Source organism: Echiichthys vipera, assembly GCF_963691815.1.
Source record: "Echiichthys vipera genome assembly, chromosome: 4".
NCBI lineage: Eukaryota > Metazoa > Chordata > Actinopteri > Perciformes > Trachinidae > Echiichthys > Echiichthys vipera.
Window position 1 is genome coordinate 7888001 of NC_139829.1, and position 56195 is coordinate 7944195.

The window sequence follows — 56195 nt, forward strand, 5'->3', positions numbered from 1 at the left end:
ATGTCAAAAACATAGTATTATTTTATTTATTTGTGGTTTTTTTGCAACTCCAAAAAGCAATTACATGTTTTTTTGTTACAAAATGCTCTGATGGATCTGTTCTCTTCATAGAATATAGTCTGTGCATGGCAACATGTTTCCCCACAGCTGGTCTGAGAGACGTGAGACGTCTCTGTACAGCACGTGCTTCCAAACACAACAGCATCATGATGAGTTGATTTCTTTTGTTATGTTTCTACAAAGGCTGGACAACAGTGGTGTGAACTGGATGTACCACTTTACATGCATGCACTTGAACGTAACACGCAGGCAGCTTTCACAATAGCTACTCACAGGATGAGTAGTGAGAGCAACAGTCTGCCACTGATGTCCAGACTTGATCACCAGGTCAGCAGTTGTTCTTCCAGCTACAGACGGAAAATCCAAAACTGGATGTTGCCTCCTTTTATCCCTATTTAGATGATGATGTCAAAAATAAATTCATTCAATCACTCTGGATCTTAATAATAAACTGATTTGTTACTTGGCAAAAAATAAACGTCTTATTCTTTGTCCTTGGCTAACCCTCAGGACTTTGGTTTTTAATGAGCTAGAAAATAAAATAATTTGAGCCACAGAGCTCAATGTCCTTCGGGCTCAAACACTAAAAGCAGATGTTCAGAGTCTCAAACATGTCGACAAGCTGCTTGTGAAGTTCCGATCACAAAAGTCCTGCCAAAGAAAGTCGGTAAACTAAAGCAACTTCTCACCAACAACTCAAAACCTTCGCTGGCTTTTCCTTTCAGCCAAAGCGGTGACTTCGGGGCAGAGGTGTGAGCGTGAGGACAAATACCCAGAACCCAAATTTAACCCAGGACAGCCAAGGCCCTGTTTATTTCTCTTCACTGATCCCACTTCAGCCACCGCCTCTGTTTTGGGTGGAGCAGCAGGCTGTCACACAGGTCAAGAGGGGATCATGCCTTTGTTCCTCTTGCGGTCGGCCATGTTGCGGCGGTTGTGGTTTGCCCCGCGGCTCTTGCTGGCCTCCTTTTTTCGTCGGTCCAAGAGTGTCTCCGTGGTTTGTCCTCGGCCTTTAGGTTGGCCCACCACGTTATTGGGACGCTGCTCCGGGCGGAAACTGGAAGAGAGTTGTGAAGGTAAGTGAGACGGGTGGATGGAGCCACCAAATGAACGTCTACCTTTGGTTTAAGACAGAGAGGTGGTAAGAATGTTTGACTTCTTACCCTTTCCTGTGATGCATGGCAGCTCTTCTGGCTTCAGCCCTCTCTCTCAGCAGAGCCGGATCCTGCACGAACTGGTCCCTGTTTACATTGTTCTGAAAAAAATGGATTCACATGTAACCACACTTGAAAAATAACAAAAACAGATATAGTATATAGTGACCACACATTTGTAGAAAAGGAATATCATTTCAAAACTACATAAACCTTTAAGGAATAGAACGCTACCTGAAATATTTCAAATCAATTTGACAAATGTGTTACATCTTTACTTGGGTAATAACTTGCATGTAAAATGCCCATTACTTGCAATTATAGTCCAGAAATTCTGATGACATAAAGACAAGTGCGTGCTGACTGATGCATGTAGAGCAGATTAAAATCACAAGCTGAAATGTAATAATTTCTGATCATTATTAGCAGAACTGACCATTAAAAGTTAAGGTTATACAAATGATGTCATAGTATGTCTGAAAAGTGGAAAAAAAAAGTCAAATATAATTGGGATTCTTTCATCTAGTCTTAAAAATCTAACTGGAATGTCGAAAAAAGTCATAGTTCAGTATGTTGAAAAAATCATAGGATACTGTAGTATGTCAAAAAATGTGAATACTAATCTAAGCTACATACATATATAATCCTGTAGAAGCCAACTGGGACACTGGTTAAACCAACAAATACCCCATCACTTTAGCTTTGAGCTTAAAAAATGGTGAGAAGACAGATTTTTTTTCTGTTTTAATCACCTTTACTGTCTCCTCTTCCTCTTCATCTTCACCCTCCTCCTCCAGCTCTGGTTTGTTTGCTTTCCTCAGTATTTGTGGGACAGTGAAGGGCCTGCAGGGAAACAGAAACACAAAATGAGTATTTAGCACCACCACGTCAACACTGCACACATTTAGAAAGCATCCCGTCAAAATCAAAGAGGTACTTTTCAGATCCTTCGTTTGACTCCATCATGTTCACAGATAACACTCGGATTTACCTTCTGCTCAGTAAACTGTCTCCATCCAGGTCATTAGCTCCCACTTGGCTCATGTCGTAGGTGTCGTCGTACTCGTCTTCGTAGTCGTCCAGGTCGTAGGCTTCTGCACTTTCACCAGGTTCAATGATGACCTCGTCCACCACCGTCTCGTAGGCCTGATAACGAGCCTTCTGCTCCTCTATGTGCTGCTTATCATTGAGCAGCTCTTGAGCGCTCTCACCTTTCCTGCAAAACACGACAAGATTTCACTCAGCCTCAGGCAGTTTCACCTGTTCCTCACTTTATATACACACACAAGTATAAGCTCAGTATGTCAATAGTTTTTAATCCTCCTGTGTGCTCTTACCTCCGGCCCTTCCAGATGCGAGACATGTCCACTTGGTCTCGGCGGAAAATGTCAAACTCATCATCATCAAACACGTTAGATCTGGCATTCAGGACATCTGGAAGCTCCTCCTTCACTGGCCTGTTGGGACAGAAAAACAGCGAGGTCAGAGACGGCTCATATACCCTAAACTTTGATCCAAAATTAAAATGATCTGCATTTGTATAGTGAAGTCTAAAAAAGTATCAACAACTATTGTAATTATCAAAGAACTGAGTAAGTCCTTTAACAAAGATTGACATATGTTAGTTTCTAAAGAGGGGATGAGCTGCTTTTCTCTATTTTATATCACTGTAATATGACAGTTTTGGACTCTAAAACAACTTTTTTTAAATATCACCTTGGGCTCTTAAACATTTCATTCAACAAACAAAAATCCCTCAGTAGCTAACAAGGAATAATATGTAACATTTCCACATTAAAACATCTAAAAACAATGAGACCTATGTTATGTATTTTGTTGAGTTGTGAACTAACATTATCCCAGATGTTTCCAACAATGTTCAAACCAGAGAAATGTGTCATTATACACTTGTTACATTTAGTCGCCAGCTGACTGCAACGACGGCACAACTCACAACTCCCACGGTACAATGAGAGACATTCTAGCAGCAGAAACGAATCTATTGTGCGTTGATCAGAAAATAATCCCTTTGGGCGATATGATCTCATCATGGCTTATAACTAAAATAAAAGAAACAAATAGGTGTCTTCTTTTGAAAAACAAGCAGTTCTTTCCATATGAGGATCTCAGCATTACGCTCCACACAGAAGAAAATAAAAAATGAGCGTCCCAGTGTGTGCTGTCACCTTGGCATGGCTCGGTCCAGTCTGTCCAGGTTGGGGGCCAGGCGGTCCTCCAGGATGTTGTTGATGACCAGCTCAGAGCTGTAGTCGTACTCCTGCAGGCAGGCCAATAGGAAGCCTTCGCCCAAATCAGGCAGCAGGTCTCTGATGCATGACAGCAGAGACTCCAGCTCCGCCTCGCTCACCGGAAACGCCGCGCCCTGATAAACAAACACAGAATGTACTCTGTCAAACGTCAGCGTGACTCCATCGGTTTTAACACATTTAGGTAGCTACTTTGAAATCCACACTTTTATCATACAACTGAAATTTATGGCCAACCACTGCTGCACTGAAACTTTACTATTACTTCTATTCTTTATAATCTGCAGATTTATCGTTAAAGAAAACCATTATTACATTTTTACATGTTAACATATTTTATGACATTCTCCAGTGATGAATGTAAGATGCTGAGCTGTCATAAGCTCGTAATAAATAAGCCGTAATAATGACAGAACTCACATTGTTTCCTGTGCGGGGCACATCCAACATGGCCTCTGCTCCCCTCAGACTCTCTCCTCCTCCTTCTGGCTCTTGAGCCTCCTGAAATGTTAAGCTAGCTGAGGACACAGCAGCAGCAGCCCCGCCCGCTGCTCCCTGATGCTGGATCTGGTTGTGGGGCCTCCGTCGTCCCACAGAGTCCCAGGCACTTGCCACCCCCTGGAGCAGGTAGGACGTCCGCGTCTCATCACTGAGGGAGGCCGGCGGTTAAGGAAACAAAGCACTAAGACTACAGACATTATAGACTGCTGCTAAAACTTTAGTCTGGCTTTTAGACTTTCTTCCATCTAGAATGTCTCTCCACAACTGATTGCTGACTTGATTAGAACGTATGACGACATCATTATTTATTGATCTGCTGATTATTTTCTGGATTCATCTAATCATTTGGTTTATAAAACATCACAAAAAAATCATATGTAATAATCTAGAGCCCAAGTGACGTCATGAAATGTCTCTTTTGTGCAACTAACAGCTTAAAGATAAAGATAAGTTTCATAAGTTTTAAGTCTCACATTTCATCAAATGTTTTGCATTTTTGCTTGACTTAAAATAAGTAGTTGATTATTCACTTCATTGCAGCTCTACACTCAGTGTGTTACTGTCATGATAATTATATTGCCGTGATACTCATTTTCTTTGTAACGTAAAATTTGAAATTAACTTTGACCATTACAAGTTTAAAGGTCTGGTACAAACATCCATCACACAAATGTGGTTATTTTTTGGTAGCACTGAGTGCAGAACGTTATGAGCCGTAACGATCTGTGTACACAAAGATTTGCTTCGAGCTGATAAGGATACATGACAGGGAGCGCCTGCTGCAGGAGGCTGATGTCGTCTGCGATGGGGAACTGCTCATCGTAGTCGGACAAGAACCTGAGAAGACAAAGAAAAAAAAATGCTTCTTTATCATTGTACTTAAAGAGAGAATAAGAGAAACAAAAACACTTCCGAGATTTAATGGTGGCTAACTTGAAGTTGTACTCCATAAGAATTGAGATACGTTGTTTCTAGCGGCCTCTGTGGCGGTAGGATGTAACTGCAGGTGAGCATGTTGTTTCAAAGCCTCCATCTTGTCACATTCATGGTCACTGTGTGTGTGTTGGCAATTGTATTTTTTTCTCTTTTGTAAACTTTATTGAAACACATTCACCTCTTTACTTCCAGTCCGTCCCTTATATGTTCTCCTCTTAAGTCCATACAACCACATGTTCCTATAACACTTCTGCCGTTACTACAAGCCTGACAATTGACAAAGACAATTTAATAGATGGAAATCTTACGGAGTACAACTTAAAAGAAATTGCCAAAAATTACATTCGAATATTTGTTGTGAAAAAATACATAGGTCGGATATATTCTAATGTTTATTTTTGCGCATTATGTCCAGAGGGCAAACTAATACAATGGGAGACATAACTACTTGTATAGGGTATATTTATATATTATATATATTTATTTCGATAGACATGTCTATTTGTCACTTGTAGAACATGTACATACCTACACACAAACTTCATTTAAAGATCGTATCTCACTCAAATATTACATTTTCATATTTGGACGTCTGTATTTGTTCAATATTCAAATATATATTTAAATTCAGAATATTCGTTCAAAGCCCTAGAGCTGAGCCCTGATCTAAACCAGTAGTTTTTACCTTTTCTCAGGTAAAAAAGATGTGAAATGTTGAAGGAGCTCCTCTGCAAAAGTGTGTGCGTTTTCTCCCCTGAAAGGCAACAAAATCCATAACATTAATAAATCCATGTGTCATGATAATTCTGCTCAGATGCGCGGTTCGAGTTTGGACGCCTCACCCCTCCAGGATGGGTTGTAGGCAGGTGTGGTGCAGCAGCAGGTGAGCCATCTCCACTATCTTACGACAGGAGTGGGACAACCTCTTCCACAAGTCCTCCTGAAGACTGAAGGAGGGTTTCGGGAGATTATTCACTATCATTCATGAACTTATTCGGCTTCATCTTTGGGCCTGTTTAAAGGATCAAATGCAGCAGGAACTCACCCTCCGTCATGAAAGTTTCTCTTCCTCACCGCCTTCTCGAGGTCAGGCACAGCGGTCTCATAAAACGAGGTCAGTCTGCCAACGAGGGAAAACAAAAATGATTGTGAGCAGCTCTTGTGAAGGTTTGGCTGCGATGCTGCCAGTTTTACTCCTGTCTACCTGCTGAGGAAGCCGTGGGAGTGGAAGCTGGAGCAGGCGGCGGGGAAGATGTCCAGGAAGGCATGGATGGTGGTGGTGGAGTCACACAGGTACAGAATAAGATCTACAAGTTCCTGGGAAAGAAATCATAGATTATCAATTACATGAGATATTTAATCTTACTCCGGTTAAAACTTTTACCATGAAACTCTGGCTGCCTAATATGAAGTCTTCCCGTCACTGTTAAACCAGTTAAACTGAATATCCAAAAATAGATTATTAAAGTTAAAAACAAAGTTGGAACGTCTTTCTTCACCAACTAATAGTACAAAAACTCTAAAACTATAATGTGAGATCAAGAAATGCATCACATTCTAACATTTTAGAAACTGGAGCCAATACATTTTTTATATTTTTGCTTGAAAAAATTCCCCATTATAAATTAAAAAATTACACTCAATATCATATATACCAACATACTTAATTTATTGTATATTGTTTTACTGTTGAAGTCTTTGAATTAATGTTCAAAGTCTACATTTACATTTTTTTAGCAACGGTTAAAAATAAACTTTCCACCACTACAAATATATTGTGAGACATTTTAGAAACTGGAACCATTAACTGTTTTGCTGAGAAGATGTTTTCATGCCAGAACAGTCTGTTAAATATTCTGATGTTTATATTTGAGTCTTCTGCCAAAGCAAACACACTAGATACTGTTATTATCTCATTAGCACGACAGTGACGGATGGAGGTGAGTGTGTGTGTGTGTGTGTGTGTGTGTGTGTGTGTGTGTGTGTGTGTGTGTGTGTGTGTGTGTGTGTGTGCGTGCGTGCGTGCGTGCATGTGTCTGACCTGCTGGCTCATGGTCATGGCAGTGGGCTGTTTGTGTGCGTTCAGCTTCATGGGCTCCATGGCGGCGGCTCCCTCACAGTGGAGCCCACACTTATCCAGGATGGTGTCAAACACCTGAAAGTGACGGAGAATAAGAAGATTATTATTTTAATAATTATAATTATCTATACTCTCACAGAAAGGCTTTCATAATTTATTCTAAACAGTGTTTTATTTGTCTCAAATTCAAATACGTTACAATACAGTTGAATAAAAAAAAAAAAAAAGATGATCGTACCTGTAACACAGTGGACACCGTCTCGTCCAGATCGACGTAGTAAGACGGCTGCTGCGTGAAGATGTTCTCTAAAAAAAAGTCATCATTATGAACGTTATCTAACAGAAACATCTTCCATCGAAAACTGCTGTAATGACTGAAAGTGAACCTCCAAACTCACCAATCATCTTGTGCAGAAGCTGGCTGTTGCCCTTTCCAAAGAGCACACATAGATCCAGGATTTTGGGAATGTCAAACAGGAAGTTCTCATAAATAATTTCTCCAAACACAGTTGGGGTGAGGAAGTTCTCCTGCACACAGTAACAGGTTCAACACAATGTCAGGGAAATGCACTCGGGAGTGACAACATTAGATTTGATGTGCTGTCATATCTGTTTACTAAAACTATAACTGGCGTTTCTAGTGGTTAGTAGTTTGTTACTCCCTCTTTGGAAGGAGCCGCTCCTACCTTGGACTCTTTATGTGTAGCCATCCTGAGGAAGGTCAAGAAGACCGCCCTGTGGACAGAGCGCTGTATGTCGGCAACTGCTGGGGAGGAGGGCAGGCTGGCGAGGTCGAGACCGCGAGGAGCGTGATGCAGGTATGAATCTAGACACATCTGCAGAGACTCATCGAACACCACCTGAGACGGACCAGAGCAGAGAGGGAGAGGACATTTACACTATCTACCTGCCGTGACTAAATCTATAGTGCATTCCAGCTGCCACACACCTTAGAGAGATGTGTACGTGTTATGCCAAGTTCCCACTACACAACTTTAGCCCTGATTTTCCGCTCGGCGACAGCTGTAGGTGCTCCCCAATAAAAGCCCCAGATCCCAGGCAAATTACTGTTGGCTCCGAGTACTTAAGAGTGATGAGGGAAGTTTTGAAAGAGGTGAGCTGAGCGGCTTGCAGGTGCCTCGCAGATGCACTCCAGATAGCTAACAAGCTATATATCTTGAGCTGGCGGGGACTCCAAAAGCCAATGAGAGCATAAGACACGGGCTGAGGGGAGACCAGGGGTAGGGGGCCCCTGTAACAACAGGAACTTTACTGTTCAGCTCTGCTGACGAAGCAATGAGGCGAAGATGACGCTTAGCCCTCTCAGAATCATTAATACTTTAATAATCCCAGAGGGAAATTGTTTTTGTTTTCAAACTCCAGCTATACAAACAACGTATTTAACAACAACAATATTACTCTGTGTTTGATACCGACGCACAAGCACCCTTGAGTGTTGCTTTCAACTGTAAACTCAGGTATCAGATATCAGAGTGCTCAAGTTTGGAGACCAGACATACACATCAGGGATTCCTCCTGTGAAAACCACAACAACAACACCCTCCACAAGAGCAAAATGTGTATGTAGTTTGAACAGTCCAGCAAACTGACAACTTTGAAAGTTTTGTGGTGGGAACAGTATTAACGGTCCCTCACCTGACACCAGAACTTGTCGTGGGGCAGTGCAAGCAGCCACTCCAGGTCCTCTGTGATGAATTTGGCATGTTCCAGAAACTCCTCTACCGCAGCGGGAGAGTTGTCTTCTGGCGGGGATTTGTAAGGCACAAAACAGCGCTCCTCCTTTCTGGCCGGGTGCTGATGTGGAACAGAAAGCTCAGGGTTTGATTATGATATGTCTTTGTGAGAGGTAAAACTGCTGTTTGAGTGTATTTATGTATGAAAAGAGGTGATGTGGCTCACCAGTGCAGGCAGCGTTTGCTCTTTTCCCACCAGGCCCGGCTCCGTCACCTGCTGCTCATCCAGTGGCACTCGGGCACAGGCCATGGCTTCTCCCTCTTACGTTTTTTTCTACCAAATTATAACGAAAAAACAGGGAATTTCAAAATAAATGTTGCTTCCGTATTTTGTAGATTAGTCATGTCAGCACACTCGAAGCATGTTGTTGTATTGAAGTTTTATACCTGTACATTGAGAGAACACAACAAACTTTGGGAACTCTTTAATTTAATAATAATTAGACTTTTTTAGACATTATTTCACCGGAATAACAAAAAACAGACACTGTCATATGATTGTTTTTTTCTATAAAGAGTTTTTTATTGAATCGTTGTTTCCTAAAGCCCAGGATGACATCCTCAAATGTCCCCAGAAATATTCGGTTTACTGGCATAGAGGAGGAAACCAACCAACTAACCGATTAATCTTTGCAGTTCTACTAAACGTGGAAAAGCAACATTTAGTTTTTACGCACCACTATCTGGAACAAACTCCGTTTTTTGACTAAATTAAGTTAGTATTATTAAAACAAATAATCACTAATTTCTTGCACTGCACTGTAACTTTTATTTTGGTATCTTATATCTGTCTATTTTTGACTTTATTTACTATTATCTTGGCTCTTAAATTACCAGTTTTGAATGTTATTTTTAATGTTTTATGTAAAACGCTTTGACTTATCTTGTTGGACTAATGTGCTTTACACAGTATTTATAAATACATTGACCTTCTGAGATGATAGTGAAGTATAAAGTTGCATAACATAGAAATGTTCAAACAAACTACAAGTAAGTAACCTCACAATTGAAATCAAGCACAGTACTTGAGAATAAATGTAGTCATCTTCATCCACTTTGTATAAGCATTTTTGTGTTTTATGGGGGAATTTAATCAAAAAATACTGGCAACGATTTCATGTTTCTATAATCAGCAGTAGCCTCTAACGGTAAAACAGACATATTTGTATACATTAAGAGCAATTTAACATAGTGAAAGACAATTAACCTTCTTTATATCAACCCATCCACTTGACAGAATAGCAGGTAAGAAGTGTCTAAGGTGCTGGAGCAAAGGGAGCTCCTGTTAGCAGCTAACAGCAGCAGTTTAGAAGCTACAGACAGGCTCGTGATAGTTAAACCCAACTGACAGCACGTAAACCCAACTGACAGCACGTAAATGAATGGAGGAGCTAAGGTTTACGTAGCGCGGCTAACAGCCGCTGACTCCACAGCCGTCCTCTTCTGTGACTCGTTTGTTTTTAATAATTATAAAGTTACAGGGAATATGAATACGTTAATAAAAGTGTTCACCTCTTAATATGGCTGCCTGAATCGCGGTCACGCCATTCTCTCATCAAAGTCGTGGCAGCTTTCAACAGTTTCGTTTCTAGACGTTTTATAACCGTATCTATCCCGTCATAGACAGCCTGCGCTGGACCCGGAAGTGACGTCGCCTTCTGCTGCTTCTTCTTCTGATTTAATCAAACCAACGTTTAAGGTGAACACCGCCACCTACTGCACCGAAGTGTGCAACACCAGGCTTCATATACATTATTTAAAAATAAAAAACAAATAAATAATCATAATAGTTATATATTCATAATGGAGATGTATTTGTCTTTTATGTTTGACTGGTTTTCATATTCATATATTCAAAGATTCTATAGTATCATATTTTTCTTAGTTTTTTTATTCGCACTATCTTTGATTTATTTATTAATCATGTCACCAATTTGTTATTCTATACCTTGTAGTTTTGTACATTCAAATTGTTCAATAAAAAAATAAAACTGTTCTTCATCGCTCCCTGGTGGGCACCAGTATGCATTCCTAAACATTTTCCAAAGCTCTTTTCAAGCATTTTAAGGTGCATTTTCAAGCACTTCCCTATACTATATTACTACTCAACTGACATGTCTCATTCCCCTCACTATATCATATTGTATCATACCATTGACTATTACACTATACTCTATTATATTAATACACACCACTGTCACTTTTATTATTTGTTACTTTATATTTACTATAGTTTGTAGTTTCTATTTTGTATCCTGATCTATTTTAGTTAATGTACCTGTTGTAACTGCATGTTACGTCTACACTAGTCTGTACTTATTTCTGTTGCTTTTTTTGTACTGATTAAACAACTGAACTTCAGAAAGAGTATAGATCAGAAAAATAAAGGTATATCTTATCTTGTCTTTTGTTTTAGCTGTATGTCTATTTCTGTGTCAGTACATTGAGAGCAATAACAAAAATAAAAAAACAAAATAAAGTTTCTTGGATGTGTACACATACTGAAGCACAATTCTGAGGTACTTGCAGATGTGGAAGAATTAAACAGATCTTGTGTTAAAGTAAAAGTAAGCAACACCTCAGTGTAGAACTATTGTTTAAAATACACTTAAAGTACCAAAAGTAAAAGTACTCATTGAATACAGAATATAAGTATATTATACTGTATTATTGGATGATCATTTTGGTGTGTTTATTACTTTAATTTGGCTGTGCTGTAGTTGTTGTATTTCTAGACTTGGAAAACAAATTCTCAATTTTTTTTCACCATTGTTTTATTTCTGCTAAACTCTCAGAAAAACCCCCCACAATATACATTCTGGAGAAACTAAAAAATTGCTGCTCCGTCATGACATATTTCTTACCATTTGTACCATCATGTACCCGAAGAAAGAGACACACAACATGACACAACTTGGCTGATTAGTCAAAATATCACTCCTGCGTAATGATTGAAGCTTGGCTTTAAGAGAGGACCACAGGGTCATTTATTTCATTTGCATCAATCGACAGGTTGATCGACAATCAATTTGTGGACTAAAGTGTAAAGATGATAAAACAAGACAGTGATGACGCTTGACACATTATTTTCTTGGAAAAGGTTGTTTATAAAAAATGATTTCCATGATACACAAAGAAGGCTGATGAGGATTCCCATAAATTACATTAGGTACAATATTTCTGGAAGTCTGAAAGAGCATCTATTACTTATCAAAATCTCCATCAAGTCAAACACAGATTGGTTTGTTTGATGCATAAAAAGAGCGACTTCTGTTGAAAGGTTTGTGTTTTGCACCGATAACATCTTATTGTCTGTGTGCTCATGGTGTTTAATGATTTACTAGTTTGTGTCTGAGCTTTAGATTATCACAACTGACCAGAAAAGTCTCTTATCTGAGTTTGTTTATGCTCTGACTTTAGTTTCTAACACAGTTTAAATTAAGGATGCAATAAACTGTCCCATTTCTTCACAATAAAATACTAAAACAAAGATAAATAACAAACAAAAAGACTGATTTTTTTTTTTTGTCTGCTTTCATGGCTTGTGGTGTAAACGGGACACTTTATCTTGGGTGTAACGCATAAAATAAATATAGTATGGCTCAAACAACAGTACAAAATCTCCCATATCAAGCAGCAGTAACACTGTAACTCATGGTACCCGCCTCGATCCAGGAATAACAAAAAAACATATGTTCTTAAACAAAGTGACAGCCAATCATAGCTTCCAGTTTCTATCTCTAATAAATAATAGTCTACCGCTCTATTCTATGCTAATTTTTGATCTACAGTTTGGGGAACGGAACGCTTCTTCTGTTTTGAATGTTTGAATACTGAACAGAGAAAATCTGTGCACTCTGAATACAGCTGCAGGACACAAAAAGTGTCTAGTTTGTTTTTATAGTTTACAATATGAAAAACACCAACAACTGGTCACCTGAACGCTCCAATAAGCGATCAAACATTACAGAGCCACAACAGTTTTGACTGGCCAAAAGTATAGGGACACTCATCCACACTTTACGTTTCAGCTTTTGCATTGAGGCCTCATCAGGTTGAAACAGTAAAACCATAAGAGGAAAGAACGTTCCTATTTAATTGCAATACATTTTATTAAATAATACCACGTCTCTGCCCTTAGATAGTGGAAGATAAACATTTAATCGGATACCAAAATGGTAGCCATTTCATTTTCCGTTGATCGACTAATGTTGTAGCTCTTAATATTTCTCTTCACAGAAAATTGTGCTGCAACTTGGGAAACAAGTTAAAAACCAGGGGCCGTATTCACAAAACATTTAATCTTAGCGCTAAGCGTTCTCCTAAGGAGCACTAAAAGTTAAAGTAAAAGTTCAGAGTCAAAGCCTCTCAGACCAACTTTTCCTAAGGAGCCCTCCCACTCCTTAGGAAAAGTTGGTCTGAGAGGCTCCTCAGATAAGACTAGAGGGCGGGGTTGACCTTTTTACTATGTATGACATCATGTTCATCCCTTATATGGCCACAGTGATTGGCTGAGCGGTAATGAGTCCCCAAGAGTGAATTTATGATAGAAACACTTCAAAACACGCCAAAGATCGTCTGAGCTGCACAGCTGCATTTTATTCCTGTGGTCAAACAGCGGAGAGTTGTACCATCTTTAATCTGCTGTGATATTGGTGGTTTTTATTGGTTGGTGATGTGATGGCATCCCTGACCAACTCTACCACGTTCATAATGCCATCTCCATTAAGACGACACTGTTTTAATAGCTCACTATCATTTAATCTCTCCAAAATGTTGACTGCAGCAGCCGTGTTAGCTCCTTCTCATTTACTCTGAGTGACTCAGGAGTCCTCCTGAGGAATCCTACGTTTTATAGATTTAGGAGCTACTTTTAGCACTAAAATGCTTTGTGAATTACGCTTATCTTAAAAAGCTAGGAGTCCTAAAATTAGGAGTGAAACGGCCCTCATTTTTGAAAGTTACTCCTAAATCAGCAAGTTAGGACCTACTCTGAGCCTGTTGATGTTTCGCGAATAAAACAGCCCCTGTATTTTTTTAATCTTGCAACAGACAGACTTTTTTTTGCAAGTCTTTGAGGGTTCAGTAAGTGCCTTCAGAACAGCGGTTAAAGTGTTATTAAAAGATTTTCTGTCTCTTTCAAAGATCTCTGCATATTTCTTTTTCAGAATACAGATGCTCAGAGAAGCTCTGTGACGTATTTGAGAGTGGTGATCTGCAAACTTGCATATCCGTCCACATACATTTGGCCGTGTAGTTTAACACGGAGAGAACCAGAGGGTTTGTCGTAACAACCAAAGCAGATACAGTGTATAACTGTAACATTAAATCATTATGTGTGATTAATATGGATAAAGTCTGAGAAAAGTAGGCGAGGTGCACATGTACAGTATATATGATTCATCTTACAGTATTCTGTTCAAACTATTACTGCAAAAGAAAAGATCATTCTGGGTAAATCACCAGACATATGCACTTTGAGTTCAAGAATACAAGGAATTAAAAAAAACGACTCAATGCTAAATGAATGAAGGGCACAGATGGTAAACTACATGGAGAAATGTGCTGACTTTATGTCGCTTTACATATCCAAGCCAGGCGTCAGGTTTTAGGGTGTAGACACGTCCACACTGAGGAGAAATAAAGAGCGCCCATCCAAACGTCCCTGTGTAGCCCTTCACCATTCTCATGGTCTGCCCGTATTTGGTCTTCAAAAGTCCGATTTATCATGTTTTATCACGCATAAAAAAATATAACATCGACACACAAATAACAATGTCCAGCTGGAAGTCAGTCTTGATATTGACACTTGATTAAAATTTCAGTTCAGGTCCTTAACAATTTGTTTTTGGTATGTAATGAAAGAAGGGAAAGTTTGTGGGGAAGGTGGAGGTTAAAGTCTGGAACTGAAAGATAAAGACTAAAGTATGTCAATAAAACAGCACCTGATTGTGCTTTTCCCACCTCCTGAGGAAGTGCTGTGGGCACAGAGGGTTAGTGACAGAAATACTCTGGATCTACTGAAGCTCAACAGTTGAAGCTCAAAGACATCCAGCGAGGGAAGGTCGAAAAAAAAACACAAGAGCAAGAACCAAAATGGCCGATCATCGGTAGTCTGGGGAAAATAAACGTTTGAGTGACTGGGTGAGTATTGCACGTCAGTTCATGTTGAGCGCCGAAGTCTTTAACTCGTGTGTGCACGGTGAGAACTGCTTCTGTTGATATTTCTAGACTGAGCAGATAAAACATTAAAAAGAAGGCTGCAACCCCCTCTGCGCAGGATCTACTGCATGTAGGAACTCTGCATCAACGGCTACTCAAAGATCTTTGATAAAGGAGGTGTGCGTACCTGCCGCACAGCAGCCAAACTATCTAAACTCCAACGGTCCTGAAAACTCAGGATGGGCAGAAGATAAAGAGAGAGAAAAACTCCTCTTGGTGGTCAGTTCACACAAACCAGCTGACACTCACACTGGTCAGAGCTGGTGTCAGTCCAGAGAGTCCGAGTTAGCCCAGCTGTATCTGTCCAGAGTAGGTGGTGAGGAGGAGCATGATGGCGAAGCCCGTCAGCAGGCCGGCGTTCTGGATGGCGAAGGTGAGGAGGAAGCTGCTGCCGCCCGCGTCCTCTTCCTCACGACTCACCTCATTCATCTCTGGGAACTGAGGAGCGAAAAAACAGAGAAAGAGAAATTATCTTTAACTTAACTCAACATTTTTGGAACCTCTACTCTGGGAGAAGTAAACTTAATAAGTTCTCTTCCGGGTTTGGTACAAGGACGACCCAGGCTGCCTGAGAGAAGAAAAGATAGAGGCAAGAACAAGTTTCAATGCCTTTTTACATTTTTATTGATTAGATTTCATTTTATTTTTATTTGGTTTCTTGTGTTTATTTAGTTAGTTCATTTTACTTGGTTTCTTTTGTTTCTTGTTTATTTGGTTTCTTGTTAATAATTGTTTATTAATTTTGTTTGTTTTTAATGTTTTATTTGTTTATTTATTGTAAAATATTTGGTTTCTTATGTTTATTTATTAATTGTATTATAATTATATTTAAAAAAAAACTTTTTTTTTTGTTTCTTATGTTTTATTTATTTATTTTTATTTGGCTTTATTTGGATATTACGTTTTTTATTTATTTTGTGTTTTTTATTTAAATAATAAATTTTTTATTTTGGATGTATAAAACTTTCACCTTATAATTGAAATGACTGGCAGAGAAAGTGTGGATGGATTAATATGGAGAGAAGTATTGACATACAGATATATGCAGTGGACGTATGGTATCTTGAAATCAGTCCTCATATTTGTTTAATTTTTAATTTCTAATTTTTCGTTCATGTTTTAAAAAAATCACGTGACAAACATCATTTACTTTCTTGTCTTATTCGTGAACTTCAAAGCAACACATTACTTTCCGGACTATCGTTGTTCTGTAAAATAACATTTACTGTTTGTTACAATCTTTGCCTTTCTGAATCACTTTTGTTGTTAGCTGATTTTTCTTCTTAATTTAATCAACCAAAGTACATGATGTGACTTTCCACAGCTACAGATGCTGACCTCATCCCTTTAAGCCCAAACACTGACCATGTCTGCCAGAGCGATGTAGAGGAACATCCCCCCGGCCAGGGCAAAGATCCAGTTGGGGGAGAAGCTGTTGCCGGCCAGGATGCCGAAGCCCATGCCCAGGTAACAGCAACAAGCAGACAGGAAGTTAAAGAACAGAGCCTGTTGTATGCTCATGCCAGCGTTCAGCAGGATCACAAAGTCTCCTGGAGACAGAAAGGAAACAACAGGTGAGACTCGCAGAACATGTAGACGTTGGACGCAGGAACATTCGGAAACATCTGCCAGCTAAAACTCACCGAGCTCGTGGGGGAACTCCTCACACAGGATGGCCACGGAGGTGCTGATGCCCTGGAAGACGGAGGCGGTGAAGGAGGCGCCGATGGCCAAGCCGTCGATGAAATTGTGCAGGCCGTCACTCAGTGTGATCATCCAGGCCAGCGTCCCAATGTCAGAGTAGGACGTCCCCTTCAGCCAATAGCAGCCACCGCCACTGGTGCCGGAGTGCCCTCCACTGTCTGGGCTCTGGGAGTCCTGGGAGGGGCAGAGTGAGGGAGGTGAATACAAAATCATGAACATGGATGTGTTTCTTAATTCAGTTGGTAACCAGGCTGCAAACACAGAACTTGAACTTCCATTCATCATGCTTTTTGCATGAATAAGATGCATCTTAAATCAGTGGTTTCCAACCTTTTACAGAGATTTATTTATTTATTTAAATACATGACACCCCTTAAACGAAATTAGCAGATTGGAGATCTACGCAATATTATGTGCACATACTTACAGGGTTTTTAGTTACTTTGGGCAGTGGCCGATAACTCGATATGATCGTCTTTCAAGTGAAACGTATTGTGATGAAATCATATATTACGTCGTCTAAATCTATAATAAATTAGCACATACTAACTCAAGTTTTTCTGAAAATCAGATTTATAAGTTTATATTTTGCATTAAAGTTGTTCATAAAATAAGAAAATACGTATTAAATTCACTTTATATAAAAAAGAAGGGCTTTATCATGTGCTTACTTCATACAGTATTTATTTATTGAATTACCAGAAAACATGCTATATCATGATATACATTGTTATTGAAAAATGAAACAATCTATATCAGGATAGATGATTTTGGCCATATCGTCCAGCAAATCTCAAACTTCCCAATAGGTTTAAAAATACCAGGAGAGCAGTTACAACTTTCCAGGACAACATTTTAGGATATTTTGGTCATTTTAATCAATTCCCAGGTTATTCCATGACTGGAAAACTAAATCAATAAGTTTCAGTTTTTTTCCAGGACACATGGGAATCCTTGTCTATAAAATGTAATCAGTTCAAACAAAGAGTGATTTTCTCTACTTAACCTCTCAGTCTGGGTTATATGAATACGTGTTAGAGTATTTAACAAAAAAGAATCTTAAAAACTCTGATGAAAATTTCAGTATCTGAACATTATTTTTCTTATTTCATGCCTAAATTAATGTTGTAAAGACTTTGAGCGGCCATGAACCCATCGTTGGGAACCATCATCTTAAATTACCATGGAATAGTTCTAAAAAAGATCCACATGGCATAATAATTAATAATAGAATAAGTAACAACAAATGTCTCTTTATGATAATGGTGTTATGAACTCATTCTCGGAGAAGAAAATCCAAATGATAATAAAATAAAAATGCAAAGTATCCAGTCCCATAAAAAATCAAAAAATCACAAACAATGAGGACAAAACTAATCGTCTTCTTCTTCTCCTCCCTCCCTTACCTGTGGTGTCTGTGCAGGACTGAGCATGAGCTCGCCCTCCCCGGCGTCCACCTTGCCCAGAGCGAGGCTGCTGGCCTCTCCGTTCTGCTGCAGCTTCTCCTTCTCGCCCTCCTCCACGTCCCCGTCGGTCGCTGAGTAACGATCGGTTCTGGGATAATGACTGTGACCGTGGCCCTGAGAGACGGAGGGAAAACAGACACTGCGATCAATACATAAGATATTATGTGTTATGTATAATATATATATATATATATATATATATAATAAAAAGTAATAGACATGATAGATGATGACAGATCCATCGCTGGTGGATAATTCCCTCCTGATAAAGACAAATAACCCTGAACTTTGTTAAATCAGTAAGAGAAGAAAAAAGAGACAATTACGCTCAAGTTGACATGACAACTAAAATAAGTGCATGGGGTTTCCAAAGTCAGTGAGTAAATGTGATCTCAATACTGAGCAAAATGACTGAGATTATGATTTCTGCCATCATCGGGCAGCTCTTACTTCTCCCAAAACTCTTGAGATTGACAGATTTGGAGTTGCTAATTGGCTTTTTTTGTCTCTTTTTCGTTGCAGTGGAGGTAAAAAAAGCTGACAGCAGCATTGTAGGACCCATCATGGGTCAAAGAGTTTCTGTAATTGGATCAGCAGGTCGATGTCTTCTTTGTTAATAAGGTGGACTGGACCGTATGGCTCAGCTCAGCTCAGTAACCACAAGGGGGAGCAACCGTCCCACAATCCCATTGCCGTACATTCCCTCAAGCTTTTTGTGAATGAGAACAGCTTCAGCTGGTTTCATATTTGAAGAATCAGGATTTGAGAAAAACCTTCTTGGAAGCATGAATTCCATACAAAAATGGGATGGACTGAGGTTGTCACAATCATTTTAAACTTTCATGCAATACTATTATATTTTTAAAAAACAGTTCCTGATACCTCTGATTTTTTAAAAAGCTCTTTCTATACCATCAAATGTGGATATCGAATCGTTTTGAAACATGTGTTATTGAAACCTTTGGACAACCTGGGGATACAGAAAAAATCAAGAAGAAAACAAACAAAAAACAATTGATGCGGCCAGAAAACCTCGTCTATGATTGCAGTTCATGTTTATTTCCGTTTTGCATAAATCTCTATAACTTAATTAATGAAGTGATTGTGTAAAATGTCCAAAAAAGAAGTGAAAAATGCCCATGAGGACGGGGTCTTAAACTGCTTTATTTACCCTATCAACACTCAACTGTTTGAGCACTAATGTGTAGGGCTGCAATCTGTCGATCATTTTTTCGGTTGTGAGAAAACGGTTAAAAGTGAAATGTGGATCAGTGTTGCCAAAAGCCCAAGATGGCATCATCAAATTTCTTATTTTATCTACAACTCAAAGAAATTCAGTTTACTGTCACAGAGAAGGAAAGAAACCAAAACATTTTGACATTTAGGAAGCTGGAATCATCCTTTTGACTTTTATTTTTTGTCTTAGAAAATGACTTAAACAGCTTATCAAAATAGTTGGCGTTAATTTAATAGTTGACAAGTAATCGATTAATTGTTGCAGCTCTACTAATGTGTGTTTAATCCTTGTTTTCGCTTCTTTTCCCTCATTTTTTTAAGATTACTTTTGGGGTATTTTCACCTTCATTTGACAGAGAACAGTGTAGAAATGGAGAAGAAAAAGAAAGACATGGAACAGAGGTCCCAAAGCCGGATTTACACCCGGGACATCGCAGTTATATGAACTGTGCTGCGACCACCAAGGTGCTCCCAAAAAACTTGTTTCTTTTACTGAAACGTAAAGTGAAAAGTAAAAGAGGGCATTTTTTTCCTGGTGCCGCGGAGCAGAGTGACAGCTGAACAAAAGGTGAAGCTGAATTCCTCTCTGAAGATCATGTAACAATACATGTCAAAATTTTCAGAGACGATCCCATATAATTAAGAAACACTCCCCTGTGATGTAGGAAAGCTGTTAACAGTGAACTTGAATCAGCAGTGCCTCTGGCCATAAATGTCCCATCCAACTGGTTAAACCGGGCGCCCACTGATGTACAGATAAGCCCAGAGCAAATAATAACATGATAACAGGACTGGGCATGTTAACCTGAAGGACAATTAGAGAAATAAACATTAAATTACCAATATGGAGTAAAAAAAAACCACACATTCCACTCAAATAAAATTTACTCTGCAATATTGAATCTCTCATTAGGAAGAGAAAGCTCTATCTGTTTAGCAGGTTTACTGTTTATCATATGATAATTGAATATGGACACAACATTTAGGGCTTGGTGATGATTCACTTTTATCATTAATTGATTTCGAGCATAATCACATTGTTCTTTATTTTTTTATGCTGTTACCAAAAATATGTTTCAAATCAAATTGTATTCAAGATTTCTTTTACGGTTAGGAGTTTTGGCAGTTGAAAACAATACACATCAATTATTTTCTTTCACGTGTGATTCTTTTGTACATTTCTAATATTAATGAAATATACTGGTATCAACCTGAGCTGCTTTGACACAGTGTTCGCAAGGTCCAATTAAAAAAAAAAGTGTCTGCCTGTTTAACTGCTGCATGAACTGCCAAACTTTAGAATCAACGATGACCGAAAAGTCAAGAGATCGCATTAGTTTCCCCTTTGCTTCGGAGTCCGTGTTTCATGCTCGTCATACCATGTTTTTTGTTTATGCGCTGACCTTGGATACGAGCTGTTTTTTTTAATCAGGCGTCAGATTTTGAATCAGTTAAAAACATTTTACTATATCACCAGCTTAAGATTAGTTTGTCTTGCTTTGATTACTTTTCCTTTTCTCCTTTTTTAAAATTTTATTTAAGTACCTTTTTTGTTTGTTCATTTCTTCTGTCGTGTTCTTATTTGATCTTATTTTTAATTTTTATTTATTTTATTTTATATGTATGCATGTATGCATGGGAGTATGTGTGTATACTGTATATCATCATATGATAAATGTTGTTGAATAATTGCAGAGAACCCAAAATGCCAAGCCCCTTGTGGGTTTTCTGGGTTTTTGCTTTGCATGTTCTTTTTTGTACCTAATGTCTCTCAGTTGTAATCTTCTTGTCATTTCAGCATGCGCTAAATAAATCAAATCAAAAAACCTATCAAAGTTATACTTGTTAATAGCTTCTATCCGTCCACTTCCACTTACAGCACTGTTCTTTGAAGCCCTTTAAATAATGGCAGGTTTTGTGACTCAAGTATTTCCTCACCCAGGCTAAATCGTAAATTTGCACTAAATTTGATTTAAATAAATACAAATTTAACCAAATCCATCTCGATGTAATACAGTAAAGAAAACATCTACTAAATATAATGAGATTTGAAGGCATCCTTTGCTTTAAGTAGGAAATGTTTATAATATGAAAACAAAACCAAATGCCATAAAACATATTGTGACATCATATATTAATTAATTTACTACATTAATTGTATAACTGGTCCTTTTAAAGGTACATTGAGATGATTATTGAAGATTCAGTTTGGTTTTGAGCAACGACTTTTTAGCTTCTTTGGTCTTTATCCATTTAAGGACATCTCTGTTGTTGCTAACCACCTGTATCCAACAATAAGACAATATATATGACATCATTCTTGCTGTGTGTGTACTCACCGCGTGTTTCTGTTTGAGAAGAACTCTGAGGATCTTTTCAGTGAAGAAGAAGAGGTAAAAGCCTCCGAACACCACCGCAGATTTAGACACGTAGAAATCCACCATGGGGTCAAAACCGAAGGCCTAACCGTGACAGGAAAGAAGACGCTGTGAGCTTGGGATGAATATTTATAGCAGCTGGTATAACATCATTACTGCCTGACATCACTCGGTGTGCATATGTTTGGAAGTGAGGTTTTATTTGAAACAACTGTCAAATATAATTTAGCAGGTTTTTTTAGGGTGAACAATTAGTGGTTGGTGAATTTTATTTTTTTGAACTGAAGACGAAGAGTGAAGTTTCCTTTCTGGTAAAAAGTGAGGAAAAACATCTCCTGACGTTTATGTATTCACTGTCAGGGGTCGACTGATGAACAAAGTGAACAATAACATCAACCCCAGCTGACGTTCCTTTTAAGATATTGCATAGATATTTCACAGCAGCCTCTGATCTAAGAGACAGGTTGAATTATGTATGTAATCGTCTCCTCTCCAGTAGACACAAACCTCCCATAAATCAAACCGCTTCATCTCTGAGGTATACAAATGTTGTTTTTTTTTTTGTTTTTTTTACTATTCATCCCGTGTGAACTGATGCAACAGCTGTAAACCTGGCAATGATGGGTGTGACCACCGTCTAGACAGTATATAATAACATAATGAAACAATTTCTCATGTGTGTGGTGTGGGTTATGCCACTCTGAAAGTTGGCCCTGACTTTGAACTACAGTGTGTTGTGACGCACCCAAACCTCCTTCAGAAACCCAACAAATGAAACTTAATGTAAATAATAATAACCATATTAAACACAGCTGCCTATGAATCAGCCATTGCTTGTTTTTTTTTTTGAAAGGACAGGCCTTGGCACATACATATTTCCAAAATATGATATTTATTTGATTTAATTTCCCATGAATTTGCTTTGTAAATGCCGGCTTTTGATCTCATCTGATACAAGGACAAGGATTACTATGAATTTGGTTGCAGGTTGCAAGATGGGTAGCGATTAAGAGCAGAGCGCTCAAAAGCTTAAGGTGTAATTCCGGCGCAAAAAATGTTCTGCTGGAATAAGTTATCAATGGGCTCCTTCCTTTCTGATTGCATTTGGTAATCGACTTAAATGGACTTTACTATGAGAGGAGCTGGTACAGGGGCCAGTAGGTAAGTCTTTAAAACAATCTTTTAATAAACTCTGGTTTCACTAACTACTTTGTTGGTGCTTCATTTTATGTGAAGGGACTCTTATCATGCTACTGCAGAGGTTTGGTGTTATTTTGAGAAATATTAAAAAAGCCACTGTACCGCCCCGAGCTAATCAGTGTTAGCCGCATCCAGCTGATAGCGTCTCTCTCCAATTTCTCTCTTAATAGTTGGTCAACGGAAAAAACTGTCTCAATGGCTTATTTGATGTATAGTACCGAAAAAGACCATTGGATGATACTGCACCGGAGTTACACTTAAATATTATACATAACAAAACCTCATCCTCATTCTTGAAAGTGCACAGCAACCTGGCACTGAGAAGGAGCAGCAGCATCGACACTACCTCTGGGATGAGCTGAAACAGGGCGTTGGAGTAGAGCGTGCCAATGGCCAGGGCTATGAAGTAGAGCAGCAGTCGCTTGTAAAAGGTTTTCTTCATGAAGGGCACCACGCACGCCCCGACCAGCGAACACAGAGAGATCACTGTCACACACAGGATTCCATAACCCCACACTGAGCGACGGAGAGGAGACAGAGGGGGGGTAAAAGGGGGGGAGGGGCAGAGAGGTAGTTAGTTGAGAGCTGATTTATCAGATTAATCACCGGGGTAAGGAACAAAAATATAGAGAACACCAACCAGTTAACTCCCTGAAAAGAAAAGAAGAATTGAATAAAATCAACCTAAGAAGACACCAGAAACCATTATCCCTTGAAAAGAGATAAACAGGAGTGACACCACCATTCATTTGCATTTGAAGATAAGAATTAGTTGTCCTTTGAAGCAGTCCTGGAACTTTATTAGTTTTGATAGAGAGAGGAGGTGATTAAGGTAAAATTACAGTTTACCTGAGCACAGACACACAAAAGCACACACACACATACTTTGTCCAAGTCCACTCAGGTGTATCCGTGCCACTGTCCTAGCCTCAGGGTGCACACACTAGCTATCACTGCAAACACAAATGGGGGCAGATTAACTTTAAATAGCCCAACAGTAGCAGAAGGAGCACCACTAACAAGGGGTCACGGTTTAAATTTGAAGGACGCTTCAAGGGTGCTGCAAGCCCATTTCTCCAGAATTGTCTTACATGCTTGAAATGTAGGAATCCAAAATGGCAAACTAGAAATACTGCATTGCGGATGTACGCCTCCACCAAGCAGTCGAGTTGCATTTTCCATCCAAACTGTTCAGACTTACATAATTTTAAAGAATGTATTTAACCATCTTCAACCCAGCAGCACAGAAGATCTAAACAATCAGCAACGTTTTAAGATTTAGTGTCACCAATTTAGTATCAGACCAAATGTCTCCCCTTCTGTTCCTGAGTTATGAAACATTATGATGTCACGGTGAAGTTGACCTTTAAACTTTTGGATATAAAATGTTATGACTTCTGGCCAAAAATATGTTTTGCGAGGTCACAGTGACCTTTGACCTCCACTATCAGTTCATACTCGAGTCAAGTGGACATTTGTGCCACATTTGTATAAAATCCCTCAGTGCGTTCCTTGGGTAACGCGTTCACAACTTTGGGACGGATGGACGACGGATAGCCCGAAAACATAACGCCTCTGGCCACAACTATCGGCACAGAGGCATAAAAATAGAGTGACTGAAACACAGCTAGCCTATTATCAAGTCTGGTTGTTCTACATGCTGCAATGGTACAACAAAAAAGAGAGCTGGCCTAGATCCCATTACCAGAAAAGGTGCAGACACAGATATAAACATACAGTGCACACACACAGAAATCGGTGATGCAATGAAGGTAGAGAGGAAACCAAAAAGCCACCGTGCTTATTAGAGCCGGATAAAAGCGCAGGAAGAACACAGAGGCAGGAAGGAAACAGATATGACCACATGACAGAAAAAGGAGCGCTTGGCCAAAGGTGCTCTAGTTTGATAAACAGCCACGAGGCTCTACGGTGAACTAAAGAGGCTTTGGTGCGTGTGTGTTTTTGAAAAAGTAAAAACAGGTTTACGGGATGTGAAAAGATGTATGAATGAAAGATGAAGATAGAAATATGGATGGATGGATGGATGGCAAACCTCTGGCAGGAGCTGCAGGATGGCAGTGGAGTACAACGTGCCAATGGCAAGAGCGATGAAAAAGACGAGCGCGTGTTTCATGTAGCGTGTCTTCATCAGGGGCATGATGAAGACTCCGGTGAGGGAGAAGGCATTGATCACTGTCACGCTCAGGAAGGAAAAGCCCCACACTGAAGGTTTGAGCGACGGGAAGGTTGGATGGAAGAGGAAGGTTAAACGTTATAATATATAGATATAATGTGTGGTAACGTGTCTTGAGCACTTCATCATCAAACATTTTACTTTCAATACAGTAATGTTGTGATCAAATAAATGCAACGCTAAATTATGTTCCCTAAAAAAACATTTAAACTCAAATATTGATCATGCAGCCTTTTATCAACATCAGCTGAATTAAAATGCAAGCGAATCAAATAATGCAACAAATCAACAAGTGATTTTGGATGTTTGCAGATGACATTATACAATATTTTAAACAATATAACTCAGCTCTGTTGTTTTAAAAAACATATTTTTATCTAAAGGTGGTGAAGATACCCTGCCAAAGGATCGAAAGATAAATCCGCAGTGGCATGAACTGTTTAACTAGATAAGAAATAAGAAAAGAAACTATTTCTGCTCCACAACTTATGTGTAGTTATTCCTTCTCCGCTCCTTTTGTATTGTGAAATGTGGGATTTTTTTTTACAAACTGTCAGCCTCTTAAAACGGTTCAAATTTAACTATTTAGGTAGGAATCACTTTTCAGATTCATGCAACTTGTGACAAGGGGCCGCAAGAAGACATTGCTTTGCTTTGAAGGGTCCACTTTTAAGTGCAAACCACAACCTTAACTTACACCTGTAGAAAAGAAACAAATTAATAGACATTAGTTAAACATTTTAGTGCCATTTTTTGTCCGAGGCTGCAGCAGCTGTGGAGTTTATGAGAAAGAAAGTTTAAATGGAGAGAGATTTTTTATCTATCCGACGCTGTGAACTTCTCCATGCTGAGAAATGAAAGAAAATGTAGATTATGAGGGTAGGTGGTGAAGGCATAGGAGGCAGACTTCTTCAAAACACGAAGGTTTGATTCAAGGCTTTGAGAAAAATGTAAAAATGTTGTTAAATCATATTTAATTATGTCGTATATAGTGGAAGGTATGTGTGTCGATGCAGCCTAAATCAGCACCAACAACTTTTGACAGGAAATCTGATCTGGTGTGATCTCTGAAAACAAAACTTGCCAAAGTGTGACATTTAGATAATGAGAAGAGATGAAGAATATAGAAGTAAGTGAGATCCCCAGTAGAGATGAATTTCCATGGCATCCGCCTCCCTGCTGCTGGCAGGTCTCCACAGCTTGGGCGGGGAAAAATTGTTCTCGAGCCAAAATAAGCTGTCTACAAGGACGAGAGTGAGGCGAGCTGAGGGCATATGAGTGGACAATAAGAGAAAACAAATTTGTCAGTGGAGTGGGCAGAGATAGATCCAGAGATCTGGGCCCCTAAGCCATTTCTCTTCTACCTGCCAAAGGATGTCATAAACTGGGTCAAAAGTAAGAACTGAAATGTGTGAGAAGTCTTAGCGAGGCTGCAGCACAAAAAGAATATGAAGCCATTAATGCCCGCAGTCGTCACAATCATAATGAAAGCTGCTAATTTTCTTTTTTTCGTGGAAACTAACTAACTAACTAACTAATGGGGTACTATGAACATTCCTGAAGCGTTTCTGCTTTCGGACTTCAGTTCTGCTGCAGCCTTCGAGGGGCAGAACATCAACACAAGTTGACCAATTTCTCCAAGTCTGTCATTAGCGAGCTTCTTATTCCAGGCACACACTGCAATGCCAAGAACTCAAAGGCTTGTTAAAAGTCGGATGGAGATGCCATAATGGCTCCCAGGGCTCTCAAGGACGCCCTAATGGGTGTGTACAGTCAGCAGTGAGTATGGAGTTACAGTGAGTCAGCAGCCAAGGAAAGAAGAGCACTTTGTGACAGGGATGCTTTCCTGTCTGACTGTCTTTACCTGGACGAGATCTCGGCTACATACTGGAAATGCTGACTGAGGCAGGATTGTGGAGACTAAAAGGATGTGTTGTTTTTTTGTTTTTTTTTTGAAGCCAAACAGAGAAGTGCAATCTGAGCCTTGGCCAACTGTGCGTTGCTTATTTTGGCTCTCATCTCCTTTGGGGACATCATGATATCACTGTGTCTCTAGGCAACAAAGAACACATTAGGAGCTCAGACCTGGTGAAGAAATGTGTTTTCAAGGTCTTCTTACATTAAGCTGAAAATACAGTTGTAAAAAAAAAAAAAAAAAGAGAGGGCAGAGGGAAAAAAACTTGCAGCGGAATTAACCAATGACAGAAATGACCATGCACTCAGTTTAAAAGAGTTAAATTACACAACGGACAGATAAAGAAGCTTTAAAAAGAAATACAGCCAACAGCAAATTTTGACCAACAAGAGAACAAAAATGCCATCAATATATCAGACTTATCCTAAAAATAAATACAATGTAACTTAATGCTCATTACACAACATTTAAAGAAATGTATCTGTAGTGTCCTCAAGCAACAAATAACATTTTATGTTTATGATCAGTAACAGGTTGTTGCCCACCTTCAGCGTCTGTTGGCCTGGGGGAGGGCTCTATGCTCGACTCTTCCTCTTTTTGCGCCTTGCAGGTGCCAGCACCCAACTGCTGCAGCATGGTGGGGCAGAACTCCTGTAAGCCCGGCCCATCCAGTCGGGACTGCTCGCCAATCCTGTAAATGGCCAGCGTGTCTGCAGGCAAGCACTGGAAATGAAAACATTCCAGTCAGAGTCAGTTGGCCAAAAGGATCAAATTAGCCAGGATGCATTCAATGACAGATCAGGGTGCTTTTAATTTGAAATCTGAATACTCATGTCTTCTCATGTCTTTAGCAAAAGCACCAAACATTGTCTGGTTCTAGCTTCTCAAATGTGAGAATAAACTGCTTATCTCTGTTTTATATATTGTAAGTTGAATATCTTTTGTTTTTTTGACTCTTGGTTGGACAAAACAAGACACAACACGTCACTTTAGTCTTTAGTAAATCGTCATCAGGCATTTTGACGTTTTATTCACCAATTAATCAAAATCAATAATAGCCAGATGATCAGGCAATAATGAAAATAAGCATTAGTTTAAGTATGTTGTCTGCTTCAGGTGTCTAAATACAGTAATTTCCCTCGATTCTACATAACTGGTGCATCGCCCATCCGGATCAGGCAGATTGCTTGGCCCATGAAAGTGCTGTTGCCGTGTTCTTCAGAACGGCTCATACAAACTACATCACACTTAACACTGCACTCCCCTGGGTCCTGACTCATACACCTGCCAAGCGTGAAGTAGATTGAATGAACAGTTCTTGAGATATGTGAAGGACAGTCATACAGACATACTGTACACACAGAGAGATTCATTCATTTATAGTTAGATGCTGATGCTCCAGAGCCACCTATTGGCCAAATGGCACCTTATTTGTCGTGGACACTCAGACATCATATCTACAGGTGTCAACCAAATGTGGTTGCAATAGCACAACATGTTCAGGAGATATGACATGTTTTGTAATATAAGCCCTGCCCACAGTATTTGAGCAAACTTTGAGGTTCAGCTGCAGCAAAACTGTATGAAATATTAAAAATCTGGGAAGTCCTTCATTGGCTTGATCCAGAGACAATTTGTACGAAATCTGGTGATGAATGGTCAGAATTTTTAAGAGCAGTAGCGAAAAAAATTATTTGGACACAATTCAAGACGGCGGGAAAAAAAAAACAATCTAGACACAGATTTTTATACTGATTCTAATCATGGGGTGTTTCCCATGAGGTTTCTTGAAATCACACTTCATTAAAAAGTTTACTTACAATGTAGAAGGGTAGCTTAACAGCCATTAAAGGGCAAATAGGAGAAAAAACAGTAATGTTATCTCCCTCGATCTGAGGTATAAAACTTCAAAAGTCACATTGAAAAATGAAGAGAAACTGAATCCATTGTAAATATTTCATTACTACACTGGCACACAGAAGCCAGTTAGAATTTCATCTCCAGAGGACAAAAGGTGAAGCTGAAAGTTGGTATTTCCACAGAATCAGGAAATGTATTCAATATTCTCTTAAATGATGGCACAACCGGCTCTCAGCATAAACAACAAATCACTCATTGTGGCAGCCTGCAATATTGGAATGCAGCGTGCTCTGTGACATGAAGCCGGCTGTGAAAGGTGTTTAACATGCAGGTTACATGTGGCTGAACACGTCACTGAAGAGAGGCCTGTGCAATGACAGTAATTGTCTCACACCTGTACAAAGACAGGCAAAGATACAGGTAAAGATAGCGACACAATGGTGCATGTCCATTCCAACATCTGACTGAAGCACACGTGACCTTAACTTCTCACCCTATCTAATTCATCAGAAGAGTTTAGCACTTTGGCACCATTACTCCGGGCAAATCTATTCAAAAGCAGATCACCAAGTGAGTCAATCATCAGCGACACTAAGCATGGGAAATATGTTAAATATTTCAACTATCTGGCACCGGTGGCTCCTGCTTGTGCCAGGCAGCACTAAAGCTGGTTTTACCCCTTCTGCTTCACACGGAATCCACACCTCCATGATTCTGCTGATTGTGAAGATGATATTTGCACACTAAAGAAAGGCTTTTTAAATGCTTTTCAACATCACTATCTTTAATAATAATTGACTTATATTATAAAATAAAGAATAAAATGTGAACAAAAATAACAAGACCACATAATAAGCTGTGTATCAATGAGGAGAAAAGAGAGAAAAACAATTCTCTGTTAATTAAAATAGGTCATATTCATGTCATACTTTCATTATTTGTACACTGTCTCAAGCTCAACGACATAGTTCACATGGATGGAATTCACATGTATTAAAAAGGAGCTTAAATAGGCAACTACAGAGGACTATGACACTTCACCTACCACATTCATCACATTTCGTCCAAGCTGTTTTCACATATGAATCCCAGATAATGTCAGGAAAATCGAGTCTGGAGTTTCTCTTTTACACACGTACTTAAAAACAGGAGATTCTCCGTCACAGACGTGCAGACGTGGACAACACTTCCCTGACAGAGCCGTTTCTTAAGTTGTGATTTAAATTTGTCCGTTCGTCCATACCAATAGAAGTTCCTGAATCTCGTCACTCTCCAGTTAAAAATGTTCGTTGCTGTCTTTGTGTACATCACCTTCTTCTTCACCGTCGGAGGTTTGTTTTGCTCTGCTGTTGGCCGACGCATGATATAAACATCATCAAGACTGAGACGTTGGTAAGAAGTACGAAGCTAAGTGGCTGTATTCACACAAGCTCACTCGGAGATGACCTGGTCTTTGTATAAGAGAGCTGGCAGCATAAACTCTGGTCGACCAGTATTACCGCCTCTTCCAAAAAGATCTCCAACAGAGAGTTCCCAGATGGATATGCTGAGCACATGAGAATTATGCAAATCAATCCATCTGGAGGAGTGAGGTTAACTCTTTTTGCAAGCAGTAAACAAAGATTTAAGGCGACAATATCTTTCTTAGGTGTATGATGTTTATCAGGGTGCAGACCTAGAATGAAAAGCTACTAGGGGTACGTCCACACGATCGAAGACGACCTTGTTTTTGTCATTCGTTCTTAAAAAGTTTTCCGTCCACACGGACTCGGCTTAAGAAATATCTGCGTCCACACAAAACCAGTGAAATCGGCTAAAGACGATGTAGTACACATGCCAGGTCTGGATGTGGCGCTGTAACTACCACAGAAATACCCCATCAAGGAGAAGAAGAGACGGAGAGACGCTGTTGTGTAGAATCATAATACAAAAACTCAGAGACTTCCCAAATCCTCATCCATCCCAGAGAGAAATCTGTCGATTGTTTCTGGTGTTAGTGGAGACTTTTGTGGCGTTTTGGACTGTGATGCACCAATCACACTGTAGTTAGTGTCCTCAACGAGCAGAGGACCTTCTTGGCAACTTTATTTAGAAAAAAGCTACTAGCGACCAATTTAGCGTCTTATTCAGACTATCAGCGAAAAGGGAGAAATGTATGGACGGCCTAATTAATTCAAATACATGTGGCTCAGAGTCCAGTTCAGTATACAGTCCATGGGTCTGTGTCTCTCCTCTAACGCAGCAGTGCTGTTGTTTTTGTTGTTGACGCTGCATGGGTTAGTGGTCTGAGGTGTGGAGATGACGGCATTGTTATCAAAGTATGCAATTTCGCCGTCCAGACGACAATGCCAGGGGAGTAACACCTGGTAACAGAAAAAAAACGTTTCAAGCTCCGATAACGCCGGCTGCGTGTGGAGGGTTGGCCTAACCGATACTAAAAATGTGAGGTCCCTAAGCCTAGTTTGTTTAATTTCCCTCCAGGACTCTTTCACGTTATCACATTCCCATACACAAAGTCTGGCTGCACCACTTATCATTTTATCTGGTATAAGGGGGAACAGAAAGTTCTGGCTTGTTTGTCTTTAAACCAATCACAATCGTCTTGTGTGGCGCTAAGCAGCGACAGTGCCCTTGCAAATTAGATAGTAGAGGAATAGGAAAATGCCTTCTAAAAATATGACAGTCTACACGCCCAGGTGCTTGGCCACACCTTCCTGCTCTTACCTGTTGGGGAGAAGGTGTGAGAAAGCCACTTGGTACACATGCTTGTTTTCTTGGTTTGCATATGTGGGGTTTATCAATTGTACACACATCCGGTTCAGATCAACCACTCAACAGCTTATTACACACACACCTTATTATTATGACTTGTTTTTTAAGTATTCCTAATTGACTGACAATTGAATAACCTAACTGTTATTGTACAAACCTCCTTTGTTTGTTAAGGTGTGACAAAGCCAGTTATGACACTGGCAACGCCCTTTATGCTTTAATAAGCTTGTCATCGGCGCTCTTTGAGTCTATCTATCTATGCATCTCAATGTCAATAAAAGAAGGTAAACACACATTGGGCTTATTGGCCTCACACACCTCCACAGAGTACAGATCCAGCTTAAGTTATGCTATCTAAACAACAGGTCTGTAAGGGTCCAACTTTTGGAATACCCACCGAAACCAGTTAAAGTCAATTCAATTCAATTTTATTTATAGTGCCAAATCATAACAAAAGTTATCTCAGGACACTTTACAAACTAGGTAAAGACCACACACTATGTCTTATTTACGATTTACATAGACCCAACAATTCCCCCGTAGAGTACGGTTGAAAAAGGCAAATTTTACACAGGCAAAGACTGAATACGTCCACTTTTATCCACTAATTAAACATATTGACACACAACTCGAGATCAGGATCCTACCCAGATCTAATGAGACTGAATATAATTTAAACCTAACTCTGAAAAAGTTACTAGCAATGAAGACATCTAACTCATGATGGGAGCACCTCGGTAACCGGTCATGAGTAGCCGCCATTAAAGAAGGCAATAAAAAGGAGCCTATAAACTGCAACTCTGGTTTAATTTATGAAGCAAATTATGAGCTTTCAGTGTACTCATCCATAGCAAAATTATGCACACTATATATTTAACAATATGGCAGTATATATATATATATATATATATATATATATATATATATATATATATATATATATATAAACATCAGCTTGGACTCTGGGAAACTCTAACAGGCATTTTCTTTCTGAAAGAAAATGGATTGACAGTAAAGAGATGAAAGTAAAGTGAGGGTTCCACTCTCCTTGTGTTTCCTTATCACCACTGCTTGGTAAAACATAGTGCGCTCATCAGAAGAACAGTGCTGGGATCAAGCTTTGTCACTCCACTTGCTTCCTTCCGCAATCTGCATGTAACTGTACTCCAAAGCCCTTCTCTATGGGAAACACCAACAACAACCTCCGAGCTAGCAACCTACATTTAGCTAGTCTGAATCGAATCTGGGATTGCAGTTGCAGGAAAAAGGCCAGTCTCAGAGGACTCTCATGCCCAATGTTGATCCGGTTCCTGACACAGGCATTTTCTGTCCGAGTACATCTGCCACATCTTTTAATTTTGACCAATTTAAGTTATCGCTACCAATCGGTTCCACTTCACACAAGCTTCTGTTATAAGTGTTTGATACATTTCTGCAAGAGTGACAAACAGCTTGCAAATGGTCTGGGGTTTTAATGAGTCCAGTGAGCTCCCATAGAATTAAAAGTGATGGCAGGCTGCACCTTTAGATCATCGACCATTAAATCAGTTTGTCATTTTCTACTATTTAGCAGAGGTACTGTCGCTGCATCCAGAGTTGGTTGGTTTAAAGAAATGCAAACAAGCCAAAATGTTTATTTTTCATATTCCAAAGTGTATGTGTGGGGTAGCCCGATTCTACTCTAGTGGAGAAGTGGGGTGTGGTAAAGTGAGACTAGGCACAACATAACATTATAAAAAGTGCCACACAAACACTCTGTGCATAGAATTTGCATCTGTTATACCAACCACAGTGGAGGACCCTATTAGTATGCTAACATAATATACGTAAGTAATGCTGTTGTTCTTACCTTTGACCTGTTGGATCTGGGCGGTGTGGTTGTTGTAGGTGTGACCTCAACACCGCTGCTGTCGCCGTCACCATGACTCTGACTGAGGAGGAGCAGCAGAGAGCGCAGCTGGGGCACCGTGATGGTGCTGTTGTCTCCATAGCGTGACAGCAGGTCCTGGAGCACCTCGGCAGGGGACTGTGTCTGACCTTCCCCCTGACATGTCACTCGACCCAAGGGGCAGAGAAGCACAGCCAGGACAAGAACAAACATCAGCTGGGACTGGAGGAGGGTGATGGTCATAGCGGCACGGCCATGAGGGGACCAGATAAGCATGGCTTCTTCACTGGCTGGCTGACGTTAATCTGTTGGGGGGGGGGGGGGGGGGGGGGGGGTTAGACCAGAATAAGAGAAAGGCTACATCCACACGACTTCTTTTAAAGACACAGAACTTTTGTCACCTTTACACCTCAAGTCCACAATATTCTGTCGCTTCCAAACCCCAAAAACAGAGAAATTTGGAAACACTGCTGAGCCCGTAGATTGAAAACTCGGCAACCTCTTCCTACAGCTTTCCCTCTTTTATCCGTCCTGAGCCAATAGGAATGGTGTCTCTCTCTCTCTGAAATGACCTGTGATTGCCCAAAATCTCCGGTCATAGGTAGAAGTTCTAAAGTGAAAACAGAGCCAAGAGGAGGTGCAGAAGTCTAGTTTTCTCTCAGAGCCCTTTAATTAAAATATGCTGAAAAGCAGTGGCAGCTCATGGTCTTTCAAGGAGGGGAAGCTCATTTTTCCGGCCTACATCATAAATGTGTTTGTTTATTCATCTGTTAATTCTACCCTTGATCTGTGACCTTGTCGTACCAACTAGGCGTCTTTTCCAGGGACTTGACCAGTGTCCTCCTAATGGCCAGCAGAGCTAGGCTGCTTAAACGGCCTTGGCCCAGCTGGAGCTGCTGCGCCATGCTGCTGTGAAGTGTGACTGCATGTGAGTGTGAGTGATCGTGACGGGGGAGAAGCGCCACAGCTGCCGCTGCTCGTTGGGGAAAGAAACCGCAGAGTGAAAGAACAGAGTCGCCAAACACAACGCTAGTCGTTTTTAACAAAGACAAAGTCGCTGGGGATCTGTAAAGTCTCCGGATCAGTTCAGAACAATTTGCTCATTTAGCTGTCAATCAAACAAAGGATTCCGCCTCAGACAGCTCATTCAATCATCATGCAGAAGCTGGGCGTCCGGGCCTGCCCACTGTCCCATAGACCCCCAGAGCCGCTGAGCATCCGAGGAGCGGGACAAAGCCCAGCATTTATCCAATAAGCGTTTAGTTTGGCTGCAGTGGAACAACCCGCTCTACGCTTCCCCATTGAAGTCAGTAGAAGCTGAGCGACCGACTGTGTAAAGAGCTGTGGTGGTGTGGGGATGGATGAGAAGGAAGTTGCGCCGGTTACCTGTGATGAGTAGCTGATCCTGAACAAAAGATGAAGGCTTTCTAGTGCGTATTTAGTCAATGAAATGTACACACAGCAGAACATATTTCACCACTTTTTTTTTTTTTTTGCTGACATTTTAGGGGAAGCTGAGCTTCCCTTACAGTCTTGGAGCAATCGCCACTGATGAAAAGTTATTGTGATTTTTTTGCCCAACATCTACAAAAATATGGTGCCAATTTTTGGTACTGTGAATATCCATGTTCAGTAGGTAAGGGGCCAATACTAATGGCCCACCCAAAGGTCCACTGTCGGACCAACTGCACAAAGCACAAAGACACAGGAGGAAACTAGTTGGATAAACACAGCCGCCAATTGCAGACAATTACAGACAATTATAGCACACATGCACCAGACAACACACACTATCAGTGACACCAGTGTAATGAACCAGCAAAGGAACACAGTTACACTCACCAAGACACCACCAAAAAAAGTCTAATTAAGCCTTTTGATTTTATACACAATAATCACACACACACACACACACACACACACACACACACACACACACACACACACACACACACACACACACACACACACACACACACACACACACACACACACACACACACACACACACACACACACACACACACACACACACACACACACACACACACACACACACACACACACACACACACACACACACACACACACACACACACACACACACACACACACACACACACACACACACACACACACACACACACACACACACACAGAGCACTGATTCATTTCAGTGCACCCTGCAGGTCCACATGTAAAACTGAGCTGAATAAACAGACCCATTCATTCCTGTGTGAAGAGAACCGCTCACCTTTTCCTACAGAGCCTCTAGTGATAGCTGGTGCATAGAGCGCCTGAGTCAGTCTGTCGGCCCCGAGGCTCCGAGCGTGCTGAGTAATGCCCACAGGTTACCTGGGAGCAGGAATGGAAGTCAGGGGAATAGCGAGCGCAGGACAAGAAATGTCTGAAGAGAGCAGCGAGCTCCTCAGAAGTGCAGCAGACTGTTGAGGAGAGAGAAAGAGAGAGCGAGAGAGAGAGAGAGAGAGAGAGAGAGAGAGAGAGCGAGAGAGCGAGAGAGCGAGAGAGCGAGAGAGAGAGAGAGAGAGAGAGAGAGAGAGAGAGAGAGAGAGAGAGAGAGAGAGAGAGAGAGGGTTACGATTCACCGGTGAGGAAGAAAGAAACAGGAAAGGATGGAAGAGGAGAAAAGAGGCAGTGAAGAAGAAAATAAAACCTGAACTGGCAGCTGCCAGCTTAACTGTTCTGTACTCGCTCTGCCCATCGACTTGCCTTCTCCAAATTCCAACCCAACACGCAGGCTAAAAGGTCCAGCCCCGAGCCAAACCCACAATGAGCATTCCTTGTTGATTTATATATGGCTAAATAAAGAGAAGACTATTTAGTAAACATCCAGTTCAGCTGCTATAGAGGAACACAGCACACTGCCAGGAAATATGATCAAGTTTCACTTAAGGCTTAAAAACTCCAGAAATTTGTATTATAAACGTCATAAAAGTTCAAATAAATTTGGCATAGCTCCATCCTCTTTCAACTTACTGATGAGATGCTCTTGATCAAAGCACTACACACCAACAACTGCTCAGTGGCCAACAATATACATCTGTGTATGTGCTGTGAAGATGTTTGAATTTGCTGTTTGATATAAATTAAGGCCGGCTGATAATTCAATTTAATCGTTAATCTAATTACATCGTCAAAATTGATGATAAACACATACAAATGTGATGTGAAATATTTTGAAGTTATATTTTGCAAGTTCTTAATAAAATGAGAAAATACGCAGTATTTGACATTTGTTATATTAAACTCACATAGGAGCACAACAATATGTTTTACCATGTGGTTATTTCATATAGACTATATTTATCAAATGAGAACATGCTACATCGTTCCCTCTCAGTACTCTCACAGCTTGCCCCAGCTGTATGGAGGACTGAAGTCGCCAAAATGGACAAAAATACATTACTTGGTAAATAAATGAATATGCCATTACATGTACCAATATTAATATTATTATTAATATTAATAAATGTTGGCATTAAAATTGATAAAATGTGACCTTTATTGATATTTCTTTTTGAATTTGCTTCTTTATTTAGTTAAATTATGTATTTACTTTCTTTTGTAATTGCACCTTGTACTATTTATTTATTTTTAATCAATTTAATGTATTTTTATTGAGTCATTGATTTATTTGTATTCCTTTTTTTTTTTAGATTTATCAAGTATCTTTTTTTAATTTTCAATTTTGTCAGTTTCCGTCCTCCATACAGTTGGGTCAATCTGTCAGTGTACTGAGAGGGGAGCACTAATACACTAATAACTGTGCATTTACAAAATTACACCGCTAAACAAACGCTTGTGTTTTTACCCAAATGTTTTTATATTCTATGTGCTCCTTACAGTAGAATAAGCCACTACAAACCTAGGTCATGTAACAAAATAATACAGTGATATACCGTGAAAGCGTCAGAATCTTAAAAAAATAGTGAGATGCAAGTTTTTGGTAATACCGCATTCATAAAATATGAATGTAAATGTCGGAGAACGTTTACCAAATAGTCAACTCTCCCCAGAGAAATAAATCCTTAAAAAGGTCAGTCTGTCGGCTTTCTCTTATTTCTAATCTGGGTTCGATCCGCTGTTTCCTCTCTCTCTGTGCTGAAGAGGCAAAGAGAAGACTCTCTTCTTCAATAAGTCAACCTCTCCCCAGTGAATTGTTTCCTCTCTCCTAAACCTCTGCTTCCTCTAATGAGGCCTTATTCTAAAGTAGGTGGAAAGCAGGGTAAAGAATATAAGAAAAAATAAAGTTTTGTTTCAACTTCTAGTTTTTCATTCCTCTCCCCCACATGTCTCTCGTCTTACACAATCCTTGTAAAGTTGCGGGAGATCTGAACCTTGCCCTCCTTACTGCTGCCTGCCATTGTTGGAGCAGCCCAGGTCGAAGCCAGGAGTGGATAATCGTGCTGCTGCTGAAACTGTTAGCTGATTGCTAGAAAGTTGACTGCCAACTATTCTGATTTTGCTGCTTTTCTCCGTTGTATATGATCGTAAATTAAAGATTTTGGGGATTTCTTAACAGTTTGTCAGAATAAAGTGACGATCGGAAGGCGTCACCTTTGGCAGTAGAAAAATGCGACGGGACAGAATACCTGACAAATCATGAGAACCTCATCACATTAATGAAAATATCCAGGAAATGCAAATAAGACCAAAATTGAGTTACTCTGAGATTTGCAGCATTGCCAGCAAAGGCTTAACACAACCAGAGATATAAAAAGGGACAGCTAAATTAAAGTGAAGAAGCTTAATAACACCATTGGAAATATTTATGCTACTTTGGCTAAAAGTTTTCTTATCAATGGGATTACTTGGTTTAATTAAGATAAGTCAAAAAGCAGGTAAGCAGGGTCATATCTCCCAGACCTACATGAAGCTTTCTCTAGTAGTGTAGCTGCTCAAACCTACACTGGAGATCACAAGTGGATACATGTCCAACAATAAGCTCTTCAACATGCTGCAATACAGCAGCCACAGGTAAAGAGATATCCTCATCCACATTTATTTTTCATTAAGAGAGAGAGGAGAGGCATGGTGTGTGACGAAATGGACTGGTGAAAGACAAAGACAGCCATGCCCTGGATCAACACGTGCCTACTTCATTTGTTTACATTTGGGTACTATTTTGCTGCAATCTAACATGTCATGGTAACACACACACAGGTTAAAGGCAGAGTACATGTGGCGTTTAAGTGTCAACAGATAAGCACTACATTATTACATCACACACATGACATTTAAATAATGAATGTTGATAACTATATAATAAGCAGCAGAATCAATTTTCATTGGGAAATGATGTCTTCAGTTTGGAAAACAAAAGCCCCAACAATACCGGTGGTAACACGCCAGATCCATTATTACATAAACGGACCACAGGTGAGTTTAGGTTTGCTAATCAGCTGCTGAGTAAACGGACCAATTATGTCTTACTCCACTGAAGGAATAGTTCTGCTTTTTTGACTTTGCGTGGCTTGTGGAATAAACAAATACGAGACAATAACAACGTGTGATTATAAAGGCGACAACTAGGGATGGGCACGAGAAGGCCTAATGCTTTCCTAGATGAAGTAATCATCGATTGCTTGAGGAGGGAAATCTATTTTTAGAACGCATCTTCTGTGTCCTAGTGGCAACTGAGCGTCCGACTATCGCGTAACGTCGCATCAACGCTCTCTGTCCACACAGAATCTGTTAAATATTGTGTTTAACAAAGAAGGATCCAGTGGGGTCACTTCAAATAACTACACAAAGCGCCGCTCTGCCACATACGCACACACGTGTAGCCCTGCAGTGCACCAGACACGCTCATTACCCGAGACTCCTTTGGTCTTGCTTTATCTCTTTGGCTGAAACAACACATTTATTTAGGTTTTTGTAGTAAAATAATTTGGTGTCATATCAATAACTGTTTTCAAAAAAGCCCGCAACTATCCTGAACTATGCCTTTAAGCTACATTTGTATCAGCTCTGTTCTCAATTAGACGTCATCGGACAGGTCATGGCAATAATGACAGTAGTTGTTGCTGCTTGTGTTTTTATAATCCATTCTTTCATTATGTACAACTCTGCTTTCATATTGTCATTCTCAGTAACACAGGCATACAGATTTATTTGGATTGAAGTTTACTCTTAGAAATGTAATTTGTAAGTTTTTAAGTTTTCAGCTGTTGTGTAAATGTCCGTATAAGTATAAGTCTTTTTTAAGGACAAAAAATATAAGGAATTCTTATATTCTGAATTTTCATATTTACGATATCGTCCTCAAAACTACAGCATTGTCAGCTTTGCTCTATCCAGCAAGATAACCATTGTAACCAGAGGAGCTGTTTAACTTCACCTAGCTTCTCCGGCCCTTAGTACAGACACTAAATATACACATGCAGGCATGCTTCTAGTCCTTGTTTCTTCCGTACGGTACAGGTCCAAACAATGAAGCTACAATAACTACTGAAAGAGCAAAATCCTTCTTTACTGGAAGACCTTTGCCTTGGTCTCACTGTGGCTACGGTCCAATTATAACAATATGCTTTTAAATGTCAGCACGCCAGGTCAGACTGATGTCGTCGTCGTCACCACACACACACACACACTTAGAGTCCAAGGCTTATTTGTAGCTGTGGCGATAAGGGGACAGTGGGAAGAGACAGGCAGTCTGCAGCTGAGACGTTAGTCCTTCACCACGTCGGTGAAGGCCTCTGCTGCCACGGTTTTAAATAAGAGTTTTACATGAGAGCTAGCAGCAGAGAGGAGAAAAGGGGAAGAGCTGCACGGGAAAACTGTTTAAATGTCAGTCTGCTGGACTCCTATCCCAAAGGCATGCAGCTGATTCTGTTCTGCTCTGCCTTTCAAATGGTTCTCTGTTCTTAGAAAGTTTGCCCTGTTTCCTATTTTACACACACCCTCTCATGACGTCAGGTTGGAAACAAAACCGGCACAAACAGGTGACTACCAGTAAAGCCGCAAGCAAACGTGGAATAAATCAAGAAAAACAAATGACACTTTCACCACCATTGTCACCAGACAATCAGGGCACTGGGAGTAAATGAGCACATGTGGTGATCAGGCGTTATCATGCAACAGCCTTATCAGCAATGTCCCACAAACTTGTACAGGGATCTTCAGGCCCGTGTAAACACACCCGAGTGAGAAATTTCCCTCGTCATCATCAACTTCACCACCTGACTGAGCAGAAATAAAAACCTCTGACGGGTCACAGGCAGGAGACGCTGCCAATTCAAACACTCCTCAACCAACCAGCCTGTGAGTGACACGTGGAAATATCTGATACACAAGGGACGACTTAACGGTTTTACAGGATTTACATAACCAACATTTGCGAAAATAAGGTGCTACACAATGAGCTAAACAACACCTTCGAGAGTATCTTGGAAAAAGTTTACCATAGTTCTATAAAAACGAAAAACTAACTAAATCCAGGCAAAGTTAGGCCTGATTAAAGTGCTGATGGAAACTTGGCACACTTTTCTGACACTCTGCTTGATCTTGACTCAACACTTAGCAGTCTAAAAAAAGAAGCCATCCTCATTTATTTTCCATCCTGCAGAAACAAAGATAAGCAAAGGGATTCTCAGTCTTATTCGTATAATTCAGAAATCTACTGTGCACTAGTTTGGTAGGTGAAGGATACAGTGCTTTTGCAGACTGATCTACAGTACATCTAAACTCACACACAATAAACTTTCTCTGAGTTATTCCTTAAAGGAGTTCACCACTTCTTAAATGCATCTTAGTTTGTTCAATATACATTTCTTTTAAAACCCTGATGCTTAAGCTCGGCGGGGAGTCAAAGCAGGCAGCTGGGCTTGTAATTTACTGGGGGACCCCTGGTATCTCATCTCATCCCATCTCATCTTCAACCTATTATCCTGGGTCGGGTCACGGGGGCAGCAGCTTTAGCAGGGGACCCCAAACTTCCCTTTCCCAGGCCACATTAACCAGCTCTAACCGGGGGATCCCGAGGCGTTCCCAGGCCAGTGTGGAGATATAATCTCTCCACCTAGTCCTGGGTCTTCCCTGAGGCCTCCTCCCAGCTATTTCAATATAAAAAAATCTCCGCAATATGAGACTGTGGCTTATATATCATGAAAAGACTGTCACTGACAAATATTTTAATAATCAATTAATCTACTGGTTGTTTTGTAAATTTACGGATGAATCGTTTGCTCTTTAAAATATCAGAAAACAGTGAAAAATATCTTTCATTTAAGGGTTTTAGGGCTGGTTCCTGCAGCACTCTGGGGTCTGATGATCCCACCTTAAACTCAACAGAAAGTATTCTACTACTATGGCACTGTCACCTACACACACTATTAACATTAACGCCCAGTGACTACACAAACAAAGAGATAGTCCTGCTACATGTGTTCAGAATCTCAGCAGAAATCATTCTCCTTAGTGATCCTCTCAGCTTTTAAAAAAAATAAACCTCCTGCCAATTCCAGAGCATAAAGCAAACCGTACCTTTTATGAATGGAGACAGTACAGTCTGCAGTCCGTTCCTCGAAGCAGACTCTGGTGTGTCCTCTCACGTCTGCGCACACTCAACTGTCTCCTCCCGGGTCACTTTATATACTGTGAGAGCGAAGGGCAGGTTAAGCTGTGCTGCGGCTCATCTTTGCCCAAGGCCCATAATTATTGTTTCGCTCAGTCCTCAGGCTGATATCATCAACCAAGAAGACTGTCATTAGATGAGAGAAAGACGGCTGTGGGCACGATCTTGGTTCACTAAACGCATTGTCCGTCTGCTCCACTCATCCTGAGTGTACAACAAAGCACCATTCACCATCAAATTAAAGGGTTTGGACATGACTTGTGCTGGCTCAACCCCCCACTTTTACCCAGAGGCCAGCTTAGAGGTCAGGGAACGGGAAGCAGAAAGCCACAGAGCACATGTACTTAAGTCCCACACCTGAGCTAGGGCTGTGGCAAGAATCTGCCAATACGATACACATCATGACACAGGGGTTATGATTGATTGATTTGCTTTAATTTAGAGAAGCTAAAGTGAGACAGGGACTGTCACGCAGAAAAGCGCCGCAGGTCGGATTAGAACCCATCTCACCGCTGGCTCGCCTGGTAGGGTGTGTGTCCCATAAATAATGATTTTGTAAATGCAACTGTCATTGTATAACAAACACACCACCATATGCATATATTGTTAAGTTGGAGAAGAGGAGTCAAATGGCCTCACATCAAAAAGCTAGAGCCAGACCAGTTTATCAGTCAGAAGACAGTGGCCTATCACAGACATATACGTAGGTATATGTTGATGTTGCACTACACTTGGCTTGGTCTGTACAGAGACTTGAACCTGGACACTCGGGTTCCCAAACCAAGTAAGGTTTTTGTTGCCATGGTGTGCAAGATTGCTGGATAAATATAGATATCGCAACTTGCAGTTGCTCATGGAGGAACTGTTGGGTCTCTGTAAATCAGAGTGCGGTCTATATCTACCTTTAGATGTAAAGTGTCGAGATAACTTTTGATATGATTTGGCACTATAAATAAAATTGACTTGAATTGAATTAAAGTCCCCTATGGTTCTGAAAGCAGGGTTTTAATGGATGTATTTTCACTGTGTGGTATTAGTACTTTTACTTGAGTATATTATCTGAATACGTCTTACACCACTGCTTATTGATGTGAACACAAAGGTGACACCTGTACATATATGATGCATAGCAATAACATTAACACATTAACATAATATAGAATAGGCTAGTAAACACTGGGGGGAAATTTTACTGCACATACTTTTACTTTTGATACATTTTGCTGATACTTATATTTAAGTATAGAAGGGTTTTGATTGCAAGGGTTTTCCTTGAAGTGAGGTATTGGTGAATTGAAGTGCACTGAATGTGCAATAACCCCCTCACCCCCCCCCCTTAATTTTGCACCTTTCATAAAACACCTCATCGTGTATATGTGTATACATTTATCTTGATTTTTATAGTTTACTATTCTATGTTTTTGCTATTTATATTGCCAACACTTGAAAGCTGCTCAACTGTGTTTCGTTGAGCTAAAAAAAAAAGACAATAAAAGCTTCAAAAGTGTGATATAAGTACTTTTACTTGAGGATCTGAGTAATTAACTGGGAACGGGATGATTTCGAATTGCCTTTACACACGAATATCTACACAATCTCTCCCCTCGCTCTATTTTGGCTTATTTTTCTCACAAAAAGAGAAACAAAACCGATGGAAAGGATTAAACGGAAAGCTTTTATAGTCTTAACTTGATCTAAGGTACGTTATGTTAGCTTCTATAGCAAGTCTTGATTTAACTAGGATCCAGCATAGGGATCTACGCAGGGACGAGAATCCTCTAATGTGTAAATAAAAGGTCAATTACGAGCCGGTGTCAGTTAGCTAGCTAAGGCAGAGTCAAGGCAATATTAGCCGGCTTCTTATTAGCCGTTACAATTAGCTTACCCGGTGATGCTGTTGACGTCAACTAATGTTCACAACCTTCAGGTGTCGCACACAAACACACACACACACACACACACGGGTGAATACAGTGTCCTCAGGATGTCTCCGGTACAGACGGACGTGTAGTGTTTCTCTCCGTCCTCCCATTCAAACACGTCAAACAGCAGCAGCGCGTGGAGGGAGGATGTGGCGGTGGGGTCATTCTCAGTGGTGACGTCGACAGTTCGTCCTCCTCCAGGGGGGTTTCAAAATTACCGTGTCTCCCTCATGCGGCCAAAAGCCGGGACTGCAACACCACTCATCATTATTATTATTATTATTATTATTATTATTATTATTATTATTATTATTATTATTATTATTATTATTATTATTATTATTATTTTATTATTATTAGAAGTAGTAGTAGTATTAATTATTAATTGTTATTGTTATTATTATAATTATGATTATTTTACCACATTTGTTATGACAAGATTCAATACAAACATCACTTTTTTTTAGATGTTCCGGAGTAATATATATAATGCCCAAAGCGTATTTCTAAATTTAGAAATAATAAGAACACACATTCAAATATACAAAGACAGTAAAACACAAAAGGAATAAAGAATAACAAAAATAAAACATATGAGGGTGTGACAAACTAAGGGAGTATGTTTGAAATACCAATATATTCTAATAGATTTTTGAGTTATTGTTTTGAGTTTTAAGTTTTCCATTGTTGTCGAGTATGATTTAAAATCTGAATCTTTGGTGGTTTTGCTGTTCACGTGGAACCCTTCTCCACTTCGGCCTTTAAAGTTCTCGTTTGAATATTTGCTACTACCACCAAGACTATAAAAGGAGTGAAGTCTGTTAAGGTAAAATCATTTTATGGATATAGTATTTTGCTAAGATTATGATCAAATGAATTGTGTTAATTTCATCTGCCGAATATTAAGGATGGTTACGAATTAGTAATACATCCATCTTTGTTAGTATTACATTTTGTACAAAACATTCTGATAGGTAGCCTACTTCTGTATCTCTTAGTATACACATACACATTGAATCACAGGATGAACACATCTAAATCTCGTAGAAAGTGTTTGAACGGGTAAAACTTAATGGACTGACAAATCACAGTTAAACCTATACATCTAAAACAATGAATAGACTGCAGAGAGGCAACAGAAAATCTGATTGTTCGCAGTTCTCATGGTATTGAATACATATTTATTTGAATATGCTGTACATTTTAAGATATGAACCCTGTGAACACTTACCTTAACTACGAGACTACTGTATGTTAAAAGGATGTGCCAAAAGTTAAAGTAAAGAGAGGGCTCGTCCGGGATTTGAACCCGGGACCTCTCGCACCCAAAGCGAGAATCATACCCCTAGACCAACGAGCCAGCTGTTAAGTTGCCTGTCAACGAGGAATTTGTCAATACGTATGGTATCAATGTTGTAGACGGCTTTGTTCCGTGACCATAGATTGTCTATTGAATGGTCGTGTATACAGTCTATGATCGTACGATGCCTGGATCGTATATCGACGATTCCCCTGATTCACAAAAGACAAATACAGACAAAGACAGCGCATGCGTGCTTCAGAAACCGCCCAATGATATGCAAGATCATGGTTTTTGTAATATAGTAGTATAATAATATAGTAGAAAATATGCGTAACAATCAACAGCTGACAGCAAAACAAATAAAAAAATAAAAACCTTGGTCTGTACAGATATATATTAATATATAATATTAAAAATATATTTTTTATTTTTGTTTTGTATTTTTTTTTTTTAATATTAAGAATAAACGAGCAAATTGTATTTTGTTTTGCTAATAAATTAAATATAACAGTTTGCTTGAAAGCATTAATTATATCTGTATATTTACTTTACCTATCTTAAAAAATGTCGTTACACAAGGCAAACACACACACACACTCACTCACACACACACATACACACACACAAACACACACACACACACACACACACACACACACACAAACACACAAACACACACACACGCACACACACACACATCAAGGAACATAAACAGGCAATAAATGAATGAAATGAGCAGAAGAAGAACAAGAAGAAGAAAAATAACAAGAAGAACAAGAAGAACAAGCAGAAGAACAAGCAGAAGAACAAGCAGAAGAACAAGCAGAAGAACAAGCAGAACAAGCAGAAGAACAAGAAGAAGAACAAGCAGAAGAACAAGAAGAACAAGCAGAAGAACAAGCAGAAGAACAAGCAGAAGAACAAGCAGAAGAACAAGCAGAACAAGCAGAAGAACAAGAAGAAGAACAAGCAGAAGAACAAGAAGAAGAACAAGAAGAACAAGCAGAAGAACAAGCAGAAGAACAAGCAGAAGAACAAGCAGAAGAACAAGAAGAAGAACAAGCAGAAGAACAAGAAGAAGAACAAGAAGAAGAACAAGAAGAAGAACAAGCAGAAGAACAAGAAGAACAAGAAGAAGAACAAGCAGAAGAACAAGCAGAAGAACAAGCAGAAGAACAAGAAGAAGAACAAGCAGAAGAACAAGAAGAACAAGCAGAAGAACAAGCAGAAGAACAAGAAGAAGAACAAGAAGAAGAACAAGCAGAAGAACAAGCAGAAGAACAAGCAGAAGAACAAGAAGAAGAACAAGAAGAAGAACAAGAAGAAGAACAAGAAGAACAAGAAGAACAAGCAGAAGAACAAGCAGAAGAACAAGCAGAAGAACAAGCAGAAGAACAAGCAGAAGAACAAGCAGAAGAACAAGCAGAAGAACAAGAAGAAGAACAAGCAGAAGAACAAGAAGAAGAACAAGAAGAACAAGAAGAACAAGAACAACAAGAACAAGAAGAACAAGAAGAAGAAAAATAACAAGAAGAACAAGAAGAACAAGCAGAAGAACAAGCAGAAGAACAAGCAGAAGAACAAGCAGAAGAACAAGAAGAAGAACAAGCAGAAGAACAAGCAGAAGAACAAGCAGAAGAACAAGCAGAAGAACAAGAAGAAGAACAAGAAGAAGAAGAACAAGAAGAAGAAGAACAAGAAGAAGAAGAACGAGAAGAAGAACAAGCAGAACAAGAAGAAGAACAAGAAGAAGAAGAAGAACAAGCAGAAGAAGAACAAGCAGAAGAAGAACAAGAACAAGCAGAAGAACAAGAACAAGAACAAGAACAAGAAGAACAATAACAAGAAGAGGAACAAGAGTGAAGAAGAAGAAGAAGAAGAAGAAGAAGAAGAAGAAGAAGAAGAAGAAGAAGAAGAAGAAGAAGAAGATCAAGAAGAAGAACAAGAAGCAGCAGCAGCAGCTCAAGCAGCTCCTCTCTTCCTCCTCCTCCTCGCGTTTGACGCGTGTGCGTGAGGCGGAAGTTGTGTTGATTGCGGAAGTGTAGTCACGGATGCCGTAGCTGTAGGCGCAGCGCACTGAGGCAGTTCGGACTGATTTGATCGTGTTCTGATTCACCTGTATGTAGGTGCTTCAGGAGCTTCAGTTTACAGCTCGGTCAGGTAAGGATGCAGGTGGTGTTGCTCGGTGGTGGTCAGCTGATGAGCCGTTTTAAACTCGGGCTGTGTTTCTGTCAAGTTGCTAAGTTAGCTGCTAACGCGCCGCCGCAGGGAGACAGATGACTTTAGTGACAGCTACACATCAAGAGCAGAGGAGGAGAAAACTGTTGTTTATGACACACAGATCATGTCCGTAGATCAGAGGTTTATACATGAGATGAGAGAAATGCTGTGCCACTCATTGTTTTAGCAGAAAAAGGCCCACTTTGTTTAATGTGTCACGTTGGTGTCAAATTAATTCTTATACGAAATGTACTCGTAATTATGAGATTATAAACACCATGTAGAGTATAAACCCACTTAGTATTGTCATATGCTGCCAGTGTGTGGCTTTCATTCATTTATTTTAACACCTTTTCACTCATTGCTCTAATTGTTTACATACAACTGTGATGTTACAAATATTTGCATCCCTTATTGTTGTAAAAGTGGGAGTGCCATACTCTACAAAATAAACTGCTGATAGAAAAGTCCTGTAGTACAAAATCAAGTCAGCATGCTGAGGAAGCGTTCTCTTATTTGTCTTCACTTGATCAATGAAGAGTCAGAAAACCTCAAGTCATACCAGATGGACCCTCCTAACTGTCATTGCTTTATTCATAAATAAATAAATATATATATATATATATATATATATATATATATATATACATATATATACACACATATATTCATATATATATATATACACATATATTCATATATATATATACACATATATTCATATATATATATACACACACACATATATATTCATATTCATATATGTATATATATATATATATATATATATATATATATATATATATATATATATATATATAAATGTATTTTAAATAATTAATGTCCAAAAGGTCTAAATAATGTTCTCCAACAGAAACAGTCCAAAGTTAAATAAAAAAATCAACAAAATAGAAATCATTTTAATAATAATTAAATTTTTCTTTACTAAAAGGACAAGGCACAGAGCTGTTCTATAGAAAAGTTATCCTTAAATGACTTCTATTGTGGTCTGACGCTATTCAGAAAATACAATTAAATAAAATTAACTTGATTTTCAAGGGGGTCGGGATGCCGTTCGGTGGGACGCAGTGCCCCCCCTAAGATAATGGTAGGGGAAACAGTGTGTGTATATATATATTTATATATATATATATGTGTATATGTAGGGGGTAGGGTTTTCAGACTTGAGTTTCGGCCTCAATACAGGTTATAAAAAGAGGGAAACAGTCTCTTTGTGTGTGTGTATACAGGATGTTGTTTGTGGTCTTTACTTTTTGTTTGCCCCAGGCCTAAGGCAATCTCACACATTCCTAGCAATATTGCATATTGTCTTCAACTCTTGTAGCTGTACGACAAAAGTACAGTATGTTTCCTGCTACAAGTGTTGAGTCCGTTCATCCAATTCACAGGAAAACATATTCTCACTTTTCCCTTTGTGGCCATGCAGCGAGTGCATAGACTGTATCACTTTCAAATGAAAACGTTCTGTAAAGAAAGGTTGTGAATGTGTATCAGACGCAGACGCTTAAATTATGGAGTTATCAAAATCTACTCTAGGGCATTTTTTTTATATAGAAACGTGTTCTGAGTAAGGATTGAACCGCTGATTGTCCTCAGTGTTCGAGGTGGAGCTGTCGTGATGGCGGACCACACTGACGTCAGTCTGCAGCCGGAGGAGCGAGTACGTGCTCTGACCAAGAAGGGAAGCTCAGTTGAAGTTAATGAAGACGTGCCCCCGCGCCGCTACTTCCGCTCCGGAATGGAGATGATCCGCATGGCTAACATCTATGCAGAGGAGGGCAACATCGAGCACGCATTTGTCCTTTACAATAAATATATCACGTAAGTGTTTACATTGATGGGCTGCACGGAGCTCTTTATTAGCTTATATTTGGTACAGTAATTTGCCCTTCACTGTAATCGGTTTGGTTTGTTCACACAAGTAAATATATTACATGTGTTAAAATGTCAGGGTGAGAGGAAACATGCAGAACAGTTAAAACAAAGATCTTTCTCTGGATTTGTCTCAATAAGAATAAATCATTCAAAACAGAGTGACTTTAACACGTCCTCCTCCCCATTTGGATTTCTCCAATTAACGATGAGCAGTTTTTGTTTTCAGATAACCAACCAGTCTCTGTCTCTGTCGTCTCTGATTCCTGATCTTTAGGTCATGACACTTGTTAGTTAATAACAACAGTCTTTTCTCTCACCAAGTCTCTTTATAGAAAAACTTCCCAAACATCGGGAGTACAAGACCGCTAACATTCCTGAGAAGAAGGACACACTAAAGGTACGCACACAGTGTTTTTATTCTCCTTTATAACATTTTTTTAATAGTTTTTAAGGAAATGTTGAAGCAAAATGTGTTTTCTTTCTCCTCCAGAAACTGAAGGATGTTGCGTTTCCTCAAGCAGAGATTCTGAAAAAGGCTCTTTTGCGGAGATTTGACCAAGAGCATGCACAGTATCTTGTCAAAAAGGTAAACTCCCTCACCAACATCCAGTTTTACACTCTTAAGTTTTTAGAAAGATCATCCATATGAGGTGAACAGTGTTTGAAGTTGGAATGAGCTTATGCCTCACATGGATTACTCTGCAACATAAGAGCTGCTGTAGAAGAACAACAGACAAAACGACCACCTGCTGAAACTCAAACTTTCTGTGTGTCATATGTGGTCAGAAAGCAGAGCACGAGGCCATGGCGCTGGAGCAGTCCAAGCGGCGAGCGCTGGATGCAGAGCGAGAGCGCGTGGTCGAGATGCAGCGGCGGCAGCGGGAGCAGGAGCAGTTCAGTGCCTTCGAGGAGATGATCCGCCGCCAGGAGCTGGAGAAGGAACGCCAGCGCGTGCTCCTAGAGTTCGCCACGCCCGCTATACCTTCCCCTGACATGCCCCTCCTTCCAGGTTTCCAGGGACCCCCGCAGGTCTCCCCCACCGCCCCACAGATGCCAGGGGACCCGTCTGGTGGCACCAACAACCAATACAATCGCCCTCCTGCAACCAGCCTGCCCACCTTCGACCGGTCGCTCAAGCCCGGGGCTCTGGTCAGCCCGGGGAACAACAGTGAGTTAATCTTTTTCTGACACGAGGGGCCAGCCTTCCGAGGATTTCAATCCTGCTCCACTCCTGCTTTAAAGTATTTATACGTCTGAGCTGATTTCTTTTCCCCCTGACCTAATTCACGTCCTGCTCACACCATGCCTTGTGTCAGAACATCACCAGAGTCTAACTTTCTTTATTCATCTACATGGTCTTTTCAGATACGATGGTGGATGCCCTTCGCCAGTTGGCCGTTCCCGCTGAGCTGTGCCGGAGCTTTCTGAGACTGGCCGAGGCCAACACAAGCCGAGCTGTAGAAACGTGTGGCATCCTGTGTGGCAAACTGGTAAGACTCTTAAACAGACCATCTGTGTTGAGCAAGGGCTGACTCCCCCTTCTCAATAGATCTGTTACAGGAAGCACCAAAAGGAGGTTTAATCACCAGTGAAACTAATATTTTGCGTCATTGAATTTAATTATCTGAGATGGTTAAAGAAAGAAATTCCCACTTCTAGTTTTGGTTCTCATGAAAACAAAACAAAAGCTGTTTCAGGATGCTTTCCATACGGCTGTGGATATATAAGGAATGTGGAATTTGAAACAGACACATCAGCTGACCTCCCACCCCAGAGGGGCAGAACATAATATGGCTCTTCTCTCACTGTCCCACATCGGCTGTGGCTTTTGTTTGTATTATATCATGTGCTGGTTGGTTTAACTTAAAGCTCTGCCCACTTTAGCATGACCAAATGGTTTAGATAGCTTTCTTTAACAGTTTAGAGGGGTGCACAATTAATCGAATATTAACAGGGTGTCTGCAGGGCCTTAAAATATATTAAAGTTGTCAAATCAGTTAAGCAGAAGAGTAAAAGAGTAATACATCCGAGAGCAGAAGGGCAAAATCAAACATCTGGAGCTGAAGGCAAAGAGCTCGTCCTTTTTGGGTATAAGTTTATTTATATTTTGCTTCTACATGACTGAATTCAGGTGAAGAACCTTTTTAAAGTCTTATTTTGATTTAAAGATGTGTACATTTAGCACATTGAAGTGAAAGCAGTGCTCTGTTTATTTAAATGTGAAAGGGCAGTAACAATATTTAGTCGCGGAATTGAATGAATAATCGTCATCTGAATATTGATCTAATCGTGCAGCCCTAACGGTTGATATAACAGTATATAACTTAAAGGGTTGTAATAGCGTGAAGCTGTTTTGTGTTTGTTTCAGACCAGAAATGCGTTCACCGTGACCCACGTCATCGTACCAAAGCAGAGTGGTGGACCGGACTATTGCGACACAGAAAATGAGGAGGAACTCTTCCTCATACAGGACCAGTACGATCTCATCACCCTGGGCTGGATACATGTGAGTAAAGATGAACGGATTCTGCTCAAAATTCAGAATTAAAGGGACAACTGCCCTCTCAAGGGCTATGAAGTTTATTGGAAATCCGCATTTCCCCCCCTCAACAACAGATATCACTTTTAAGAGGTGGGCAGGCAGAAACCTGAGGGTTATTGACCAGTTGTTCTTTGACACTGGTGTACAGCCATTCTCATATCTCCAAGACAAATTATTTCTACCCCAAAGGGATATGTTCTGGTATTTTCAGATAAGTAATTACATCACAAACCATACATACAATATAATTAAAAATGCTCCAACGAATGTGGAAACGTGCTTTATTCATATAACTGAACATCAACTACCAAATAAAAAGCATGTTTCCCATATATACAGAAATCTGTTACTAGATACACAAGACAATACTTTTTTTATCAAAGACAAATGGGAGCTGGAGGTAAATATATAATTGAGGATGGGGAGTGGGAAATAATGTGTATTGGATGTCATAAAGGTATCAATAGTAACATGTGGCAGGAGTTTGATTGGAAGATGAAGACAAGATTCTTTAAGGTAAAGAGCGAGATAGATAAAGTTCAAAGGGCCGCAGGTCAGAATCCAACCCGGCCGCTGGAGCACTCATTTTAACCGTGCAAAGATACGCACAGATCATTTTCTGCATCGCTTTCTTCTACACTAAAAGTATCTACTTCTATGTGTTGTTGTGTCTACCACACGCCACGTCCCACTGAGAGTTACATCCATCAGCAACCGGGCTTCTCTCAGGGGAGAATAATGGCCCTGCTCTCCAACAGGGTAAAAAAACGGCTGCTCAAACGGCCGCTTGAGCGACTCCCATGTCCATTAGGGGCGTTAAATTCATATAACACTTGTTTCAATACATTGTACACATTTCCTCCTGGACAACTCACAAACCGTTTGTTGCTTTGGCCTATGAATGTAAAAGGTCTATTTTAATTCCAGCTCAAAAAAATCACAATAACTGCTGCCATATTGGTAATCTGTGAATTTCCCCCCTCTTAAATCGTTATTATAGCCCCAAAAATCGCATATGGGTTTGGCACACTGACACATTTGTACCCTTAAATTCTGTCAACAATGTAAACAGAAGAACACTGAAACTTACAGGATGTGTTTGTGCATTGAAAACCAGTTGATTTAAACTGAGGTCCACTGTGTGTTTCCCAGACTCACCCCACACAAACGGCCTTCCTCTCCAGCGTCGACCTCCACACACACTGCTCCTACCAGATGATGATGCCGGAGGCCATCGCCATTGTCTGCTCTCCTAAATTTAACGAGTGAGTCAGAAAAACTGTTGGCGTCCTGTCTTTCTAAACATGACAGGTGGGAGGAACACGGTTGTCTTTTAGCTCTGTTTCCTTCTTCTTTGTTACACGTTTTTGTCGGCGCGTCTTCTCCTTGCTAAAGTGCGACTGTGTTTCTCCCAGAATCGGCTATTTCAGGTTGACGGATCGAGGAACAGAGGAGATCTCCACGTGTAAACAGAAAGGCTTTCACCCTCACAGCAAAGACCCCCCTCTATTTACAGTGAGTGCACCACGACCTGTAGCTTTGTTTGGGAAAAACACACATTCACATTTAGATTATTCACTTGTTTCTAATACACATTACTCTATTTCAACAACTGACTAGATTCATGTATCATGTTGTTTATACTAGTGCACCATTAATCTGATCCAGTGAGACAAAGGCAGACTTTTCTTGTTTTAAAGAGTCGGATCCTCCTAAATCACATAAAAATATGTTGTGTATGTTATGTACCTCTACTGGGGTTTATTTAAGTCCAGGTTTTAGGGTATTTGTTTGAGGTAGTACAGCACAATGAAAGTGAATTAAAATGTGTTCATGGTGTTGTACAAACTCTAGGAACTTACAGAGAGCTGTTTTCACTGGAACGACCAAAAACAAAGACAGGTGGCAGACAGATGTTCCAGTAGAAATACTATAGATAAAATGTACTGTATATATTCATGGTGATCATCATTTTGCTGGTGAAATAGTCATTTAAAGTTGTATTCCTTTAGATTGTCATCTAGTTAATTGTCTGTTAAGTTTCATATCTATCAAAGAGTGAGTTAAAACAATGGTGATTAGTCATATGAGCCACTCATGAAAGAGCTTGTGTTTGCTGCTTTGCTGAGAAATACCATCTGAGTGTCTTTGGAGACATTCCCGCGCTTAAATCAAATGTTCCGCACAGTTAGTGACGCTTTTTACGTCGTTCCCGTTCTGTCTTCGACCTCCTATCAGTGTGGAGCATGTGAAGGCATCACGCCGCATCGCTGCAGGTGAGAGCTGCCGATCTACTGACGTCATACATTCGACACTGTTCGGTTCCCAAAGGAACTCTGGGAGATGAAGTCCCAGAGCTCGCCTGTGCATTGTCCCTGTCAAATAAACTAATAAAATAAATAAAGAAATTACATCTTACCAGCAAAAATGCCGCTAGACACAGAGTGTCACAATTGTTATGGATTACAACTTTAATACGTGAAAATAATATATTTTACAAGCAGACAGTACTGCTTCCTCTTTTCTGTCCATATGAGCAGACTAACTCATTCTATTCCTCCTTTTCAGCACGCAGGACATGTCAACATCACCGATGACGCCGTGTCCATGATGGATTTGCGGTGATTTTTTTCTTCTTTTTTTTACCAGAACACTCAGAGACTGTTTTATCAAACTGCAGATTATTTTATTTTCAGGACGGCACTGAGAAAAATACCGGCCACGAGTTTATACGGACTTCAGTTGTTCTTAAAGGGAACAACATTATGAACCTTTTTTTTCTTTTTTGCTCTGTAAGAAAACAAATCCACATATTATTGCACTTTCAAAGCAAACTACTACTATCCACTTATCGGACTGGCTGTTCCACCCCTCTGTTATTGTCAGTGTGTGCTCTACTTTCTTGTTTTGTCTAATAAAAATGTATGTTTGTCGGTGTCTGGCGGTAACCCCGACCTTTGTTTCATAATTGCCATCAAAGTTTGGTTCTGCCTGACAGATTAAGTGCCAAGGACGAGAACATTCACTTGTGGTGTTATAGTCTGTAATATTTGTTTGGGTGCGTTTCCTTCATAAGCTGTTGTTGCTATGATAAGTGATGGGAGAAATGAACGCCAGTTGTATCTCAGGTGTGCAGGCAGTGTTGCTGCTCTTTATTATATTTTTATATACAGCCACCTTCACCCCATAGTATCTGTTTATTCCCGCTTCTGATGGATCCACCTTTTACATCTTTTTCTTATCTTATTCTGTCTGTTTTGGGGGGAAAGGGGTTGGTATTACCTGTGTAAAGTGTCCGTGCTTCAGAGGACATGGAGGAATGCTTCACTTAACTAACCACCAGGCCATCATGAATCATGCCTCTAACCGTTTTTGTTTGTTTGCTCCCTTCGCTTGTTAGAAGAAGTAAATGATTAGCCATGATTATGTGAATACCTTAAATGAATTAAATGCCAAGTCAAAATAAACTCATTGTACATTAACTTATTCTGCATTGTTTTGTTTGTCCAGTTAGTTACATTGTACATATTTAAAGTGCTAGTGCAGTGCTCATTAAGGTCACGCCGATTGTTTGGCCTCGAAAACGACACACCTGCCAAGCATGAAGTTGACTGGATCAACGGTTCTTTAGATATGCAAAGGACAGTCATGCGTATGTATTGTACACATTCAAAGATTCATTGGTTTATGGTTGGATGATGCTTCTACAGCGCCTCCTAGTGTCCACCAAATCTGGTTACAGTTGCACAAAGCGTGCAGGAGATCTGGTAATATAAGCCCCGCCCACAGCATTTGAGCAAACTTTGAGGGTAAACTGCAGCAAAACTGTATGAAATATCAAAATCTGAAAAAATCAAAAATCATTTTGGTAGTTAACCAAGAGACAAACCACTGTAGTGTGTACAGTGGATTGATGCTGCCTGTGAGTGAAAGAGGGATGACTGCTGAAAATCCCTTTACACTTCGCCGCTCAACATGCACTATGTCTCAGTAAACGCATGGAATAATTTTTATTTTGTATTATATCATAGCAATAATACTAATGATAATCATGATTCAGAGTTTGTGAATCAAAAATGATGCAGCTATTTACAAAGTGCAGAAGGTGCCGACATATTGCAATCATCTA

The 56195-nt window shown here is 39.9% G+C and overlaps 3 protein-coding genes across 4 annotated transcripts; 1 reads left to right on the plus strand and 2 right to left on the minus strand.

Moving 5' to 3' along the window:
- Window positions 1-873: 873 nt before the first annotated feature.
- Window positions 874-10403, minus strand: ascc2 (activating signal cointegrator 1 complex subunit 2). Its single transcript, XM_083911925.1, has 19 exons — window positions 10265-10403; window positions 8919-9026; window positions 8655-8813; window positions 7685-7858; window positions 7397-7526; window positions 7237-7304; window positions 6960-7073; window positions 6123-6235; window positions 5964-6038; window positions 5761-5865; window positions 5604-5672; window positions 4745-4819; window positions 3902-4130; window positions 3401-3597; window positions 2552-2671; window positions 2206-2430; window positions 1967-2057; window positions 1224-1315; window positions 874-1117 (listed from the first exon to the last, which is right to left on the minus strand). Exons 2-19 carry the CDS (start codon window positions 9000-9002, stop codon window positions 943-945), a joined length of 2295 nt encoding a protein of 764 aa, XP_083768051.1. The 5' UTR covers window positions 9003-9026; window positions 10265-10403; the 3' UTR covers window positions 874-942.
- Window positions 10404-13129: 2726 nt separating this feature from the next.
- Window positions 13130-42201, minus strand: slc39a14 (solute carrier family 39 member 14). Its single transcript, XM_083912712.1, has 10 exons — window positions 42093-42201; window positions 35842-35942; window positions 33549-33892; window positions 27613-27790; window positions 23305-23474; window positions 21720-21842; window positions 18085-18258; window positions 16618-16852; window positions 16340-16524; window positions 13130-15412 (listed from the first exon to the last, which is right to left on the minus strand). The coding sequence occupies exons 3-10, from the start codon at window positions 33861-33863 to the stop codon at window positions 15260-15262; spliced, it is 1533 nt and encodes a 510-aa protein (XP_083768838.1). The 5' UTR covers window positions 33864-33892; window positions 35842-35942; window positions 42093-42201; the 3' UTR covers window positions 13130-15259.
- A 5251-nt stretch (window positions 42202-47452) lies between these two features.
- On the plus strand, window positions 47453-55528 carry LOC310946597 (STAM-binding protein-like A). 2 transcript variants are annotated; one of them, XM_083913105.1, is made up of 10 exons: window positions 47453-47568; window positions 49246-49470; window positions 49846-49921; window positions 50015-50110; window positions 50311-50692; window positions 50890-51014; window positions 51893-52030; window positions 53219-53331; window positions 53482-53581; window positions 54635-55528. In XM_083913105.1, exons 2-10 carry the CDS (start codon window positions 49268-49270, stop codon window positions 54689-54691), a joined length of 1290 nt encoding a protein of 429 aa, XP_083769231.1. In that variant the 5' UTR covers window positions 47453-47568; window positions 49246-49267; the 3' UTR covers window positions 54692-55528. The 2 variants fall into 2 exon arrangements, with proteins under 2 accessions (XP_083769231.1, XP_083769232.1); XM_083913106.1 differs by lacking the exon at window positions 47453-47568 and having other exon boundaries at window positions 49196-49470.
- The last annotated feature ends 667 nt before the right edge of the window (window positions 55529-56195 follow it).

Bases quoted from the DNA above. Each gene is read 5' to 3' on its own strand.
- ascc2 (XM_083911925.1), bottom strand. From the start codon at position 9,002: ATGGCCTGTGCCCGAGTGCCACTGGATGAGCAGCAGGTGACGGAGCCG. The intron at 7,527-7,684 runs GTAGGAGCGGCT...TACTGTGTGCAG, and splicing joins CTACACATAAAGAGTCCAAG to GAGAACTTCCTCACCCCAAC. The intron at 2,672-3,400 runs GTGACAGCACAC...CTGTCCCAACAG, and splicing joins CTGGACCGAGCCATGCCAAG to GCCAGTGAAGGAGGAGCTTC.
- slc39a14 (XM_083912712.1), bottom strand. From the start codon at position 33,863: ATGCTTATCTGGTCCCCTCATGGCCGTGCCGCTATGACCATCACCCTC. The intron at 27,791-33,548 runs GTAAGAACAACA...TTTCATTTCCAG, and splicing joins CCAGATCCAACAGGTCAAAG to TGCTTGCCTGCAGACACGCT. The intron at 15,413-16,339 runs GTCAGTGTTTGG...TTCGCTCCTCAG, and splicing joins ACATCGCTCTGGCAGACATG to TTCCCAGAGATGAATGAGGT.
- LOC310946597 (XM_083913105.1), top strand. From the start codon at position 49,268: ATGGCGGACCACACTGACGTCAGTCTGCAGCCGGAGGAGCGAGTACGT. The intron at 50,111-50,310 runs GTAAACTCCCTC...ATATGTGGTCAG, and splicing joins CACAGTATCTTGTCAAAAAG to AAAGCAGAGCACGAGGCCAT. The intron at 53,582-54,634 runs GTGAGTGCACCA...CCTCCTTTTCAG, and splicing joins AAGACCCCCCTCTATTTACA to CACGCAGGACATGTCAACAT.